Raw genomic sequence first — 67,193 nt, forward strand, 5'->3', positions numbered from 1 at the left:
CTAGCCACGAGGACAGCCCAGGAGGACTTGCCACAGGTATTTCCACTCTCTGCCATCCAGTCTAGCCCTGCTTGAGGAGATCTCCCAGATCCTTAATAGGATTCCAAGTAGGATCAAGAGATCTGAGAAGGGAGGCAGCAGACCTGTATTAGCTCCCCCGTCTTTTGTTACAGCTTCTTAAGCTGTGCAGTCAATAGGGGTAACACTAAGAGGCTTTTAAAGAAGCTATAGCATTTTAGTGTAGCCAGTTACTATCACGATCAAAGAAATAATAGACTCTCTCATCAAAAGAGAAACGTGACCTACTAATCTACAGTTCTTTTAATAGCACATTCGTAATGAAATGAGTCTTAATGGACATTTCTCTATTTTCCAGTTGATTGCTCCTGTTGAAGCATATTTGCGCAAATGGAGTTCACTTGCCCACAACAAGCCATGCATTGCAGGCATTTCTGATTTGGTAGCATTCTGCATCCATTTCAGAGTGGTAAATGACCATGAAAGTCTATGAGAAATAAGAAAGCCCTTGACAATCAAATATGAAGCCCTTGACAGTCAAATACAAAGCCAAAGTTTAGCTATTTCTATCCTCCCCAAGTCCAGCGTGTTCCACCTAGTGATTGCTTTCGCCTAACTTCAGAGAGGGAATATGTTGCTGTGAAGAAGTAAAGAAAACTATAGTGAGCATTGAGCCTCTAGCAGAGAAAGAAACAAACAGGAGCTGGTGAATGGAGGACGCTCAAGACGGACAACTCTACCACAGGACACGCTTGGAACGGGGGTAGTGAGGAGAGTCCCTGTCAGGGGGAACTGCAAAAGGCAGAAGAGATTAGGGTCACTAAAAAAACCCAATCAACCAAACAAAAAGAATACAGTAGCAATCCCATGTAGGATTGTGCCTATCCTAGAAATGGGAAGTTTCAGACAGTTGTAAATAAAAAACAGAAAAGAACAATCCCTTTTGTACATATGAAAAGCACGTAAGCTCTAATATGCCTAAATTAGAATCAGGTCAACTCTGCTTACCCGTTTGCCCTTAGTTATACCACTTTCTGTAACAATTCTGTTATCTCAGTCTGTGGGTTTCCTCTGTAGGAAATAAATCAGGTTTTTAGCAATTAATATAATGTTTGACAATGATATACACTGCCCAAAGCACAACAAAAACCTTCCTGTCAAAGAATTTTCTTTTACTTGTGTCTGTTGTTGAACTGCCTGATTACTACTGTCAAAAAAAGTCAGTCTTTGATAGGAAGGTATGCTGGTGCCTGTTGATAAAGAAGCCTTACCTCCTTCTTTCTTTTATTCCTGGCTATGCATGTGGCAGTATAGCCTCTACTTTCATTGTCACACTGAAATACTTGAGGGAGAACTGCAATGCCACTAAAACAGCTGCAAGCCCAGATTTTTTTCTTGTGTTTGGAGAGTATCGCTGACATCTTGGCTTTGAGTAATTGCTGATCAGCACAGAAAGGATCTGTTGTCTGTGGTTCTGTCTCATTTATGGGAGCTTGTGGATAATTTTCCTCTGATGGCACAGAGGTAGGTGCCTAATAAATAGTAGGCTGAGTGTGCGTGGAAAAAGCGAAACAGGGTATCTATCACACCTACGTTAAGAAAACCCATTTTCAGGGAGAAGCTGACCCAGTTTTTCCTCTAATGTGTCTAAAGATTTGGAATCATTCCCTTACTAGAGATTTTTGGGTGGTGGCATCTCACAGCTTTCTCAGAATGGAGTCTTGTTTAAAATATCTCTATTTTTGCTTTACAATGAAAAGGCTAAAATACCACTGATCACTCTTAAGAGCCTTTCTTGAAGACTTTCAAGTATCAGAGTCTAAAAAGAAACAGAAGAAGAGGTATTCAAACCATGTAGCTTTTTCTGGAGAGACAAAAGGCTTTAACTTAGGCGCTTCAATTCACCCAAGAGCCTTTCACTTTCTATTAACTGGGTAGGGAGGGTAGGCTCCTTTTCAGACATCAAATTTCAATGCATAAGGTAGACTGAATTTCTTTTTGATGACACTCCTGCTTTGAAGAACCTGCTAGTTCCCTATTCTAAAATAAATAAATGAAAAGCGTTATGGAAAACCCAAACTTTATAAAAGCAACTGCAAGTCTGATAGTAGCTTATTTCATGTCTGTTACAGTAGCTTTCACAATAGGATGACAACACCGCAGACTTCCATCAAGTACTGCAACAAGGAATGTTTTCCTACAGCATTTTCAGGGCTTCAAGGACACTTCTGATACTGCTGAAAACCCTTTGGCTGTGATTCCATGCACACCTGTTACTCTCTGCCCTTAAGGTATTGATCAGGAATAAAAGACCCATGTACCAGATATGCACAGCAGTAAGGGTGCTGCCGATTTGTTCTCCTACTGCAGGTAGTCGACTGCCTAACTGTTTTAGTCTTCTCTCCATCAAGGAACAACTTAATACAATTTACAACATTAGTTTGTATTAACTGCTAGTCACGTACCTGTCCCCTGTTTTAGATTACGACGCAGCGTTAGCGGAATGCTTCCTGCTGCAGGGGGGCAATGAAATACCACGGAGGCCCGTCCCCGCATCACCTGCAACAAGCAGAAGCCGCTGGAAGCCTTTTACAGGACCAGCTCCTGCTGCCCCTTAACGCCACGCAAGGGCGGCCCATGAAGAGGACAGGATCAGCTAGAGCTGGATCCGTCCTTCCTCCCCTGCCCGGCCGCTTGCGGAGGTGACCATCCCGTGCCATGCGAGGTTGCTGCTCGCGCAGCAGTCACTGCTCGTGCCTGCGCACCCGGGGAACAGTCAATCCCTTTCCAGGAGCTCCGGCTACAGCATCCACACACCCTCAGGCGTACGCCAACGTCCAGCTGGTATATGCAGCAAAGGTGCGTGTGGTGGTTAAAGCACAGATATTACACCTTGGACCGGCACACCATCAGAAAGGAGGACGAATAAGCTTGTGATTAAAAAGCTGCTGCATGCCTCAGAAAACCTAAGTCCAGGTTCCAGCCCCGCCACAGATATTCTTGGATGGCCACAGAATAGTCGCTTAATGCAACCATACAACAGAAACAAGATTTCTTTTTCTGTGCCATTCCTTTATCTTGTGTGTTGAGACTGTTTATGCACGTGGTGGATAAAAGATACGTTCCCAGTGTGGCTGAATACAGAGTCTTAGAGCGGGCATCTCTGAAACAAGATGATACTATGGCTGTTTTCAAATGCCAGGTGAAAAAAAAAAAGTATCTGAGAGCAGACAAACATCCTCATCAATTCACTCACCAGCCGCTGAATAAAGCCGTACAATCATCTTTTGCCACCGCCAGTCATGAACTAAGGGAGGAGATAGATACACTTCTCACTTTCCCTCTTTTGTCAGTGGGTGCTTTTGTGCGGGCTGGTGCTTGTGTGCGTCCAGGTCCGCTGGGGTTAAGGCAGTTGCATTGTCCAAAAGGGCCAGGCTAACAGATCCCAATGCAGGATGGAGGTGGTTGTCATCTTAACATTGCTGCTGCATTTAGTTATTTTTATAGTTCTGGACCTTTTTTCCTGTTGAGAGAACCGAATAAAAAAAAAAAAAAGACTTTGAAAGACACTATAATCAACCACTGCTAGCTGCAATTACATTGTGTACTTGATGTCTTCAGAAAGTACCTCTAGTTTAAAACCACAAATCTTTCAGTTTGAATTCTCTCTTGGCTCTGTTCTGTTTTGTTATTTCAGAGGTGTATTTACAGGAATGATCGCTAGAGTATATGGGTTTAGATAACAGAGATATAAAAAAAGTAAACATCAGAAGATTAAAATTTCATCAGCTATCTTTACCCTGAAAAATTGACTTTTTTTTTTCTGTTTATGACTGATATTTACAAAGGAATGCCTCATGGACAATGAAGGAGAACGGGCATTTGGATTTCAGAGCTGTAAAAGCTACTTCACACTTGAGAAAATTATTAGATGGAGACTTTCAGATTTGACTGGTCATAAGAGAGATGTAATTGTGAAGAAAGCTCAAACTCAACAACTGCTTTTTAAGTCCAAGTCAATTATGGACAAGTCTGCAGTGTTACAGCTTCTGAGTACATGAAACTTAGCTATTACTGAAAATATCTAGCAAGGAATTCTTTGCTATATATGAAAATGTATCAATATAATATATTAAAATATATGAATATGACACTAAAAAGAAGTGAATATGATAAATTTGGAAGCCTCTGTTTTTTTAAGTTAGCGGGAATAATTTCTTTTCTTTGTGCAGCTATTGTTACTTTAACCTTTTCCACCCCCTCCCCCCGGTTGTGATGAGAAAGTAATTTTTCTGCAGATTTTCCTTACAGCCTTAATCCTTTCCTCACTGTCTTGCCTGCAGGGTAGCAAAACCACATACTTCACGTTTGCAAGGACAACCCCAAGGACAGCCTAGGGTCCTGGCTCCTCTGGGTCATTGAAGTTCTCTTAGGGACTTGGACATTGCTTCTTTGGCATGGCTTTGTAACAAGGTAAAACGCAAGCAAATAATCACGAGTCCCTTACCTAGCATGCCTCATTCCATCCCCCGACTGCCACACTTGCATGTCCAGCAAACACAGGCCCCACCATCTGGCTGGCATCATCCTCCTCCCACATTAATGATTTCCCCACCTTTCATTCCTCAGGCTTTGACAATGAAGTGTTGATGTCTTCCTCCGTCTCAGGCTTGACGGGTTAAACACTTGCACCTGATGTCTGAGCCAGGGGATGGTCCTTCCAGCAGGACCATGGGAGTATGGAGAGTATCTCTCAGTGCATGGCCTCGCCAGGGGACTAGCAACTGGTCCTCCTGCCCAGGGAAGCTGTGAAGCTGAAGCCTGTGGTCCAGTGACTCTGGCTGGCAGCTTGCTCTGTAGAATTGTTTGAGGTTTAAGCAGGGTCGGTTTGCCTGGAAAACTCAGTTGGTGGTGACTGGGTAAGCATCTAGAAGATACGATAACAGAATATTTTTAGTGCCTCCTCACATCTTCCATGAAATGAAATATAAAATACAGCTTCTAGGGCAGAACCCTTCTTTTCTTCTAAAGGCAGTGGTGGACACTTCATATAATATAGTGATGATGAAGCCAGGGACTAATCTGCATGATTCCACCACCAACCATAAATTAGACATGATTTTGGGACAGTAAAGGAACATATACTGGTGCATTCATAGTGTAATATACTAGAATGAAAGAGCAGGGTCTACTATCTGCCTTTGTGAATTTTTCCCAAAGAACCTAAGCAATCTCTATGAGGACGGGTGCAGTTTACTGTGTCATATAAATTAAAAATAAAACCAAACCCAAAACAAAACGTAAAACTAACTATTCATGTTAGCTGAATTTTCAGATCCGTATTACACTCACCCAGGGTATATCAGTATCATTTCCCATGCTCATTTCCTAAATTACTCCGCCACATCACCTATTAACTTTCACCTCCTCATTCAGTCTCTGTGTGAGAATAACAGTACGTTATAAATTCTTGAAAATACAATTAACGTTAATTCCAGTGCACTAATTGACCTTAATCTTAATGCGTGAAGCTTTGTACCCAACCTTCGAATGAAACTGTACCTAGATGACTACAGAATAAAAGATCTATTATATTGGCACTTCTGGTTGAATAAAGGTTATGTCAGAAACTTTAGAGACACTGTTTGTTGGCACATTTAGAAGCTATTTAAAATCTAATGATCAGCAGCCCGTAATGGCCAAGATGTATAAATATATACAGAAATGTAATTGAATGCATGGGATCTGAAAAAAAATTATACTCAAGTCCAGACTTTAGGACCCTTTATAAAGCATATTCCATATGAGAGTCTGTTGAGGGGGGAGTATTATGCGTTTGAACAGAAAGGAATGAATAAAAAATGTTTTCCCTCTCCTTGGGAAGGCTTTTTGTTGGTTTGGTTTGTTTAACCACCAGCAAGGAAGAATGGCAGAATCCACAGTGCTGAGTGGGAGCATAGGTGGAACGTTTTTGGGGTTCTTCATGTGAAGAACCTGCATGTGATGCCTGTCACTGGGCCAGAAAGATATCTGCAGGACAGAGCTCCCTGATTCATAGGAGTGACTCCAATAGACACATTTCCTCTTTGATTTACAGTTGAAATAATTAATTATTTCTCTGGAAGGGTGTAAATTTGCACTGAATTCTCACATTGGTGGCATTAAAACTTCACTTATATTAACAAGATACTGGGGGAGAGAGTGAATAGAAAGGATGACTATGTATATCATCACCTAGGGGAAATAATTTTGAAGTAAGTTGATATTTACAGTGATTAAGCAATTGTCTTAGGTTTTGATCCTTCAAAGAGGCATGAAGATAAACTTTAAATCTGTGACTTGTCACACCAAAAACAGTTCTGTGACTGCAAGTGACACTGGTTTTATGTTAACAATCATCATACCTAAAGTTAGACTGGGATTTTTTTTAAGCTTGGGCATGCAGATTCCTTCTTCTCCTGTAAAAAGCCCAGATTTGCTATATATTTGAACTGACAGAGCTAAATCAGTTGTCTGAGGCTGTTGTAGAGTAAAATTGGTTTTCACTCTTGACAGTTGATTAACACAGCAAGTTCCCCAAACAGCTGACCAGCTGATGGTTGAGAGAAATGCCGTGTTTAAAGCACCCCTTTTGTCTTATTGCTTGTCTTTGTGTGATGTGAAGAAAATGGAGGAATTTAACCCCTTTCCCAAGGTCCCATCACTTATATATGCACATCCACATTTAAAGGGAATAAAATATCCCTGGTGAATGACTTATTTTCAAAATAAAGGAGATTACATGAGGAAAAACTATGACATCGCAGGGACCTCTCTGGAGCATGACACATTAGGACTGGAGCACAAAATGGCATCTAAGAGCCACAGGACCCCTCTTTTTCTTAAAGGCTCAGCTCAGAGTACAGTGCACCTGTCCTTTTTATTCACGCAATTGAATTTATCACTATGACCTGTAAAACAGTTATCATCACCTACAGGGCAAAGCCACCCTGGACTTCAGTTAGTACCTACCCCAGTTACACGCCGAAGCCGAGGTCTGTAAAGGTGAGTCTCCTCTCTTGCCACTCACGGGGAAGCTGCAAGGGCTTCGCTGCTCTGCTGCTTCGTGGAGACTACCCAGCGAAGAAAGACATTATGGGATCATGCCCTTATTTCAACATTTTGGACACATCTCTGCAGAGAAGAGTAAAAGGCTGTATTTCACAGCTATGATATCATTCTTGTGAGCTATATTTCAGCATGAGCCACTATAAAACCTCTCCCATGACATCAGAGCTGTGAAATATAGCTGACTTCAAGTACAGAAAATTCCCTCACAGGAGTAATCGTTTCCTGGCAATTGGCATTTGAAGAACTGATCCTTTAAAAAGCTGGCACAAATCCCGTCTAGGTACCGCCGCTCCAGGCAGCGCTGCTGAGGAAACGGTACGTGCAGAGGTGCCGAGCCCCACGGTGGGGTTCGGCCATAGGGGCAATGAGATGAGTGCTGGGGGAGCCTGTCAAGTGATGATTCTCACTCCCTCATGCATCAGCAATCCGTGCAGGCCTCACTAATAGCAAAACAAAAGGTCTGCTCCTATGCCGCGCTCCCTACCTCAGACCCTGCCTCCCCGATAAGGGGAGCCACGTGGGCACAGCCAGAGCTACCGCCTCCTCCGTCTTTTCACGCCCGCACGCCACGCGCAGGTGGTGACGGGCACGCTGTCCCGCGGCAGCTCGCCAAGGCTGCCGCTGCCCGGGGCGCTGATTAGCTCACCTGGGCAGGCCCCAGCCTCCCCGCAAAGCAACCCGGCAAGAAAACGGCGGCAGTAAGTACTGCGTGCGGCATAATCCCCTCCTTCATCTCACGTCAGGGAAGACGCCCGCCCGAACAGGCTCCGCTCGGAGCCAGGGGTTAGAGGAGCGGATGTTGGCAGAGCCGTAAAGGACGAGACCCTACGCAGGTCGGAAGGGTACAGGAGGAGGAGAAGAGAAACTGTAAAAACTGGGAGAGAGTTAAAGCCACTTCAGCTCTCCCAAGCCCAGTGGCTGGATCTGCCGGCGTCCCCCTCTAGCGACCTGCAAATTTGCTGGTGCTCCATGAATTGCATGGAAGGTAATTGTTGAACGTTTTGTAAAGCTTAGTCACGCTGGCTTTTTCTGTTCCTCCTCTGTGAAGGTCTTCTTGCGGTGGGCAGCGGGTCTGTTCTTGCCGTTGTATCTCTGCGTGTGTCTGCGCGTGTTTACACGCACGTGTGCGTACGCCTGTGTGTCTGTGGCCATCTCACATGGACACAGCTCCCATGACCTGCAGGACAGCGTTGTGTTTGCCAACGGCAAGTTCACTGGGGCGCTTACGAGAGCTAACTAGAAACCTTCCCTCTCCTCTGGGGGAAACGACATTCCTTCAGAATTAATTGTACCTTTTCCATTCCTCCTTTTAATGACTCCTCCTCACCCAGAAGTTACCTCTTTATAGTATTTTACCTTGTGGAGCAGTAAAACAATATTATTTTAACAGCCCTGTTCCATTACCTACTATCCATCTAAAAGCTAAGTGGTATTTCTTTATGGAAAATGATTTGTTAAGAGGAACTGTAAGAGACTTGACGTTGTTTTATACAATTTATTACTAAGAACAATGACAACCAGAAGAGTGGTTTAACCCAAGGCATTGTAAATGCTTTAACTCCATCAGTGCAGCTCAAAGGCTAAATTCTGCCTGATTTACACCTTTCAGAAAAAAAAACCCATAATATAGGGAACAATTGATCTTTGATATAGAATATGATCCAAGTAGTGTTGTGTGAAAGGTCTACAAAATAAAACAAAAAAAAAATCTCTTTTCAATTTGATATACTTAGACTGTCATTCCACAATCTTTATTTACAAATGCTGAGAGCTGCTGTGTTGAATTTTGAGGTGGTTCAGAATGATTTATGGGTTTTGATCAGAATATTAAAAAAATAACTTTTCAAAAGAGCATCTGTGTAAAACCAAGTGCAAATTAATCAAATGATCCTTCTCTAAGAGTATGGATCTGTTTGGACTTAAAATTTAACAAAGTGTTTATGAAAAATATAAGTTGTGGAATGTTTCTGTCAACTAATTCTGATTTCTTCACATTATAAAATGTTCCAAAGGCATTTTCCATGACTGGTTACCCGAGACACGTAGTATCATTTCTTCTTCCTGAACAGAAGCTTTCAACTTTTTTAAAAACAGAAGTACACTGTGGTATAGCATGTATAGCTTTTTTCATGATGAAAATCATGCAATCTTCAGAGATGGGGAACGTTTTCATAATTATTTTGTAGGTGCACGGCTATTTAGTGTTAGTAATACTACTAAGGAAGCAGTAACTAGTAAGAACCCACAGGTAAAGATGAACTAGCTGATTTTTTTTTCCTTTTTAGAAGTTATCAATAAAAGCATTTACATATATAACCATGTATTTAAAGATCCCAAACTCCGTACAAAAGTCTGGCAGTAAGTAACTGAGAAAACCAAAATGTCCACTTAACTTCCTACACAGTTTCAAACAGGTCTAGTATGTGGGAGATATTGACAAATACATACATTTATTTCACTAACCTGTTTACCTGACCCTTCCTAAATGAAGTCAAAGGCAAAACTCCTTAAATGTGAGGGAAAATCCTGGAGTTATCTAAGTCCAGGCTCTTTGGCCCATAACCACAGCAACAGAATGCCTCCTGGGAAGACAGTTTGCACTCTTGCTAGCCTTTCTTTGATGTAAAGAGGTAACCTCATTAAGATACCCAGTCAGAAACTAATCAGTTACATCCCAAAGTCGAGGCAGGAAAAAGAAAAATACCTGGTTTGCTTTAGTCAATGAATGGAAGTAAATGGAGTTAAAGAGGGGGAAAAAACCCCCAAACCACAAACCCAAACATCTGGACTCCTTCCTCCCACTCAATATAGATTCACTCAGATTATTTGAAGGAGCACTTGCAACATTTTGAACCAGATACAGCCCAGCTTTTCAAAAATCACCATTACTCTTCTACTTTTTGGATTTGTTTGCTGTAGTGATGAATGTTAAGTATCTTTGAAAATGCTTAAAAAGTTTTTATTTTTCTTTTCAGAGCTCCTTTGAGACTGCAAAGACTATTTAAAGAAGGAAGACAGCATGAGATTGGATTCAGGGCAGTGAAGTAGGTTAGTTTGAGGACAAGAAAAAAAGTCATTATTTAGACCTTTTTGTGTTGCCGTGATGAGAACTTACCATTGCTTCTGGCTGCTGTTTTGGGCTGGTCAGCCCCACCAAAGTTCCTCAACTCCGTTATCCAAAAGGACTAGTAGCTTTCCGGAAAAGGAAAAGGTTTTGGTATTGTCTGGAAACAGCAGGCGAGACCTCCATCGTTCCAAAAGGAGCTGGATGTGGAATCAGTTCTTTTTACTGGAGGAGTACACAGGAACTGACTACCAATATGTTGGCAAGGTAAGAGTCTTTCATACCCACCTATGGTTTGATTTTAGAAGCACTGGGAAGCCAGCGATAGCAGGTATGTAAGAACAATGCCTACTACAACTTTTAGTTCAGCTTCCTCTCTGCCCAGCTTCCACCGAGGAGAAGTTCAGCAGAAAGGTTAGTACTCTTCAGCTTCAAATTGTAACCAACAACAGGAAGTTGCTCATTTAACCGGCAAGTCCTGTGCCCAATCATGCACAATTATGTTAAAAATTTTCCTTTTTACTTTTGTCTGGAAATAATGCAGCTTAATTATAGGGTTGTCTAGGCCAGATTTTTAGCTTTAAAATGTAATATGCATTCTCCCTCATGCTCATTAATTTTGCTAGAGCCAAACTATATAAACCAGAAGAGGTTTTGTTCCAAGATATTTAGGATTCACAGTACCCATATTTTGGTGAGGATTTTTTCTACCCAGCAAAAGGCAACCATTTCGCTGTTTATTCCCCACTGCACACAACAGTGCTGCAGCCATGAGGTTTTGTGGTGCCACTGAGGACTCCATGACATGACCAGAATACCGCAAGCCATGCTATTACAAAAAGTTGAAGTACGCTGTGCTTATACTCTAAGAACCAACAGGCAGCTGACAATTTCTAAGCTCAAAACATGCTGACAGTTAGAAAAGGGTCTGTAAAAATAATGATTAAAAAAAAAAAAAAAATCACAACTTAACTCTGACATTACCTACCTCCCTGAGCAGCAGACCCCCATGTAGGTAACAACTTTCATGTGAATTGCAGAGCTAATACACCTGTGGTAAGTCTAGAGAGAGTCTACACTGCCCAAGCTGCCATATTCTATAGGAGTTTCTCTTGCAGAATGCAGAGATTATGCTTTTGATGATGACATTCAAAACAGAAACAATACAGCTTAGTTCTCCAAACTAAAATGGGATTGTGTCTGATCTAGTTCGATCTCTCAAGCCTCTCAGCAAAGGCTGCAGATCACAGTGATTTGACACTTCATCTCTTTCTGCAAGCTTCTAAGCATTTCCATGAGAGATGGTGGCTGCTTTTCTTGCCTGCCAATCAGCCGTCAGTCAAAGTTGCGTGCGACACTCCTTTCCTGCTAAATGGCTGCAAGGCATGATTGAAATGAAGAGCTACTCAGCTGGTGTAATACTTGTAGAGCTCTGACCAGGATAATTTGCATTCATGAAGGGTACCATTGAGCCCAATCTACAAGAAAAAGCCAAAGGCAGAGAGTCCTTGGTGAGGGGAGGTAGAGAAGGAAGATAAGACGGTCAGAAAAAAAAGCCAGAAGAGAGTAAGAGGGAAGAACTAGAAGACAGAGGTGGAAGGAGAGGAAACTTTGCAAAGAGGAATCAAGATTACTAGAGGAGGGGAAAGGGACATCAAATGGGGTTAGAAGATAGAAGTTGGGAGAAAAATGTTACCTAAAGAGAGCACAAATAGAAGATGAGACAGGGAAGGGAAAAAAACCCAACACGTAAGAAATATAAGTCAAGGGGAAAAAAAAAAGAGACAGACAACAGTTCTTCACACACTCCCCTATTTCACAGTCTATTCGGCGGGGGTCAGGGTAATGGGGATCTCTTTCTTTAAAGATAAAACATGTGGTGCTGAGGCAAGTCCTACAGCTTGTAATTTTCACTGTGAATTTTGACATTAAACATGCTCAGCCCCATGTCCCCCATTCCCCCACTGTGGAATTAGAGTAGAAACTGTTGGCTTCAGAGGGACTGATGGGGGAGCGAATATTCCTGCAAGATGAGTTTGCTGAGAGACAGTTTAAAAATGGTCTAGTTGGACCAGAAGACTAAGAAAGTTTGAACTGGAGTCATTAAGAGAGAAAAAAATTTGGATGTTATTTTTAAAAGTTTTCTTCTGCCTATTGGTACTTTAATACACTTACTATTTCAAAGCATAGAAATGACACATAGTGTATAAATGTCATTGATTCTGTGTCCCTGGGCTGTTCACAAGTGGCCTTTCACATGTCTTTCAGATGCCAGAACTGCTCACACCCTTGTAATTGAACAATTAGCCAAGAGGCATGGAAGAGCAGCCATTTATTATTAGGGAAAGTTGAGTATTGGTGTAAGGATAAATGATAGAAACAGCTGAACGTCTCCAAATTGAGGCAACCAGGCAATTTAACTGAGCAATTAAACTTGATTGGTGTGGGCAAACGAGGATAATGAACATGTTTATGAAGCACATTTTTTCTCAGAGGACTAAATGTTAACCTTAAATATGAACCAAAAATGGTAAGAATATCTGGTTATAGTCTTCTTATTTTCTTATATCATAAAGAAATGTGCACAGGAAAATCTTTTAAAATAATCGCAGTGTATGTATGTAAAGGGGAATTGTGCTTAAGTCTGATTGTATAAGCAGTCAGACCTGGATCTTCTGTGTTTTTTGTGTTTAGTGGTTAAAGCTGGTGGGCATTAACATTGTAATTATAAAAAAATATTTCCATATAAACTACAAGAAAAAAAAATCTTTTACTTGGTCTGATTTTATTTTCATCTTTTCATTTGTTAACATCTGTTTAATTCAAACATCTATATCAAAATCTGAGATATAAGTTGTCTGTTGTGAAAGCTTCTAACACCATTATTTCTATAAACTGCCCAAATTACAGTTGTAAAATCCTGTAACTGTTTATACGACAAAAAACACATTTATATCATAACAGTTTTAGAGAGAAGGGGAAGAAAGTGAAGGGGAATGCATTCAGGCTTGAGACAATAAAAAAGAAAGGTAATCTCTGTGAAGATAGAGCTCAGGGCAATACTGAAAACAACGCTGAAGCATCATCTGTGTCATGGACTAGAGCACTACTGTGGTCCATACTGTGTGTGCTCTATATCCAGTGGACCCAAATGCTTTCTATCCTTTAGGAGATAATTGCCCAAAACAAAGCAGCTGGGTTTTGGTACCCATGGGTATTGTCAGTTATTAAAAAGTGCTCCCCAGTTTTGTATGCTACACACTTTACTGTCAGCCCAAATATGCTGCTGTATCACACTAGATGAGAATATGCGGCTGCCAACAAGAAGCTCTCAGTGTTATCAATAAAAGTTGATGGTATGCTGTGGCTCTGACACTAGATCCACCATTTTATTACCCAGTTCTTGTATTCCTGAATTTCATTTGTGTATATTCATGAAGTAAAATCCTTTTGAAAAGAGTAGAAGTTCACACCTCCAGTCTTGGTTAGTCTCAGGCATAATAATATAAGCAACTTGCAGAAAAGTTCTAGACTGGAACTATTCATTGCACTGCTGAATAACTTGTGAACTACAGCTATTCACTGAAGTGTGATTGATGGGCACAGTGACATTTTAACCTGAAGATATCTTTTCTTCTGGTTCAGAAATGATGGCACTTGGCAGGAACTCACTCCCCGAAAAAATAAAAGGGTTACATGAGCATCAAAGTAGAGAAGTGCCCAGCACTACTACCTAGCCAAAATCCCCAATATTTCAGTTGAGTTTTAAAAGAGATCTACCTGTACCTGTGGCTGTGTAGTACAGTTCTGAAGGGCTGGAGTGAATACGTCTCTAAATCACAGGTAAACAATGAAGTGGTAGTGCAGCTCTATATAGAAATATATGCTACGTTCCCTAGAGGTCTTCAGATATTCCTGGGCAAAAGAGTGAAAAAGTATCTGCCCTGTTCCAAAATTATACTCAAAGGTACACTTACCATTTGTGTGCACTTGATGTCTTTGCATGGCTGTCCCACTGACTATATAAAATCCATGTACTGGCATCTACCTCTGAGTGGTCTTAGAGCACAAAGCTACAAATCATTGTTAAGTAAAGGGATAGGATGCCTCTTTTTTTCTAGACTAAATAAAGATCTGAACAAGTCTTAAATCTTACTCATTAACCCAGAAACAGCTTCTGGCAGGCTGCAGTGGAAAGGAGCAACTTGCTTTCCTGATAACAACAGGCACAACTGTGGAACTGTTTTGTCACACTCTGTCTGTCTGACACTAAAAGGAAACTTCCAGACATCCTTTTAATTTTTGCTGTGTCTTATTGATGTCCATATAGTTCAAGGATATGCTCGTCTGGAAGCTATCTGATGTTACTACCTGTACAACCCTTCATAAACAATCATCCTCTGCTGACAATTCCATTTTTCAAGGAAGATAAAATTAAAGTCCTGCTGCCAGATGGCTTGGAAAAGCAGAAAGGATGCTGCATTACTTTAGGCAAAACCAGGATCCTTTTGTTTGGTGTTGAAAGAACCACTGGGAAAGATAAGTTCCCCTCTGCCAGAAATGGTTTAAGGTACCATTGATCTTGCTTTGTAGGAGGAGGAGATGAAATAAATGGTATCATAATATAGTTTCAGTACTGTTTTTAATTCTTTTCCCTAATTTTACTTCTGGCCACAACTATTCTGAAGGCAAGCAGAACTGTTCCTTGCAGTGTATTTCACCAGAAGCAAATCAAACAAAAGGTAGAATCCCTCCAAACCATTGCAAGTAGTGGGACTAAGTCACATAGCGAGGCAAAAATATCTGTCTGTAAGCACACACAAAGGGCTATTTAAACACAGAAAATTATTGTCATGTAATTTTTGTCCATGCATTTTCAGCATTTGAGGCAGTAATGGGTCACATTACTCCAATGGTTAAAAGTTATCATATCTTAATTGGATATGATGTGATAACTTGCAAGAGAAACCTTCACTTTCTCTCAGATCTTTAGTATGCTAACATTCTGTACGTATCATCACAACTTGTGTTCCTCAAAAAAAGCAAAATGTGAGAAGTGAAACTAAAATCACTTTTCCCCATCTGCATTTTTGACGTCCTTTATGCAGTTCTATTTGCAAATATTTGCTCAGTATTTGTTTTCTTTGCCTTGTAATTTGCACTATGATATACACCTGATGCCTTCAGTTTCCTGTTCCAAACACAGTGATTATTTGTTATTTTTATGAGGCCTAAAATTAGAAGTTCCACTTGTGACTTCTATTTGTTCAAGCAGTCTACTCAAAACAGTTTTCAATTTATTTTGATGCTCAGAATATAATTTCTCCAGGTCTAGATTCTGCACTCTGCTTCTAGGACACGTGGCAGCCCAAGAGCCAGGCTTTAAGTCTCTGAATGACCTCTCAGTCCTGAACAATTCCTGGACTTGAAGTGGCTCACAGCAAAACTGAAGACAGCTATCAGTCATCCCTAGGTTGAATCAGTCAATCGGAGGTGCTCTGTGGGTTGCAGCACAGAGCACAGAGCCCACGGGCTAGACCACCGACCCTGGCAAGTCCTCAGCGCTCTTCTTTCACAGTTAAATCTGCACATGAAATGTGACTTTACACTGTGCCTCTCAGAGGAGCTCCACAGCCTTCACCGTGAAGAAGGAGGAGGACTACAGCTTTGCACTTTTCCAGATTTAGGCTTCTTCCAGCACACCACCTGTGTGAGGGTGCTGTGGTCCACGGGGAGCACTAACGGCTGTCTGCACCACTCTCTGCCGAGGAGCTTTGCTCTTGGCAGGGCATAGAGCTTTGGTGAGCCATCTGTGGCACTCCAGCCCTTGCTCCTGACCGGAAAGTTACAGGGCCCCTTATGCGTACCAGTATTAGTTAATTGCAACAGTGTGTTTAACTCTGTGGTGAAAGAAGCATTAAGACCAGCCTTTTATGCATGAGGAAACCGATGTACAGGGAGGTTAAATGACCTTATTCATAGCTAAAAGTCAGGAATTTCTAAACTGAGATTAAAAAAAAAAATTTCGGAGTTTTTAGCCCCTTTCCCCCTTGTTTAAATTATTAGGTCACCTGCCTCCCGCTTCAATAGGCTGAATATTTGTCATTCTCTTAAAAGGTAGAACAAATGCCGTGGCGCATCTGCACTTCCTTTATTCCTCATCCATCATCCATATTTTATGTTCCACCACTTGACTTTCCCAACTGCCCTTCATTCCTATATTGAATTGCACACACACACACTTGTCTTATATTCCTCTTCGAAAGATTTACCGGCGCTGATAGAAGTTCTCTGTACTGTCGGTCTCTGTGGAATAGAGATAACTCTGAAATGAGGGACAGCTGAGAGGTTGGAGGCCCAGGACGACAATCCAGAAACAGCTTGCGGATTTTAAACTGGTATATGAGCGCTAAGAAAGGAGATAATGAGAAATGGGTGGGGTGGGCAAGAATGTTACTCAGAAAACAAAAAGGCAGGAAATATAGCATGGTTAATGTTTACGATCATCATAATTGTGAATCTACTTGGCATCATCCTTATATCCAAATATATTATGCTATATGAGCCTTACAACCATCTGTTTCAAACACACCACATTTCTTACATTATGGCACATGGTGGTACTTACAGTGTAACGGTACATAACCTCCTCCCTTTATTCCCATTACACCTAGAAAAGCAACAAAATTCTGTGACCCAGAAGCCAATATTCCTGTTGATTCTTATTTTTCATGTTTTGTGCTCAGAACGAAACAACTTTGTTTTCCATACGCTAATGACCCAGCTCATACCACGTCTTTTAACAAATCATCCTGTCCTACTCTTGTTAGCAATCTGCATGTCTCCCTGAATTGTGTGCCCCTAGACTTCTAGCTATAGAAAAACAGCTGAACACATTAATCTTCCTGCCCAAGGAGAGACTGCAGGTGAAGTTCATGCTTTATTTTGGGTTACTTAGATCACTGGTCTTTGGAGCTGTGATTACCATTTTCTTATTTGTTTGCATAGCACAGTAAAATCCTCACTATAAAGCTGCAATGTCATGAATATAGAACTGGCAGGGTAGTGACAGCTAAAAAAAAAATCCCTCTTTCAGGCTCAAGACAAAGAACCACTGTTATTCCACCATTTGCTGTTTACAGTTGGCTCACCAAAAATATTAAACCATAAAGCTTAGAGAAATCTCTTTATTAAATTAAATTCATATTGTTTGTGACTCCCTTTTCTTTTGCTGCCATTTCCCTCACTGGTGAACATAGGTTCACAGTGGGGCAGCAGCAGATTGAGAGCTGTGGCCAGTCAGTGTAACATTTCAAAACACAAACTGAAAATGTGTTGTGATGTGAATACCTACTGTTGATCCGTATGTGCTAATGCAGACTGTGGCTTGCTTTCACCATTAATGGGGTGAAACAAACCTCAGCATGCACTTGCAAGTACTTGAGGATTCAGTGAAGCTTGCAGTTATCGTGCAAGTCTGAGGTGGGAGATGAAGGAACGGGAAGAAACACCCTCTGGAAGGAAAGGGGAAAGGAAAAATATCACAAAAAAAACCCCAGAACAACAAAGGTTATAAAGAAACAAAGCACTGAGTGAGCTGGGAGTTAAAAATGTACATTAAAGGAGAAGGGGAAAAACAGATCAGCAAATGTTTATGCTAGAACTATCATTCCCACTGTTTTCTTTTCGGAGTTGTTTATTTTGAAATCATAGCATCCAAAGAAGACTGCAGTCCTTCTATCCCCAGCTTGCATATGCCATGTTGTATAGAGCAGGGCTCCAGAAGAGCTCAGCTTGAATGGCCTCTCTGTATAGGAATATCATCTATCTGGCACTATTTCTTACTTTGTCTCTTTGTGAAACATCAAACGATATTTCACCATTAGATGTCTATTGGAACAAAAAAAGGTTTTACTGTCCAGCACAGGCTCACATAATGATCATTCAGTCATATTTAACATGTTTGTCAGCTTTGCCTATACTATATCTTCATGTTGGAAGGCAACATCAAATTAAGTGAAGTCATTTGTATAACTTCTGTGTTTAGCATCACGTTATCATTAATGGAAAGTTAAGCTCTCCCTGAAAGACAGAACCAAGCAGTATAACTCTACCTTTGGTTCTATGACATGCCTCCTCCCACCTAGCAGCCCTTGCAATCAAGCTGATAGGGGCACTGGCAGAGGATTTAAAGGGAATGCAAACAGAGGTGTCAGGACATTCATAGTTTCTTTCCACTCCATGCTCTTTGTGTGGTTTTACACATTTCAGGTCAGTTGCTTAAAGCAGAGTTAATGCTGCTTACAACTGCTAAAATTCCTCACAGAATGTCCTGTGCACATAGGGAATAACTGCCAAGGGGGTTGCAGGCAAAGAGTTAATGCTCTGTGGATGAAAACTCTTGCATGTATATTCACAGTAATTGTAACTGGTGTGAGCTTGAGCCTCATGCTACTTCAAGTAACAAAGCCTGTCAGGATCTACACCATTCACCTGATAAACCCACCTCATGAAAATATCTATTATTTTACCTGCAGAAATTATTTTATGAAAAATTCCTTTTACATTATTTAGACTGATAGGATCACGCCAATTATATGTGCTTCAGAAAGAATTCTTTTCTTTCATGAATACTAGATACAGAGAGCATAGACACAAGTATACTCACCAAAAGAATTCCAGGCTCTCCAGTCAAAATGAACCTGTATTCCTAGACAAGCAATGTTGGATCTTGAACTACTACCTGAAGTCTGAGCCTGAATATCACTCCTGCCAGATAGAATCACAGAATAATTAAGGCTGGAAGAAATGCCTAGAGGCTATCTGGTCTAACCCCCTCCTCAAAGCAGGTCCAATTAGAGCAGGTTTCTCAGGGCAGTGTCTAGTCATATTTTCTGTATTTCCAAGGATGGAGATTCCACAGCTTCTCTGGGCACATCTCTCAGTGCTTAACCATCTCTCCTTTCTTTTTTTTTTTTTTCCCCTCCTAATATCTAATCAGAAGTTTCTTCATTGCAACTTGTGTCTATTGTCTCTCATCTTATCCCTGCCTTCTGTAGCTCTGCCTTCTCTACACCCTCCCATTAGGTAACTGTAAACAATAATAAGCTTTCTCTTCTTAATTCTGTATAAAACCGTTTCTCTCTCCTCTCCTCATACTTCATGTGCTCCAGCCCCTATAATCCTCTTGGTGACCCTTCTGTAAACTCACTGCAATATATTAGTCTTTCTTGTACAGAGGAGGGGCACCACTACATGCAGTACTCCAGTTGTATTCTCACAAACTCTGAACTGAGAAGAATGATCAATGCTCTCAATCAACAGGATATACTCTTGCTAAAACAAACCAGTTGGCTTTCTTCTCAGGAAAGACACACTGCTCACCTGTGTTCAATTTCTTGGCTACTGTTTCTATCCAGCTTGTACTGCTGCAAGGGATTATTCCAGCATAGATGCAGGACTTTTAATTTTTCTGTGCTGAACTTCACAAGGTTTCCATCAGTCCGTTCCTCCAGACTGTTGAGGTACCTCCAGATAGCAGCTCTACCTTCTCAATATTGAGAGCACTTCACCCAAACAACCTCCATTTTTTATGATTTGCAAAACTACTGAGAATGCATTCCATAACTTGAGTCATTAATAAAGACTTTACACAGCATTGACCCCCTGGTATCAACTCCTGAGGAACATCGCTAGTAATCAACCAGCAGTCAAACTTCATACCACAGATCACAACCCTTTGAGCTTGGCTATCCAAACTTACTGATTTTTCCAGCCCATATCTCACTGATTTTTCTGTCAGTGTGCTATGGGAGACTATGTCAAAGGTCTTGCTAAAGTCATGCAATATCCACTGCTCCCTACTTGTCCACAGTGCCATCCATGTCACCATGGAAGGCAATCAGGTTAGTTAAGCATGATTTTCCACTACTAAATCCATGTTAGTTGTTCCAAATTACCTTCTTTTTCTTCATGTACCCAGATTTAGCTTCCAAGTGGATTTGCTTTATAACCATCCCTGGAACTAAAGTATAGCTGGCCAGTCTCTAGTTCCCAGATCTTTCTTGCCCTTCTTTAGAATGTGTGTGACTTCCCCTGTTTTCAGAATTTAAGAACCTTCCCCTAATCACTAGTGACTTTTCAGACACTATAAAAAGAAAATATTTCATCACTATTCTCTGATGCATCCAGTGCATCAAATCCTATGGAACTGAGTTTGTCCAATTTACTTAAAAGGCTCCTAATTAATTTTAGTGCTGCTGTGGATAATGCTTCACTCCACTAGAATTTTCCGCTACGGTCAGGGATCTTTGGGGCCTGAGGGGAAATTGTACTTTCACATCCCTGAGCAGTTCTTTTTTATTCATGAGTAATGGGTCCAAAACAATACATCCTCTGGTCACCTTATCAATCACCTGGGTCAAGAAATTGTCTTATGACATTCTGCAGAAACCTGGGTTGCTTGGACACAGCCATATTGCCCTTCCAGAAAATATCAGAATGATTAAAATCCCCCATGAGTACTACGGCCTGCAATCACAGGGGTTTCTCCATCTGTCTAAAGAAGGCTTCATCTACTTCATCTCTTCGAGCAAGCAGCCTGTAGCAGATGCCTACCGTGATGTCTTGTGTTGATCTGTCCTCTTATCCACAAGCTCTTGCCTGATTTGTCACTTGTTCCAAAGCTCCATATACTTGAGCTGAACTCTTGCTAATCCACCTCCTTGCCTTCCTGGCCTGGCCTTTCTAATGGTCCTACATCCTTCTGTTGCGGCATTCAAGTCATGTGAGCTATCCCTTCACATCCTGACTAATGCACTTTGAGGAATACTCATTTGAAAGAAAAATCTACTCAGTGGCAGCTGTGGCTAAAGTTTCCCATAAACATACTCCTAACTGAGCAGCCTTCCTCAAGAGGGTCCTGCTGAGATTTAAATGTGCAGCCTTTTAGATTGTACCTGCTGTCTCACACAAATCCTTGATTATCTGTTTACACGACACAAATTTTGTTTAGAAACAAAGTTGGAGAACTTGACAGCATGGGGATATTTTTCCTTTCCTCAGCCTCTGAAGTGTAGAACTAAATGATCCAGGCATGCAAATAGATTAAAGACTCAACTAAACCTGTGGATATGAATTAATTTCCTTCTTGTTAAGTCTTCATTTAAATCTGAATGTGGGTTCTCATTTGGTTTAGTGTTTGTCTATATCTTCCCTTCTCCATCCCCCTACTTTCCTCCCTGCCATACACACTTTCATATAGCATATAAAATTCATACACATATTTCAGGATTTGATTGTCAGAATCAAGTGCTCAGAATATCAAAGGGTCACCTCTGTCAGTAAGCAAAGGATGAGCATTTGCTTTCAAGCGCATCCATCAGGGAGCAGTCAGAAGCTGTTACTTGCTGAAGAAGCCTGATGTTTTATTCAACTATATCCCAGTAAAAACATTTCTGGATACTAGGCCAAGGGGTTTTTTGTTTTGTGTTTTTTGGGGTTTTTTTCCTAGTTCATCTTTAAGATATATTGTCCCCTACCCCCACAGGAGAATAGAGGTTTTCACTGAATTAGAAATGTGCTTGTTTATATACATTAATTAAGGTGCTGTATTTGCCTACCATATAATTTTGAGGCATTTTTGAAAGTTCATGAGTCCAAAGAAAACATTTGCTCAGTGATGAAATGGACAATTCTGACCAATAAAGAGTAAGCAACTGTTCCTGGGTAAATATCCTGAGAAATCAAAGGCAAACAAAGCTAAGCATATAATACAGACTGATTTCACTAACTATACACATCACATGATTTAGAGGTTAAGAGATATATAGTAAAAAAAATTATTAATTATAGAAGTGCATGTTTGTTCAATGTACTCTTCTCCAAAAAAAAAAAAAAAAATTTCTCCTCAGTAGAATACCTGCTGTATTCTAATAAGTAATCTCCAACTATGTGAGTTTACTGTGCTTGAGTAATACACTACAGGACAGAAGTCCCATTATAGTCAGTTGAAGACCTTCAAATTAACTGAAAAGCCACAAAAGTATTCTGCCATAAAATGGCTGGATACACAAAAAACCTCATATGATTTTTTTTTTTTCCTGTGTAATTTTTAGAAGATGAGATATATATTTGGGCTTTTTGGCTCAGTGAGTATATTTTCTTGCAAGAAAGGAAAATGGGACATAGTTTATGTACTAATTAGTAAGCTTAAACAGTAGAAGTACATTAACTATGCTGTAGGTACCTTTTCTTGTGCATATACCTGTCCTTTAGATATACAAGGATATCAGGATGTCGGAACTATTTTGCTCTGACTTGGAAAAAACCTGTAATGAAAGTTGGTGCTCTTGAATTGTATGCACAATTCTCATTGAAAAATGGGGGTTTAGGGGAGAGATTTCCCAGGGAGGCACGCAACCCTTTAGGGACTCATTGTATTCCTATTGCAAGTCATTACAAGTTAGGCACTAAATTTTCCTTAACCCCAGGTCTCACCCAGTAGAAATGAAAGCACGTATGTTCCTTTTCACTTTACCACAAAGTCCTAAGACACCTCAAAATGTTATTTGAGCTAATATAACCATCCCCAGAGTGCAGAAACTCCCCTATCTACCCCATCCCTTAGCTAACCTGTGGTGACAGTAACCTTCAGCTGGTGGATGTTAACAAACACCCGGGAGGAGTTAAGTTTTTTGTCACTGCAGTTGGATTAGGAATAGGATATCCCCCCATCGCCTAAATGCAGCAAGCTGTGGCAAAGCCACAGTATCTCTAATCTTTACTCCAGTTAAATAATCCTCAGTCTTTCCACAAGCTAACACAGAACAAATTGCACCCAAGGCTCTCAAATCATGTTATAATCATTACATACAGAACTGGACATTGTTAACAACCCACGTTTTACTGCAGGGAGAATGTAGAAGCATCAAATAGTGATCTGTCTAAGATCAGACAGGAAGACTCTGACAGAAACAATATTAAAACCTGCCAGTCTTGTATTTGCAGCTACAAACCTACCTTTCCCTTGCATATCTTGTGTTTTGCCAGAGACACACTTAAATGTGCTTCACTCCTTGTTTGCATTTTTTTCATACCAAGGAAATCATCAGTGATGCCTCAAACTAATTTTCCCATTTAGTCTTTAAGACTCACACTTGAATCCAATGACTGACTCTTCAGTTACGGTGGTCAACTTGCAGTGATGAGAAAGTCTGTCTCTTAAAACAAAATTACTTGTACAGCTCATTATGGATTTCAAGAATTCAAAAGTTTGAATTTTTATTCCTGATGACTGAAATGTATACACTAGGTAAGAAAATAATTTTTAATCGTTCCTAATCTTCTGCTCAGCTATTCATGTAAGAGAGTTTTCTTAGTGCCTGAGCTAGGGTATGACAAGTCTGGGGATGGCTAAGTCCTTTATGCTTTTTAGTAAGTGAATGCTGATGCCTCAGCTAAAAGCAACCCTCATGTCTACCAGGTGCTGTTCCTACCACACAGTTTAAAAACACTGGCAATAAGAAATGATGGTCAGTATGACAAAGAAATGCCAGATGCTAAAATAGATGGACCAAAAAGCACAAACTATGTTTTTTATACTGCCTTGACCTTCCTTAAGAGAACAAACAGGTATCCCTACTTTTGTGAGGGTAATTGCAGGTCTCTACAATGCTCTTTTGTTATCATCACCACTGTTTAGCTGGAGAGGGCTCTTTAATCTTCCAGACAAAGGCATAATGAAACCCAACTGCTGTAAGTAAAACTGGGAAAATTCAGTTTACAACAAAGGATTTTTATTTTTTTTAAGTGAGAGGTCAGTTATTACTCAGAGGCAGAATTGTTTTCAGTTCCTTAGACTCTAAAAGGAAGATTAGTTATCTTTCTTTCTTTTGTACAGTAGTCCAAAGAAAAGCAAGAAGTTTGATAAAAGAAGATGAAATTCAAGGGCCCATATGTGTAAAGATCAGACTTGACACCGCAGTCTCTTGGGTCTTATAAATTAAAGACCTGTTTGTCTTTGTAAAGGCAAACTTTGTAAATTCCTGCTATAATTGTGCTTAGACTTAACAGAAACAGGAACCAATAAAACAGCATTACCACAGAAGAGCTGAGCAGCACTCAGCTCAGGAGAACATGAAGACACCTTTACCTAGTTTGCAGCTTTCTAAATATTCATTAAGATCTGATAATGAGTTCCCCCTAGAGAGAAGGGCCAACAGAATAAGGGACCTTTCTAGTTTGATGTACTGCAGTGCAGGAGAAAAGCTCTTGTGCCATTGTCCCTGTTTAATCACGGTGAAGAGCAGCAGCAGCAGCTGGGGAACCCAAGAGGGAAAAGAGTTGATAGGCCCTAGGCAATGTTGAAAGGATTGACACTTTCCAATTGATTTTTTGCAAAGCTGATTAGCTGTGGCGGCATGTTTGCACTTCAAGTTAGAAAACCCATTTGTGATTTTGAAGGGTGTGTAATAAAGGTGCGAGTCACCAGAGTATGGATGTTTATTCTTAGCTTCATACATTTAAAATAGAACAACAGGATCCCTCCTGCTGTTTGGGCAGCCTGTTCCTTAAACCAAGGATCACAACATCAGCCAAACTGTTGTCCCTGTCTATCTCAGGCCATGAGACCTCACATATAGACCTCACAAAAAGAGAATGAAAGGAGATTTCCAGCCTGCCTGGAGGCTGTGAGCTTGGAGGTTCCAAAGTGAGAGCACTTTGCGTCTTGTCTCTGCTCTAATGACAAATTCTTATTCCACTGCCCTTTATACTCTATTTCTTACTCCCTTTTTTTTTTCCACTCCAGTGCCCTGTATTCTTACTATAGTGCCTTTTCTATGTTCTATTTGTTTGTTTTGAAATCAGATGCCACCATCTTTTATTCTCAGTTCGCCTTTTGAGTATCCAGTTACTTCTGAATCTTGAAATGTCCTTAGTGCTTTTTGTTCCATTCATTTTCTGAAGTTGTTCAGCATAAAACTGTTTTTAGCTCCTCTTAATATCATTCATTTACAGGGAATAGATTGGCACTGCTACTTTTGAGAGTGAATGAGAAAGTTCACTGATATTTTGATACTCTGAAGAAGCAGAAAGATAGCATCACCATGTCTTTTTTTGTAGTTTTGGGGTTTTTTTTATTCCTCCCATAGTTCTTGATATCAGGACAATCTTTTTGCAGCTGATACTGCTGTTACTGTACATTTCTATCTGACATCCAGCTTTTTCTCCCCATTTGCAATGGATGCAATTTTAGCATTTTTTTTTTAATCTTTGAATCTCATGGTGCTTTTTTTGGTGTAAAAACCTCAGGGTCAGAGCTAAGAACCAGTATTTAGGTTAAAGGGGTCCCTTAGGCAGTATTGTTTTAACCACTGAGGTGGTTATCTTAATAAACCATTTGGTTTACATTTTAATAGTCCAAGTATTGGATCCCTATATTCTTTTAATTTTTTTTATTATTATTTCAATGTTTATTGAGATTTTCTTCTAGTCTGCCTTATTCCATGCAATCAGGCTGATATGGTTTCCTTAAACAAAGTAGCTTGGAGATACGAACTTTCTATAAAAACACAGCCTGTTATGTATTATATTAATAGAATTCCACAGCTGAATGAGACAGGGTTTAAAGTATTTCTGGTTCTGCTGTATAAACTCTTACAGACCAAAAAAGTAAGCACAATACAAATAGGATATAGTATATTTTCCATAACTACAAAGAAACCAACACCCCAAAATGCAGAAATCTCATATAACCTCAGTAATTCTTCGGTGCTCTATTTCATTAATTTATTACAATGCTTACATTTTTGATTTCAGTACTGAATCTTAATCTTTACTGCTGACCAGAATATCCTACAGAAAGAAAAGGGTGATCTTAAAAATGGAAGGAATAGAAACAGGAAGAAAAACGTAATGTTCATGAAATAGGAGTTATTTTCAAAAATATCTAATGCACAATGAATAGACATAAATTAGAAATAGCAGGAGAAGGAGACAAAAAAGGAGTATTTTAGTCAGGAAGTGTTCTAGACAAGAAGAAGCTAGTTTGATACGGCAATCAAAATGGCAAATGTTTGTACTCATTTCTAATAGAGATAGGAAAATATTAACGTTGTTGTTCAAAGACCTGTGTCCATTCATACAGAAAGAAGGACAATTAAAATGCAGCAATTACAGAAAAATGACTAGGATCATCAGCCCTTCATATCTGGCCTTTTCTTCACTGGCTCTTTTTGGAATCTACTTGACTTGAAAATGAGAGAGTGGGGTTGTAAACAGGATTCCAGCTGAGGACTCAGAAGTGCCTATTTTGCAAGTGAAAACTGTATATAGGCTGGTAGCCTAGCAAAGAAAAATAATGAGAGCATATGGAATTATTATCTGTAAATGCTGGCTGAGGAAGCATGTATGTATGTGGGAGGATGTTCTTAAAACAGAAAAATAATGCTGGCACAATAACAGCATATCTAATCTGGGAAACAAGATTTTTTTCTAATCACCAGAGCAGTGATTTCTTCAACTAGGAACTGTGTACCTGCTGCACCTTTTTCTTCACTAGGCTTGGTGGAAGCCAAGCAAGTTAAAAGTACATTAACAAACAAACATTCAGGAATCAGTCACAATGAGCCATATTCAGGTTTACTCTATTAACTATAGTATAGGAACTATACTTACTATAGTAAACTAATCACTTACTATAGTTAACTAATTTAAGTGTTCTATAAACCATGACATCTGTAAGGTCAAGAAAGTGATGAACAACAAAGACTGCTGATTGCTTAGGACAGCAGATCTTGGGTTAGTGAGAAGATACAAAAACGTGGGAATCTACTTCAAGTGCCCGTTGTAACAGTTTAAATACAGCTTCTGCGTGCAAGTGCTGTTTCTGACATCTGTACGTCTGGAATCATGGTGCTGTGATCTGGTAAGACTGGGTCTGTTTGCATTTCTTGTTTAATCTTGTCAAGTGTTTTTTTGTTGCTTTATTTTCTTTGAATCTTACTTCAAACTCCATCTCTCCAGCTCTTTTGAGGCTGTAGAGTATAAATCTTCATACAATCTTCAACTTGCTTATTATAAGAATGGGAAGGAATCATCTCTTCTAGTTTCTCTAAGCACTAAGATGACTTGGAAGCACTGTAGCACCTTTCTCCTGTTGTCTTACAAATTCGGTTTTAGCATCTAACCTTCCATTTTTACCAGAAATTTAAGCTACATTTTTGAAATATTGGTCTGTAAATGTAGGTACCTAAGTCTTGACATAACCTTCCATATATCTGACCTGAGCAGATAACTAGCTTCAGTGATCTAGCCTCTATTTCTGTCCATTGCCCTCCTCTAAATAATTCTTAAGTCCATTAACTGCTTTCAATTAAATTTTATAGAGGAATAAAGGTGTCAAAACCATAAATTTCATATACAATTTGGAAAAACAGTAGCTGCATAAGGCAAATAAACCTACGTTGTGCCTTGACTGTCAGCTGGCTGTTCCATAAATACACATATAACAACAACCAACCACAGTCCAGGCTGTATCTTCTCCAGCCAGTATTTAGGGAACACAAGAAGTAGCAGCATTTTGCAGTCAAGAGGATTTCAGGACAAGGGCTGGAGCAGGAAGTGTCCGGTACCATGCAGCGGGCTACGTGATGTGAGGGATAGCAGGATGCTTTGCCTTAGGGGTGAGTCAGATAGAGAGGTTATGTGGAGCGTGGAAGGAACCAGAGCTTAGCATAATAAAGGCCATAAGAACATGGCACACACATCCATAGGAAATCTGTCATTTCTGGTGATGTTGGATCTCCCTGTGGACCTTGTGGAGTATCTTTTTAGAAAAAAGGATCTGTTATGGCTTGAAATAAATTGTGTAGGTATCTGCCTTGATGATACGTGATATAGTGTGTGTATATGGAGGTATACAGAACGCGTAAATAGTGTTTTGGGGGTATTTTTTGTGCATTAGAAAGAAGTTTATACTTAAAATTCAGCAAAATATACATAAATACTTATTACCTAATGTGCAAAACCAACGCCGTTTCCGTTTTAACACAGAGTCACCAAGTGGAGCAAAAACTCTGGTGTTGATTATTAGATGCTATTAATGGTGTTGATTATGATATTAATTGAGGAAGTTGGTTGATGCTATAGGGGTACAGCGCACCAGGAGAGACAGGTTAGAGTGCAAGGCTGTTATTATTCTTAATATTATAGTATTAGCAGTCTCATTTTGAGTGCTGTAGTTTTCCTGAATTCTCTAACATTGCACTGTGTAACCTCAAGCAATACGTGTGGTTGGATTTGTTCATTACTAGGCAAGATTCTGGTGTTTGGATCTCTTCAATCTGGAGCAAAATCATGTGCTATGAACACTGCTAAGGGTAAACCCACGATTCTCTTTGTTAGTTGCCTACCAACTGCTTGCTTACTATTTTAATAATTGGTCTCTATTTCATTACTGTGTTAGGAGACAAAAATGTGACCACAGCAACCCCAGAACAGCAAGTCCACTTATAAATACAAAAAAATAATAACACACAACAGGCAGCTTATTTCTGGATAATTGTAGGTTGATCATTCAGTGTGTACACCCCAAGGTCAATTGACTTTGATCTTTGCAGAGGTTCAGTAAACTGCTCTGAAAATCAGTGAGTAGTGTGTTATATTTACAACAGGAAAGAGAACTTGGTCTGCAGGATGGATTGAAAACCATTTTACCCACTGAATTGCCAGGTATCATAACCAGCAATATGACATTAGTGGGAACTAAACTGCAATTTACAGCTGTCTTGCATAACCTAAAGCCACTTCATAAATGAGATTAACTCTGCTGTTTAAATCAGTGTTATCAAGTGAGGTAGAGGAGGGATGTTATTTCATTCTGGAGAATATCCACAGCCTGTAATTTCAATTTTTTTTCAACTTAATTACCACAGCTATAAAAGTACATTTTCAGTACAACCTTGTTACAAATATGTGTGCTAGAAAGCTGCTTCTCTCTAATGTATTCCATTTAGACACACGAAAAAGTTAGTGGTTAGCCTTAACCTATTAAAATATAAGGGATCTCACTTTCATTATTTTGGTACTGCTGTTCCACACGGTCTCGTATCAAGGTGAATTTAGCATGGTTAGAAAAGGGCCCTGAGGCACTGCCAGCCCTGACTCTCCCTGCCCAGGCCCAACGTTCCCCCATCTGCCCACAGCCCAGGACCCATGTCAGCCCCCAGGGCCGTCAGCCCCTGCCCCAGCTCCCCGCAGCCCGGCCCGGCCCGGCCCGGCCATGGGCCCTGCCAAGCCAGGCCCACCCACGGGCCCATGATCTGGCCTGGCCTTGGCCCACCCCTGTCCCCAGGGAGGTGCCCGATACCCAGGGCTGGAGCTGTGGGACTGGCCCTGGCTGCCAGGCCCTGCCGTCACCCACCCGAGGAGCCGACATCCCTCCCCTCTCTTCAAACACATTAACGCTGCTTCTTTTGTACGTGCTGCCGACATTATCAAGTATAGCTCATGGGTTGTAATACCAGAGACAAGCAATAATGAATTGGACAACTTCATGCCAACTGGATCTTCTGTTTTCATGCTGTATCCGTTTATAGTCTTATTGCAAAAGCACATTAAAGATGTCCTTAAATTCTTCCCACATGCTTTGCTAAAATAATTCCTGTGTGTGTAGCATGGGTCCAACTCAATTTTAAAACCCTGGTAAAATTTTCCTGGAGTGTTGTTTTTAAAGTGAAGCAATACTACCTGTTGGAGATGAACACAAATGCTGTAAATACATTCACTCCGGAAATAAAAAAAAAATAAGTGCTCACTGCACAAATACTTTAAGCACAGCTTTCACTTGCTTTTTCCTTTTTGTCGTGCTGGAGACACCCCATTGCCACCGCCCTTGGCACTTTTGGAGGGCTCTGCCAGAGACACTGCCGAGAAGCATGCTACCCCAGAATATGGCTAATTTGAAAACAAACCCAACAACTCTCGTTTTAAAGTAATTATGTGTGTGACTACAAGCAGAACGTCAAATACACGTAGTTAGTGCTGCAGACCTACATGGGCTTTAAATGCTTCTTCCTGGAGGCACGAAGCCTTCACTGTTTTCAGGCAGCTGTATTTGAAGGTTTTGGGCCAGGATATTTGCGGTGTACGGGGCACAAGAAAGACAGAGGCTGGACAGTTTTTATCTGACTGTAAGTCATTAAAAGCAAACCAGATGGTTCACTTAACAGTGGTATTAAAGTAAAATGAGCAAAAGTATGCCTAGGGCATAGTAAAATCTTTAATTTGTCATTCAGCCTCAGCCTTAGCCAGAGATTGATGGACGATTTCACAAAAGGGTCCAGATTAGATTCTGAATGAATCAATTTACTATAATATTAACATAGTGCAATTGCTGATGCATTTACTTTTTATTGCATAGACTTACTTCTTCACAATTTTGCTTACCTTTGGGGTATTACTCAGTTCAGTCACCAATTGAAATGAATGCCATTGAATAGCGCTGAGTTCCTATGGAAATAAAAAATCTACCTTTACGTGGAGTTCTAAAATCCTTCGGCTGAAGTAACTTTGTCTTGAGGAATGGTAATACGATACAGCCCAGCTGACATGAGCACTGTGTCCCAAGACATTTTATTCTATCTCATGACTATCTGCCATGGCCCATTTATCTGACCAGCTTTATGCAGGGGATAATGGACACTCTTTTGCAACACAGGATAGCACACAGAGTGAAGCTATAATATTTTGTATCGGCTAGGATCAGTCCTGCTGAAAGCATCTGCAGTATAATTTATATGCATATCTCACCACAGCAAACTTCCTTTGCAATGAGGTGTCTGGGTAGTGAAAAATAACTCCAACTTAAAAGGAAAAGGGAGGTTGTTATTGCTACTCATTTCATCCTCATAACAATAGTGTTAACTTTTATATACAAAACCATCAACTGTATTCTTAAGTGCATCTCGCCTCCAGGCCCTTCTTTTGGCCTCAACTTGCACCGTTTAGTTCTCCTTTAATTTTATTCCCAGTTCTTTTTTTTTTTTAACCTCATTACAGTAGCAATTTCCCCCTTCAAATAGGTCACACACACAATATATTGCTTCCAAGATAAACTAACACTGAAGAAAAAATAAAACTGATGATTGATTGTCTTTGCCTGGATAAAACTTTTCTACCAAGCAAACGGTCAAGGACAGATAACAAAATCTAAAATAATGTTTGGTTTTTTTTTTTATGTTTTCCTCACGAGTGAATGTTAAAAATTGATCATCTATGAGAAACTTTTCTAGAGATCTGCTTCTTTTTTCTAATATAGAAAACCAAACTTTTTTTTTTCCTGAAAAGAAAGGAACAAAATCCACACTATTTCGACCCAGCTACTAAGCAATTGATGCTGGTGTTTTGATCCCACAAAAATCCTGATGAAGAGCAGTTGGAGAACTATCCTAGTTTACTGAAATCAAACAGATTCTAATCATACCTTTTGACACCCTTTGTGAACCAATTTCTTGAGGCCATGCTGCTAGTGTGTCACCACACTTGTCTTGAGGTGAGACACTGCAAGTTTGCTGTTGGTTTGTTGTTTAGTTTGTAAAACTAAAGGTATTGAATTTGGAAAGGATCTTGTCAGAGGGAATGTTTATTTTCAAAAGGTAGTGCTTTTGCTGAAGGGCTAGAGATTGAACCTTTGATGAAGATCACCTCATTCTCAATATTGATGAATCATCACCTCATCATCATCAATATTGATGAGTCATTACATTGAGATATGCTTTGTCTTGATATAAACATTCACAGTGGATCTTACACAGGTGGATTAATTGTGGAGGAGGAGTGGAAATTTCATAAATTATGGACTTGAAAAAATTCACACGTTTCCATTTTTAGCTCTTTAGGTGGTCTCAGCTAGGTAAAGTGTATTATGGAAGACAATTCCCAGTAGTTCCAACATCTTTTCTAGCTTGACCTTTTTTTGTTACCTTGTTCATTGAAACCAGGTTTAATTAAAATGGTGATTAAAAACAAGTTTGGGAGTTCAGCCTGTAACAAGTCTCACAACAGCATTATTCCATGAATTAATGATTATCTGTTACTGAGAGCTGGTTTTGCCCCAGTATGATACAGACAAAGTTAAAGAGGCTTTCAAGGCAAACAAATGTTGAATTTTTGATGTGAAGCAATCATAAAAAATACAGTTTTAAAGACAAAATTCTTTTCATGCATTTTCTGTTGCAGGTTGCCTTTGAGGAAAATTATACTCAAATATTCTATTGAAATTACTTCCTGCAGTAGACTTCTAGTGTGACTTCTTAACAAGCAAGTCTAACAGATATTCATCAGAGGCTGAGGTTATATCTGGTAAATCATATAATTTCTCTAGGCCCTATGGCTGAATGTATTGGCCAACTGAATGGGACTTAGGAGACCTGAACTCTATTCCAGGTTGCAAGAATAGCCTTCTGAGAAACTTCAAGTTTCTATGCTTTGTTATCCAAAAAACAGAGCAAATTGTATTGACCACTTTTGTGAAGGGTTTTGAAATCTACTTGTGAAAAATGCTGCACACAAGCTACTTATTGGTATTCTTATTATCAAGAGAAAGGGCTCTGTGCAAAATTACATGGAATGCCCATTTTCTCCCTGAAGGAGAAAATTAAGAAGAGTGCCTCAGCACATCTGCTAACAATTAAACATCGTACAGTTCTGATATTTTGTATTATTGGACAATTTTGGAATCTGTGGTGACAAACAGTTTTGCCCTTAACGACAGACTTGTTGCATGGAGCATGTTTTCTGTAGGGACCATAGGCATATGCACACATGGTGGAGCATTGTGCCACCAAGTGGGTTGTCAGTAGGCTGCCAGCATATCATTGGTCTGGACAGAAAGTTGGAGGAAGCCCAAAATATTGACCATATGGCATGCTGGAGGTTGCCTTTTGAGCATGGTAGGGGCATAGCCAGGCACTGGTAAAGTCTATGTGAAGATTTTCCATATTCTTTCAACCTACAAAGCCTTCTCTTCTACAAAGCATGCCATCCAGCAATGCTAAGTACTTTGCCATGTAGTCAGCTAGTTGGTTTTTTTTCTAACTTGTATGCAAGAAAAGGGGAGTAAAGAGCTGGTTGAGAAAGTCCAGCTCTCCTGACTCATAAACATAAACATGTCTTTTCTATGAAATCAACAGTTTCCAGGAATCTGCTACGTAATAGATTCATTTTTTCCCATGAATGTCATCACCTATGCCCTGACTTTAGAAGATATTTTAACTTTTCATTTTTTTAACTTTTATTTTCTCTAATGTAGCAACGAAATGAATTGTAGTTGATAAGCTTTGACTTTAAGGTTAGGAGAGATAAATAAACCTTTTATCAGAGGAACATGATGATTTAATCAGTCATACCTTGTGTGTGTGCTAAGCAGCATTTCAAGAGATGTGGAAATCTCCTGGGAAAAAAAGATTATCTTTTGGGCAGCTCATGCTTTATATGCTAATTACCATCATTCTCATCTTTCTCCTGCCCCCACCATGTTTCATCTTGGTCCATGTCCCTTTAGATAGGCAACTGATCTTTTCATTGCCAGTGCTGTAATGGTCTAGTATGCCCGCCTGCTTCTGCTCTTAGTTTGCCACATCTGTGAATGCACGTCTTTATCTGCTATTTGTGTATGTACTTAGTACGTTATTGTGTTGTGCACTGTGTGGTATATTACACAAAGTCCACAGGGCATAAAAGCAGAGCACCCAGAATTTATATTCAAGCAGTGGCTGGCCTGGTCACTTTTTAATTCTTTGCTTACTGCAAGCAATTCCTGAATCCAATGTTTTTCCGCTGTAGGGTCTCACTGTCCTACATACTCCTGGGATTCCACTTAAGTAACCGGCATTTAGACCTGACTGATGTATGCTTAGCTTGGGAAAGGGATCTTCAACTTCAGTTCATGGTTTTCCTCAGGTCATTTCTTATAATATTGCACACCATTTCAACTCCAACATCAAGACACAACTTTATCAATTCACTGATTCTACTGTGGTATCTCGTTTCTGAAAAGCAATGTACAGTCTTTTGGCTGGGTATTAATAATAGTAAAGCATGTATTATGATATCAGTTAAAGTAGCTACAATTGTGTCTCAATTATTTATTGTCCTTTTTTTTTATTCCCATTTCACCACCAGCTGCATTCAGACCAGGATAAAGGAGATGGATCGTTAAAGTACATCCTTTCTGGAGATGGAGCAGGAGACCTCTTCATTATCAATGAAAACACTGGTGACATCCAGGCCACAAAGAGACTAGACAGGGAAGAAAAGCCTGTGTACATACTCCGTGCCCAGGCTATAAACAGAAGGACTGGAAGACCAGTGGAACCAGAATCAGAGTTCATCATTAAGATCCATGATATCAATGACAATGAGCCAATGTTTACGAAGGACGTTTACAATGCCAGCATTCCTGAAATGTCAGATGTTGGTAGGTGCTAACTAATAACTGATTTTAGTGTCTGGTCTGGGTTCTTTCTGCGGAGTTAATGAAGGCCCCAAAGTTTACAGGCACTGAATACAGACATCCGCTGTTGGAGTCTGGATTAAAAGCACCTCAACCGTTTAAAAGAAAATAACTCCAGGAAAATAGTGATAACAGTTTGCTGGAATCAGAGGTGTCAGCTGAAGGAAACCCACTCCCTCTGTTGTACCACAAAAAATACAAGTTAATACAATCTAGTTTAGCTCACAGTGAAGGTGAGTTGAGCTAAGCTGTGTTGCGTGACACCTGTCAGCTTTAATATGCTTTGTTAACATGATTTTGCAGCAGTGTAATACTATAGTAATCCATGGTCACCTAAGTGTTTCTGTACCACCCCTAGATCTCTTCACCAACCCTTGCTTAGTTCAGGAAGGTTAAAAAAAATTGAAAAGGGCAGGTGCAGAAGTGATTGTATGCAATTCAGGAGCGAAAACTGCCACCTGAGTCAACTCATCACTGATTCTGAGACATGCCATTAACTTTCTATGACCTTTATTGCTCTTCTCATGCAAAAGAAAAAAGTCTAAAAGTCCATTGAAGTCCATTGAAACCTTTCTATTGATTTAAAATGTATCAGGCTGTAAGAATCAATCAAGAAAAGAAAAAAAAAAAACTTCCTTGAAATGTGATTTTAAGACTGGATCTTTTCCAGAGAAGCTGACAGGTTTTGATTCTTTGTCTCTGAATCTTAGGGAGGTCATTTTGATTTCTTTGTCAGAGAGTGATAGATGGTTGAACTACAAGAAGCACATTTCTAATCTGGAATAATATCCAGGGAGAGAAGCATTAATTAATCATAATCAAGAATGAGATTAAAATAAAGCTCAAGCAATATGAAAATAAAGACTTTGGGGCATAGTCTCTCCTCTCATTCATGGGATTTGTCACATGGATGAAACCTCATCTGGTGAAGAAATAACCTAATATTCACATTTTAATATGTGAAGTGAATACTTTATTCACAAACCTGTTTTAAATTACAAAACCTAAGCTCATTTTTTATGTTCGTTAACACTTTGCCTAGGATTCAACACTATTTCTTTCTCTAGAAGACACATGAAAAAACAGATTTACATTCCTATGTCAAACACCTCACAAGCACAAGTAAATTTGCAAAAGTATATTCTTGACCTAGATTCAAATTCTGAATGCCTTCAATATCTGGGCAAAGGTGGGTTTCTGGTTTCTTCATAAGAAATATGATGAAGGATCTATACATCCAATCAATAACTGTGCATTTTAATGAACTGAGAATAAGCCAACTATAATTTTGGTTTTGTATCTATGTCTTTTAGGAGCAGAGAAACTTCTACAAAACAAGACTATCGTTAACTTTTTGCCAGAAGTTTGACCTGAACTGGAACTATGCTTTTTCTACATCATAAACTGTCTTGGCCAGGCAAAAAAAAACTGTGGATTTTTATTTTCTTTAATTTATCATTGCAGGTACCTTTGTTGTGCAAGTCACTGCAACTGATGCCGATGATCCTACATATGGGAACAGTGCTAAAGTTGTCTACAGCATTCTCCAGGGACAACCGTATTTCTCCGTCGAATCTGAGACAGGTCAGGGGACCTTATCTGTCATTCTATGACAATGTCTGTAATTCAAAATGACATGCTAAACCAAGCTAGGACATATTAGACAAAAGCTTCAAAGAGATTGCATCTTAGTGCAAAATCTGACAAACTTAATAGAGCGATACATCCGTAAACATGACACCTACATTATTTTAATCTTACCAGCAAAGTCTAATAAATACAATTAGTACTGGATGTGAACCAGTTTTCAATCATTTTTAACAAGCAGTGGGGATGGACACTGCCACGGATGCTTAAATTAAACCAAACAGGTTGGCTTTCAGAAGAAAACAAGAAACAGGTGGGTGTGGAACAAAGTGCTTAAATCTCATAGATCTTCATAATGCCTAAATTAAGACTGAGGGTTTGTTCAGGTGGGGTTTTTTCCTCCTTCTGCTTCTCCAAAACTTGTTTAAAGTAATTATAATTTTTTTACATCTGCAAGACATCACTTTAATGCTAATTTTATGAAAGAAATCTTAATTAAGAATAATGATAGAAGAGGTAAAATTGGCTGTTGCACTACACTAGAAGATCACAAATATAATCCCAAACTTCTGAGTTTTGTTTTTGGAAGATGTTTAAATTATACACAGTGACTGGGATTTTTTATGGGATGAATAACACACAGCTTTGGAACCTGTACATGTAAAACATATGAATTCTAGCTGACTGAATCTGCTGTACCATTGACTATCTGACTACATAGATAGTCTCTTCCCAAGATTTATAACAAAATTCTTCAACAAGAAACAAAGGATCTCAAGAAACTCCGTAAATGGGAACATCTACTGTGATAGGTTTCTGGAAGCTGGAAGTCAGTTCTCAGCATCTTTACATGAAAGAAATGGATTATCCCAGCCAATTAATAAGGTTTTAGCATTGTTTCTTAAGTAAATCTTAAAGACTCAGGCAGGGAAAAGGAGGGAGAGATTAGATGTCTCAAAGAAAATCCTGAAGTGAAAAAATGTACATAATTCTGAAAAGAGCCAAGATCAAAGGGAGCTTCCCTTCAAGCATAAGGTATTAGATAGTACAAGTAAGGATTTTTGTACTGATGCACTCATTCTGACTTGGACAGTACACTATGTGCTCTCTATCTAGAGTTATAATAAGGATAATGTAGCTGGGAGTTCACCAGTAATAATCTTCAAGCAAGAGGGTTGTATGGGGCACAGAGGGGAAGCAAGGTAAACCACAGGCTCCTTCTTCCTGCCACGGAAATCAATTGTATAACTCCTAGAGTGAAATAAGTCTCTGTCAAAGCTGCTGTGAATTTTGCAATTGATTTCAGTACTTGAATTTCACCCCTTTTGCCTACAAAGGAGTTGGTTCTTAGCCTTAAGAGACCCAGTGAGAATGCAAACATTTTTCTTCATGGTAAGGCTGAATGACTGAATTTCAATAGGAGTTGGGCTCATAACTGATATTTGTGCCTTTGAAGAAGGAAGTGACTGGCAAAGTCACGTCAATCAATGTATAAACAGAAATAGATATATTGGGCATGCTTGGATGCTCACAATTTTCTTAATTAATTTATCTTCTCCCATTTAATGCTGTTGTACTGTCTCTTTAATGATGTCTTGCTGAAGTTAACTTTTCTCTTTTTTTTACCACTTCTGTCAAAACAAAAATATTGACAGAATATGAGAGAAAAGATGGAGCATGTTATAATGAACAAAGAGCCTTTTTCCAGTTCAGTGAGAGATTTTAGCATAGAACTGAAAGGGGGTAAATAGTTACATAAAATAACACTGCTCACAAATATATAGAACATCTTTCTGAGGATGTCACTAATATTATGTCTGTCACATAGGCAGCATCCCGAGATAAGATATGACAAGTCTGTAATTTAATGTGCCATCTCATAACAGTAAGTATTTGTACTGGGCAAAGTTTACTTATTACACAGAGATTGTTTTGTTCTTTAGGCTGTGGGATTTTTTTTAATAAGAATTTCCATCAAAGTCAGTACCTTACTTGTGAATTCCCCTTCTTTAATTTTAATGTTTTCAGGCATTATTAAAACGGCTTTGCTAAACATGGACCGTGAAAACAGGGAGCAATACCAAGTGGTCATCCAGGCTAAGGACATGGGAGGCCAGATGGGTGGATTATCAGGAACCACCACCGTGAACATCACATTGACGGATGTAAACGACAATCCACCTCGCTTCCCCCAGAGTATGGAATATTTACGTTCTGTGTCTTTACAGTAAAATGGACAAAAATTGATTAATTTTTTTTGTCTCAGATATTTTTTCTACTGTCATGAACTTACTGAGTATCAGACTTCCTTTAAGAAAGGAAAAGAGGACACACAGGCAAGCAACGGGATCATGCTAAGATTAATTTCAATAACTTGGAAACATATGTTTAATATTTTTACCCCAGTTGCAGTAGATAGTCTAAAAGGTGGATTAATGTATAGAAATATTATTTTTCCTGACCATTAAATAGTATTGACTTATATAATCTATATTTCTTGATCAATATTATTTCTATTAGATCCTGTGGTTGACTACGTTTTAAGATAGCTGTTCTAATCTAACATATTTAAGTTTTGAAACATATTTATTTAAGTATGTAAAATAATCCCAAGAGCAATTCTATCAAAATGAATACATACACCCAGGAAGCATTTGCCTCAGTGGATTTTCCCATATTCTTTACATACAGAAACAAAGGCGCATACATAAATGTACGAGATATTTCTGCCTGTTTTCCTTCCCCTGTCTCTGATCATTTGGTAGATATCTGTGTGATATTAAAGGGAATGAGTTGGACCAGATTTCTTAGAAAGTAATTTCTATTAATGACCATTCACGGCCATAAGTGATTCAAAGTGGTTTATCTTTCATTGACTTCTCTTTCCCTCTCCTCTCTTCCTCCCTTCCTCCCTGCCTTTCTGCCTTCCTTTCCTCTTGCCTTCCTTCCTTCCTTTTCTGCCTTCTTTCTCTCTCTCTCTTTCTTCTTTTTTGTTTTGTCTAACCACTGGTCTGTGTGTGATGTGTGTGTATCACAGTGTCAGTGTGTGTCAAAGTCAAAAGCAGCTGTTAGAGAAAATAATTGCAACTATCAGACAAATCAGCAAGCTTTGGCAGTTAAGCCACTGGGAAAGTTATTGGAAGCAACTTGTCATTTAAGTTCAAAGTCTGTTCTTAGCTGTGGGCAAAGTGTTTCCATTTAAATAGAGCAACTTAAGAGAAAGTATAGCACTCTGCCTCCAATGAGTTAATTATACATCTCTGGATATAAGTGTCTTCAATATAAAAGCCAAAGATACAGCTTCATAATGCCAACATTCCCCAAGTAGAATTTTTTCAGAGAAGAATTCAATATAGCACATTATTAATAGGCATTTGGACTGGATTTGGTTTTAGTGTTACTAAGCTGCATTGGCCTCTGGCTGTTCTTAATATTTGTCTTTTGGCTTGAAGATATTTCTCATATACAATTTTGATATGGCCAACAGAGACCCTGCTAATGTTTAGAAAGGGGCATATGTTGCTAAAGATACATGTATGTAGGAAAACAAAATGCCCATCCTTCATGCTAGAAAATACACAGAAAAATAAGTTACCTTTCATCCACATGAAAGTAAGGAAGAAGCTGAAGGCTGTTGCCACAGGAAGGCCTGAAGATACAGTGACTTGCTAACTCATCTGTACATGTCCAGCATGGACAGTGCGCTCGGAGATGGTGTCCAAAGCACCATGAGACTGGTTAACAAAATTTCCTTCTCTGTCTGCTGTAGGCACATACCAATTCAGAGCTCCTGAGTCTACGCCACCTGACTCACCAGTTGGGAGGATAAAAGCTAATGATGCTGATGTGGATGAAAACGCAGAGATTGAATACAGCATCACTGAGGGGGATGGATATGACATGTTTGGAATTACGACAGACAAGGACACACAGGAAGGAATTATAACTGTCAAAAAGGTACACATCTTAACACACTTAATTCCAGCCACTGAAATACCAGTCAAAACTTTATCTATCACATATTTGTTTTTCCATTTTCAGTGCAACACATGGTGTTTGTTAATTTGAATGTTACCTATTAGGAATCTCTACATTAACTATGTAAAGTTTCTTTTATTCAAGTAATTAAGATCCTTCCTCTTATACCCTCCTTTACTAAACCAATGCACATACTCTGAGGGACCTGAGAGAGTAAATAATCTATGGAGCTAGATAGGACTGAGAAAAATTCTGCAGTCTGAATGTATTCACAGAATAATTCAAGGAAGCACCATTCAACTGTGATTTTGTCCCTATGATGCCTACAGGGTTTGTTCACTTACTAGAGAGGTGCTGTGTTAAGACCACATAATCAATATCACATTGCCTATTTTGTACTATCAATCAGAACATGTTGAGTTGTATAGCTCTACTGTATTAAAGTACATAGACTTTTTTTTATTCACATTTTATAAAAATGTAATTAATAAGTCCATCAGCATGTTTTTTCTTTAGAAAAAAAATCACAGCGCCTTGCTAGATCACAGTAGGCATCATCTACTAGGTTGCACATTGGCTGTCAGAAAAGGTTTGAGAAATATTGTTTACAGTGGGTTATCAGGCAAGCTTGATAAGGTTACAGATATCATCCTCCATCAGTTCAAGTTCAGTCATCACTAGATAGACATTCTGTAGATTTTCCAAACATGCACTTGCTTGTTGATATCAGTACGACACCTGTCATTACTTGTTTTTTAAGAGATGCCTTCCAGGGGCTGATTATGATATCAGTCTAACTCTGTTTGCATTTCTGTCTGCTGCTGATAGAAGCTGTGAATCTTCTACAACATAATGGAAAAAGGGGGTGACTACTCTCTCCCCACGTTTCTCTAAGTACTGAAACAAAGAGTCGCTAAACACTGCTTCCGCATACTTTTAACAGAGTATGATATAGTCATAGCCTATCATAAAATCATGTTTTCATTGATGGGTGGTCCTGGATATCCAGATACCAGATGTCACAGTGTTTCATTTTGGTAATGGAATGCCAATATTTTAACAAGCAGCTCCTAGAAAATCTTCTCCTCTTTAGTGTCTGGTGCTTAGGGGCAAGGAATAGACAAGAAAATATCAAAATGCCAAAAATGACAGAATAAAAAGGATGAAGAGTTAAGGCTATATGAGAAGGAAAGATTAATTGGTGTTTAAGAGTTCCAGGCATAGAATTCCCTGAAAAAATGTTGGGTTTTTTTTCTATAACATATCATCAGTGGCATAAAGCTCTGTCTTTCTCCTTTCTGCTGGCATTTTAATTCTAGATCAGGCTCCTGTTATGTAGCACAGGCATCCTCCCATTCATTTGGCTGCAATCCACAGCAGTCCCCACAGACCTCTCAAACTTTTTCTTTCTCTTCCTAGGCATTGGATTTTGAAAATAAAAACCTGTATATTCTGAAAGTGGAAGCTACCAATACTCATGTGGACCCTCGATTCCTCTACCTGGGGCCATTCAAGGACTCAGCTACAGTCAGAATTCAGGTGGAGGATGTAGATGAACCCCCTGTGTTCAGCAGACCAGCATATATAATGGAAGTGAAAGAAGATGTTCCAATAAACAGTGTAATAGGAACAGTAACCGCTCAGGATCCAGATGCTGCCAAGAACCCTGTCAAGTAAGCATAAACTATTTCAGCTTGTGTGTAAATTTTTTACTGCTTTAATTTTGCTTTTTTCATGTCAGCACACAAAAAAATAACTTCTAGCAATGAAATTGTTCAGGTATGCTTAAATATGGAGTATTGTAGATGGTAAATGATCTCTCACACTTGAGAATATCTATGCACATGTGATTGTGTTTTCATGGCTTTTGTATCTCGAATTACATCCTGAATCTTCTTCAGTAACTAATGTTTGTGGTTGTTCCTACCATGGAAGAATTTACTGCGAAAAGAACACTAAGAAGATATTAGTATTGTCCTTCCACCTTTAACATTTTCCAGCATAGTGCAGTGCATCCTCTTGCCTATATGACAGGAGAGGATTCAGCAGCCCTTTCTGTTCCCATCTGTCCAAACCTGCTTAACAAAGGTCACACTTACCTTCTCTAAACTGCAAGTAGCCTTAAAAGCAGCTCATGTGCACACACAGACTCTGATCTCACTTATAGCAGTGTAAGGTTAGTAAAGTAAGAATCAGTCTCATGGACTTCATAAATTACACTTGCCATGAATCAATGAACTAGTCTTAGAGGAAGTGGAAGCAATATTAAAGTTGGAGCAGCCAAATCTAAGCCTCCATTTTTTGTAAATTAACAGGTACACTGTTTCAGTACATTTGAAAACATACTGGAGTACTTCAGTCATATTGGATAGACAATAAAAGAACTTTTAAATAGTTATGTGCTTTAATTAAAGTGCATTGCTACTGACAAGGCAGTAAGAGAAGGAAATGAAAAAACAGCAATATTAAATCCAGGTCAATTTTCAGCATGTCTCTGGGTTGGGCTCCTTGGAAATGCAATAGTAGTCTTAAGATCAAAATAGAACAAAGCAGGTTTAATAAAAATCTAATCCATCAATACTTTGCACTTCTGCAAACAACTGTCTTGTCTTTCATCAAGGTATCTTACAAAGTTTGTGAAGCATGAGTGTATTTTAAGCTCTCATCCTGTCTTGTGAGAAGGGTAAATATTATAATCTTAATTTCCTAGATGTAGAACTAAATTTAAAGCATTTCTGGCAGAAACCCTCTCTGTCTTCAGTTTATACGCAATGTCCTGCACATGAATTCTTGTTCAAGACTAAGCCTTCTAATTTTAATTAATGTTTGCTTTCATTGTATCACAACATGCAACAATTACCTGGAGCTCTGGACTAGCAGAACATAGTAGCGTAAAGAGCAACATCATCTTTTTCTGACTTTGGTGAAGCCCAGGGGCAGAATGAGCAGTTTCTATAGCATGTCTTTGTGGAATGTGCTAGCATGGAGTTGAAAAATTGGTTGCAGTGACACCCAGGCCCTTTGCAGTCTTCATATGAATGGGCTTTTTTATACCTAATGGCACTGGAGAGTGAGGGGAGTGCTTCCCTGCTTCCCTGTGGTGATAACTACAACCATTTGCATTTCACAACCAGCACCAGCTCCTAATTATAAGTGATTTACAGTAGATAGGGATTATGCTGTTCATTGCTGAGTACTGCCTACTGGCTCTTTTCTATTAATTGAATGTGTGTGCTAAAACTTACCTATCTTTCAAAGGGCATTTTTTTAATACAATGTAGGTACTTTGCATATTGACGTATCAGATAATTATTGAGCAAAATTTAGCAGAGGTGTCAAAATTGATGCAGTGCAGCAGAAAACTTCTCTCCTTTATACTCTAATAACATGCAACAATCAAGGTGAAAGAAGAAGAAAAAGAAAAATGAGGCAGAAGTTACAGTGATAGAAATATACACAGCAAGAAGAAACATGAAAATCAGTAAGAGGGGAAGGAAATCAGCAGAAAGCAGTAGCCTGAGAGATGTTAGCTTGCAATAAATGTAATTTTATGGTGCTAATATCTTGGGTATCTCCTAGAATTTAGGGGCATGGGTTGAGTCTGCATCTTTTTGACAGGGTGATTTTTTTTTTTCCCATCATGCAATAGAGATGCTAAATCTGATTTTCACTCTGAGCTTCAGGGAAGATGCAATTAGACTGCATATATATGACTTGTCACTTGCTTGTCAATTTTTCTTGACGGTTAAAAATAAAATCTTTAGACACTTGATATTACAATGAAAACCTTCCATTTTCTCCTCTACGCGAGTGAAGATTTCTCTTTATAAACAAACTGAGCCCTAACTCTGTTAGATGAAAGGCCCTTTGATCTTCCATTAAAGGAAACCTTCACAATATCATTATGAAAATGCATTATGAAAAATTCACACACACGTCCCTTTCTGACCCACAAATCTTCCTGACTTGTGGTTACATTAGACAGCAAGCTGCTGAACATCAGAAGACAATAAAGCAAAATATGAAGCAGGTATCTGCCCTAGTTGTAAGACTGCCTATTTGTTCATGACCTGTGTACTGGTAGAGATACATTTCATCAGTCCAACCTTTATAAAAAAGCTTTGCTGTGACATGACACTAAGAAAATACAAAAATACACCAATATATGTTTGGCTATATTTGAATATGCATCCATGCAAAGTTAATACATTCCTGAGTAACACTCCACTGTCCAGATGTTGTAAAAAAAAGTTTTGCATTCTGCTTGTGTTTGATCTGAACAGAAATATTATGAACTGCCGCATACTGAAAAAAAAAATGCTGCAACTGGCACTGCTGTATTGTACATCAGATCGTTTTAAATTGCTAGTTGAGTTTTTTTGCTATAGTAAACCCTCAGAGGCATAATGAAGTTCATCAGTCACTGGAACTGTCTCCCTGCTGTGATTTGATTTACTAAAGTATCCCAGATGAAAATGATCTGCAAACAAATGTAAGGCTTAATTTTGTTTGTATATTTTACTGACAACATATTTGCATGTGTTAGATTCTCTCTTTCACCCTCCCCTTCTTCATGTTATGTACAAGGAGAGTCTGGAATCTACATAGCTACATTTTAACTTCCCACTTTGTCAATTTCTCAAGGTTTGAAAGGGATTAAGTCCTGAAATCTGACACATACGTACCAGTAATTTCATTAAATAAATGTAAAAATAAGTTTGATGTTGTCTGCTTAATTCTTACTAGGTTATGATCCATAAGTCAGAATCACCACCAATTCAACATAATTAACAGTCCGTGATCAAAAAAGACTGGATTATACAAACTGAGAAACAGAAGTGACAGTCTGGCTTATTAAAATCATCCTTCTAGACCAGGGTTAATGGTATAATTAGGATATACTTTAACTGCATTGACCTTGTGTGTATTTTCTTTTGGATATGAAGAAATAAAATTAACATTTCATTAAGAAGCTGTTCTCTGGTTGTTGGGTTTTTTTTGTGAGTTTAATTTTCCTCTGTACAAATGACTGAATACACATAGTTTTACAAGGACTTGTATTTTCTTATATTCTTATATTCTTTCTATTTTGAAGAAGTCCTCAATATTACAGCTCTTGTAACCTTAGAAAAAGTCCAGAATAATTCTTTTTGTTATTTCTTCCAGATACTGTACCACAGCTTGAATTTGGGAACTCTTACAAAATAAAGATAGTGATTACAATATGCCAAGGCATTAAAATGTGCTCAGACAGTGAGATATTTTAAGTCCATTCATAATATGAAGCATGAGTGAAAGCATAATTGAAGGGAAAAAAAAGGACGAACGGACAATTCATGCCTAAAGCTAGTTGCTTACTTATATATCTTGCTGAATAAAAGCCTGAAACATACTATTAGATCTGGCTGGAACAGCTAATCTATGGAAAATCCTGATACTTTATTTCAAATAGGAATGCAAAATCTAGGTTTACTGCAAAATGGAAATACCAAAGTATTGCAGCTGAGAGATACAGAAATGAGCTACAAAATATCTGAAAAATAATGGAATTCACAAAATAGCAACATAATATCATATAAAAACCTGAATGAATGAAAGTTAAAATGAAATGTTTACCATATCAAATACTTACTTTGTCAAAATATAAGAGAGTCAGACAGGTTTGTATAAACTTGTTTCCATCATACATTTCAGCTAAGTCAACAAATTCACATGTACTAGTTAGATTTGGACAAAACAACACAGTTTGCTGGAGCTGTCCCATCAAGTCAGCACTGCCTATTGTGTTCCTTCTCACACGTTCTACTCAAGCTGATGGTAACATTACAATGCTGCATAAAGAAACTAGGTTAAGTGACACTACAGCTGACTTCATGCAGCTGAAATTGTGGTACTGTTAGTCAAGCAACAGTAAAGAATAAAAACTAAATCAACACCTGAAAAACTAGTGAGGTGTGTCTACGCAAGTCCTACCAAAAAAAGTTAGCGTCTTGTGTGAGTATCTTTGAATCTCATTTAGTTGTTTTCATAGGAATTTAATGTGGAAAAAGAAAAACTTTTAGTGCAAATAATGTGTATTTGCCATAGTTTTGTTTAGGAAGGTAGGCTACATTAAAATTCTCATTTTAGAATAAGACCAGTCTACTTTGTTGTGGATATTATATCCCCTCCCCCTTTTTTTTTACTTGCAAAGAAGAAAAAAAAATACAGTTACAAGATAGCGAGCAGGTTAGTTTAATTTAAACCTTTGTCATAATCACATGTTTCAACCAGAGTCTGCTATTCCCTCCTTCTTCCGTGCAAGATCTTTCTCAGAAGTTGAGACGCTGCACAGGCACTGGGAATTCTGCGCAGCTGAAGGGACACGACACGCAGCTGCTCCTAAGGCAGAGCAGGGAACAGAAGTTTTTCTTCAGCCTCTGCATTCCCCTCAGTTCTGTAGTGGCAGTAAACTCTGCCAGTCATTCTCCTGGCCCCGTATCTATCTGCTTGCACACCTACTCAGCTGTATCGTTATTCTTGCCTGGACACAAGGGACAGCAGTAACTGCCTTGTCTCCATCAACGTGGCCTGCAAGACAACCAAGGGAGCACACTGGGCTTCCTAAGGCTCTGTCCTGGGTTGTACATCAGCGCACATTCGGGCTTGAAACAAGAGCGAAATAATGCAATTGCGTTCTTGCTTTAGCAACATCAGAGACATATTTCCTTCGAAACCTCTGTAATTTATGCAAGAATTTTCTCTTCATGAGAGATGAAACCAAGTCACAGCATTTGGACCGGAGGGGTAGCACCCTCTCCCCCAAACCGGAGAGTTCTGCTTTTAAAATTGGATTCAGTTTAGCAGAAAAAGCAAAAGATTAGATTGAAAATCTGAATCCATATTTAGACTCTGAGCTCCTCCAGAGCTTGTTAGCATTCATTCTCACATCTAGATACCATCAAGCAGGGATGAGCATGTTAGCTTTAATGAATTACAGCAAATCGTTATGTGATATGTACCGTTGAATAATGAATCACTCTTCCATGCCAACTTGGTTTTGGGGGGCAGTCTTTTTAAATGTGAAGTGAAAGGCAGAAATGCACCTGAGCTGTCAAATTTTATATCAGAAATTATTTGGAGCAGTTGAGATATCAAACCATAAAAAGAGGTTTTTATAACGGGAAAGCCAATTCAGCCTTAAAATAAACTTCCTATCTTTCAGGACACAGACTTCACATTTCTCACTAAAAACAAAGCTTTGATGATTCTCAGAGGTATGTAAATTCTGCAGGAATTCATTTATTCAGTGACAATGCTCCACCTTCTAAATCAAACCTCCAAAGTGTCATTATCCAGTAGCTCAGAACTAGCTCTTTGTGTGAATATATAAAGACTCTGAAGCCTGGGCTGAAAACAAAAGGCAACCCCATTTACTAACTGTTTGATGTCTAATCTTAGGAAATGGTTTAAGAACATAGAAATTAAAAGGAAAGCATTCTCCTAACCCCTGTCTCTGTATTTGCAGGTACTCTGTAGATCGACACACTGATATGGACAGAGTATTCAACATCAATTCAGGAAACGGTTCGATATTTACTTCAAAACCCCTTGACCGGGAAACACTGCTATGGCACAACATTACAGTAATAGCAGCAGAGATCAGTAAGTCAAACCTAAATACCACTGCTGTCCCTGATGTAATGAATTTAGCCTTCTAGCTGAGCGTGTGGAAAGCATGGCTGGACAGATGTCAGGTTATATGGATAGTCTACTCAATACTAATGAAGAAGCGGAAACTCTGCAAGTGGTGGTCTGCAGTTTGTGTTTAATAGAGACGCAGTTCATGAAGAGGTAACTTAGCTGAGCAGGGAGGAAAAGTAACAATTCTGTGTTTTCTAAGCAGTAATAGCCATTTTTAATTCTGAATGTGATTGTTGAATTCTGAAATTGGCATGCAGCAAGCAAGATGGTTTAAAGCCAAGCTGCATTCCACGGCTGAATTCAGTCTGATCCAGACTGAATATAGCACAGGCTGGATGTTTTCAAGCAAGCCTAAGGTGGCTGTGCTGAGCTAGGTGCCCAGATCTTAATCAGTTTTAAAGATTCCCATTTTTAAGTTCTTTCACATCTTTTGAAATTACGAACTATAGTTACAAATCAGTCTGCTGCTTAGTTTAGGATTGTTCAGAAGTAATCTTGTGATAATACTAGTCATGTTGATTTTAGGAGCTGAAATGCCAGGGATCTAGATACGGGTATGTATGTGAGGTGGCCTTAATAAACAATACTTTTTATTTTATTACATTAACTATAAGCATGTGACAAGCTCAAATATGAGGGAATGCAATTATTAACTTTTGCAGAGTCACACTGTCTGTGGTTGTGAAGCATGGTGGAATGGTAGATAGATCTGACATAAGCACCAGTTCTATGACCGTCACGAAGTCTTCGTGCAACTGGGAGGCTGGGAGGCTAAAGGGCTTTTTTTTTTTTTTTTAAAGCATAATCTGAGACAATACAAGCTCTACTTTCTTATGTTGTGTGTACGTATATATGGCTCAAGCAGCTGCTGAACAGTGAGAAGAGTGTAAATAAAGAATACTTGACTCTAGCTTTCTTTATTCTGTGTCTTTTTAAAACTGAAAAGTGATGTGAAACAATACTGTTGAGGCAAGCACAGGGCGTTATGTAAGAGAGTAGCGGGCTAGAGCCTACAAGAATGACATTTCTTAATAGTTTTCTCCCTCTCTTGAAAGTTTGCACCTTTTAATGTGAGGTATGTTGCTTTGGCATATCAAATACTGACTTCTGTCTGACTGCTAGTCAGGTGTTTGTGTTTCTATTAAGTCTTTGAAGGACTGCTCTAGGGTCAAGAGCTGTACACTACAGCCTGAGCTCCTGGGTAGAGGAGGATGGGAAAAATAAACACCTAAAAAAGGAAAGAAGAGCAAGAACATTTAGGAAGCACACTTGCATTGATCCCAGCGCAGATGAAATAATATATAGTATAGAAAATTGTATACTGTCTGAAAATCAACTTAGCATCTATATGAAATACTCATTTAATTCCTTGCCTCCTCCCCTAAGGACAGACCTTCTACTGGGCCAAACCCTCTCAACTAAACCTTTTGTGTCTGACACAGGCTTCTGTCTTAATTACCATTCCTTTTCAGTCTGAATCCTTCCAGGCTGCAACAACCTACTTCCCAGGCTGTGCTTTACTGACCCTAGTCCAAATTTGGCTTAACTGGGGTAGGTAACTTCCAAAGGAAATTTTCTTGGTTGAAATGCAGCTACTGTTTAAACAAGCCTTGGTCTGACCCAGGCTACCTCGCTAGTTTTAATCTCAGGAAACTAGACTGGAAAACACCACTGTTTAATGCTCCTAGCTAAACCTAATTTCTGGCAAGGCTAGGTAAAGTCCCATTCCACTAAATTCCAGCTAATCGCTGAATGCACTCAGTGACATACCATCACATCAAACTCCAGGTATATTTCACTGAAGTAATCTAAATTAAATATCCAGTCAAGTTACAGGCAGGATGCACATTCAGATGGATGGGTGTTCCCTTTGATATAAAACAAGAGGAAAAAAAAAGATCATAAAAAAAAGTCATGAAGAGAAACACCTTTCAGTGATGACTGTTCTTGATTTTATTTTGCAGTAGAAAAAAAAATGAAAATACGGAAGTTGTTTTGCCTTTACTTGTCTAGAATTGTCCGTAAGTATAGGTAGCTCCATTTTTTAATGTTGTTCTTTTCCACCAGTATGAGCTGCAGTTGCTCAGCAGCCCAGAGAATCATGTTGTGAATGTTGCAAACAAATAGTTGGTGAAACACTGGGTCAGTACATCTGCCATATTCAGAAAGCAAACTGGCAATAAAACTCAGTACACAGGGCTACTGATTCGCAGCTGCAGAATTACAGCTGATTTACTGGAGGTAATTCCCAGAGTAACTTTAAATATTCTTTACTTAACACTTAAGGGTAAGTCAAATATAGGCAGGACTTTGAGGCTGTATTCAGAAAAAAAAACCCCAAAACTTTAACAGCTGGCTGTTGCTGGCTCAACAGAAAACTTATGACCATAGAGATGAATAGATTTATGCAGCATGTTGAGTCTATAGAGATTTTTTTGGAAATGGAGTCCGGCAGTAGTTAAAATAATGCAACCAAATTAAGCTACACCAATTAATTTGCAAAAATAATTTGAAAGATGAGCAAAAAAGAGACTTAAATATATCTCTCTCTCTCTCTCAACTTACATTTCCAGTAAATTAGAAAAAAGGCTCATGTCCATGGAGGATAGAGTTTTTATGAAGATTCTATTTTTTGCAGTATCATTTTAAATTGCGAGAATCTTAAGCACTTAGAAGTAAAATGAAAATATGTAGTTCATGGTTTAAAAAGCAGGAAGGAAAACAACTGTAATTCTTGAGAGGAGGAGAAACACATTTGCCAATATATTTGAATGTATTTGTTAGAAAGGTATGCCCTTATAAAATAGTCTTGCCAATAGTCCTGTGACTTCAAATGAGTACCTTTGATTTCTGCCTATTATAAAAATTCAACATTTGTATTGATGTATTTTAGCATAGAATTCAGTCTGGTTTATATTATACATAAACTGTTATTTTATACATTGAATTAATTTAGCCCAATGGTTCATATTAGAAAGTTTCTACGTAATGGAATCATATTAACTTCAATGGGACTATGGAGCTTTAAAGCACAATATTTTGTCCAAATGACTGAGCTCTGTAATACAAATATACAGTGCCAATTTTGGAGAAGGCATTTTCAAATTTATAAAAGCATGATAAACACAGTAATAGGACTTTTATTAAAGCTTAACTCAACAAGCTACTGTAATGAAAAACCATATAGAGTCTTAGGTCTGCTATATTTTATTGCACTAGTTTTTTTTCCACTTGAATCATAGCTTAAAATGCATTAATAGCCTATATTAACATGGGTAGAAAATTAACGTAGCAAAACTCGGTGTGAACCCTCATGAAAGGGAGGGGGAAGGTATTTATTTTGAATGAAACTAATTCAGTCAATCATCACACTCATTCCCTCACAGATCTCACTCTCTCCCATTCCCACACCCACGTACTCCCGGGCCCTGAGATAGGTATGTCTGGGTGACCTGGCCTGGAACAGGTTTTTGTGCGATATGGAGCGCAAAGGACACAGATCAAGTCCTGGCAATGTCTCTGGGCTTCCTTTCGATTGGTGATGACAAATTCGTTTGGGGGTAGGTCTTGTACCTTTTAGGAGTCAATGGTTGTTATGATGTGATCTTTTTGCCTAGAATCTTGCTTATTTCACCCCTCATGGCTGCTAGGCAAGGTTGCTGGCTGTTGCCTTTCTCCTTTATTTTGTGTATCTTCATGAATAAAGCCTGTCTCCCCCCAACAGGAAAAGGAAGGGTCCAACAGGACCAATAGTCCAACAGGAAGAGGAATGGTCTATACAACGTGGTGCATTTCCAGATATTTTCATTTTTATCTAGAAAGATGACAATATTTTCATAAGTATTTTATGCTCAGGAATATCCTTGTCAAATTCAATCTCTTGGCACTGTACTGTCTTTACAGGGAAAAAAAAAATATTTACATATGGGAATCTGCAGATGCTATATAGTACTTATGTTCTTCAGCTGATACATTCTAGTGTTAACTCTAGAATATCAGCCAAATCAATTCACAACAGATTAGAAAATATCTGTGATCACAGCTGCAGTTACTATTTATATAACATAATGATAATCATGGTAGCTTAAGGAACTGTGTCACGAGATTTGTAGGGGACAGAATATTATGCATAACAGGTGAAGAGCCAAAAAAAAAAAAACAATCCCATCTTCGCAACTCTCTAGTCTTCCTGTTTCAGACTTAAGGAAGGGAATATGTTCCAGAAACTTTGTTGCCACCAAACTGTATCAGTTAGGCTGATAAATAGATTTCATGTAATACTAGTATTATATATTTTTATATATATATGTATATGTATATGTGTGTGTGTGTGTATATATATATATATATAAAAACCCCACATACATTCATAATCATACTTGGCGTGCTCCAAAGGAATTTGTAAATCCAGGGCTCTTACTCAATCTTAACTGTGTAGCTTGCACAGAATCAGAGTCACGATAACAAAGCATGATTTTGTGGAAATCACCCCATAACGCATTCCCCAGAAATAAGCAGAATATAAGTGGAGGGTTGTAAGTCAGAAGAATTAAGGCAATGAGACCCTAAATCTGTCCTTTTCTTCTCCTGCACTGAGTCAGTAGCTGGGCTAAATACAATCTCTATTCTTTCTGCTTTTGTCATTTCAGACAACCCAAAACAAAGCAGCCGTGTACCAGTGTTCATTAAGGTTTTGGATGTAAATGACAACGCTCCGGAGTTTGCCATGTTTTATGAGACCTTCGTCTGTGAAAATGCAAAGGCAGAACAGGTGTGTTGCCTTGCTTGTACACAGAAAATATTCCAAATTAATTGAGTTTTGCTACTACTCTTGCTTCACCTCACCAAGAGGTATACTTTGCATTGCATCAAACTGTCGGTTTTGCAAAATTAAACTGAACAGTGGCTGCACAGTGTCTGATTACACTTAGTATTCTTGTAGATAATGTGACAGTATGTTTTACACTGTTGTTTTCTGTACTGCACCTTGTTATCCCTGATTCATTTTCATTCTGTGATTCTCTGCTTTATTCAGGCACTTTCACTGCCTCCTTCAAAAACACTTTCAGGTCTGTAACTGTTACAAGTCCTGGTTGTGATATAACTTTTTCCCGACAGATAACTCTCACTCTACCAGTCCTATTACTAAATGGTTCAGAGCAGCAGATAATTTGGAAGATTCAGACAAACAATTCCTGTGGCATGAGATTTGGGTAGATAAATATACAGTCAACTTGGACCTTTTGTATCTATTACTTGCCACATGCAGAGGTTTCCTACTTATCTGGAGTGTCATCAACCTAAGCCTGCGCTTGAATTCAGCATGGTTTTCCTGCCAACTTTCAAATTCACTATGTTACTGGCTGATGATAGAGAATACAATAGCGTAGTGATCCTAAACAGGACCAACAGCACATGGATCACTTTTCTTAAGCTTGCCATAGCAGCATCAGCTGCCTTAGAGCAGCAGAAGAAAATGAATACAATAAGAATGCTTTACAATCCTAGAGTACATAAATAAGTGTAAGGTCTACTGACTTGGAAGATGATTTTGTTCTTATTGTTTCAGCTGATACAAACATTAAGTGCTGTTGATAAAGATGACTCTTACAGTGGACATCAGTTTTCATTCTCCTTAGCTCCTGAGGCAGCCAGCAGCTCAAACTTTACACTACAGGACAACAGAGGTGAATTTCTAGGAAGACTTTTCTCTATTATCTCATCCTTGCTTTCAGTCTTCAGATGAAGATTTAACACATGCTTTGTGTTTCCAGACAACACAGCAGGGATTTTCACACGAAAAAACAGATATAACCGGCATGAAATGAGTACATACTTCTTGCCAGTAGTAATATCAGACAATGACTACCCTATCCAGAGCAGCACTGAAACGGTGACTATTCGAGTATGTGCTTGTGACCATCGAGGAAAGATGCTGTCCTGTAATGCAGAAGCCTTGATTCATCCTACTGGTCTTAGCACTGGGGCTCTTATTGCCATTCTTCTGTGTATCATTATATTACTCGGTAAGTAGCTCAGACGCTTGTTGTTCCTTTCATGCTTATTTTGCATTGCTACAGGTGATTATACCAAGGCTAGGACAAGAGCAAAGCAAAGACAACCTTTTCTTATCCTGCATTTATATTATTGTATTTCTTCCTCTGAGGGCTGCTACAGATGTGGTGTATAGCACAGATCTTATCTAATTTTACTTTTCTAAAAGTTAGCAATGCCCAAGCAAGAGGAGACAGCTGGGCTACACCCCTGGTCAAGGGAAAGAGACAGGTACCTCTAGAGAGATATTCATCCCATCCCCTTATTGGTATCTGAGGTGGACCACACTAATCACCCTCTGCAGGTGTCCATCTCTCTTCACCATAGAAGGAGGACAGATAACTTAGTTTTAAACAATTAACTTCCTGTGTCTAAACTGAGGAGAAACAGGTCTCAGTGCTTCTGTTCTGCTGGAAAAGGATGCAGAAATGAGGTGGCTAGTAAAGCACTCTCTCAAAAGCTGCAGGATCCTCCCTTTCAGGAACCTGTGAATATGAAGAGGTTGGATACTGAGTGTGGAGGAAGTACAGAGCTCTGGCTAGAACACTTACAGGTGGTCAATGTTTATTTTTTTAATTAAAATAAAGACAGTTTGCAACATCTCTCACATTCACTCAGGTTCCACCCATCTTTTACAGCAGGGATGATCAGTCCCTCGGCCATTAGACATAGTCTATTCATCTGGGCAGAACTGTACAACACAGACAGTTCTCAGGGAGATGTTATTAGTCACCTTTAGAATCTGGCCAGGAAAGAAGGGAGTCAGACCAATTTTATAGCAGTAGGGTCAAGCAGGGGATAAAAATGTTTCCTCAGTGTTTTCACTTCTTTCTACCATAATCATATCTTCCTTGGACATGTTCATCACCACTGCAGAATCATCCTGATCTTTATTTTTAAGAAAATTTCCCTCTCCAGTGATGAGTCAAAGACCATGTTGTGATTCTCGGACTTTAACAATATAATCACATCTTGCCCAAATAAACGCTATCCCATTTTCAGAAAAGACTCCCACAATAAGCATCTTACCCTTAATTTGCCATTAAATTCGTTTTTCAAAACATGGTATCATGGCCTCTAAGGGCTGAGCTGACTTTGTATCAAGTTCCTTACCAGAAAAAGAAATCTAATGCTGCAGATAGTCTTGCACTTGTTAGTACAATTGTGCTCATTAATATCAATCTGACATTAAACGATTTCCTGTTTTATGTCAATCGAAAATAATTGATTCTGTGTGCTAAGCAGCACTTTGTGTCAATTACTGCTCACGCCACCATGCACCATAAGCAGATTTTCAATTAACTCAGCTATATAATTTTCTATTTTCAGGCTGGTTGCAGGGTTTGCATGTGCAACCACTACTGAGTGAAAAACAATACTCTGGGCAGACCTGAACCACAACTTAAAGTTTAGCAGCAACAAAAAGTGTCTGTAAATTACTAAGCTTATCTGCAGTTTCAGTAAGTCTAGTGGCTTATCAGGAGGCCTCAGGTACTGCTAAACACTGACATGCAAATAAAGGTGATATACTTCAATATATAACTTCTAAGGGGTTTTTTTGCCTGCAGGTTCAGCATGAAATAAGAAAAAACAAGTATCAGAGATGTGACACAATTATCAAAGTCTTATCCTTGCATATTCTGTGTAACATCTTTATTGTTAATGAGATAGCTCAGCAACCCTTCCATGTGAAAACTATCACTCCTATGCTTTCTCAGATCATTCTACTGGTCGCTATTCCAGAAGCCTATTAAAGAATCGACACTGTGTTTTTCCAAGTTCTCCAAAACTTTCTCCAGCTATCTCTGTTCTCTCACCTAGACCTTTCCCCAGTCCTCCCACATAGTGTCACAGGTTTATGCTCTTAAGGAAGATAATTCTCTCTTATTGCATTTGGGCACAGCAGCACAAAGCATCATCACACAGATTAGGACCCTTACATGACATCATAAGTAAATCCTCGTCATTAGGGTGAGAGCCTGAAGCTTTCACCATCTGAACTAGCCCTCCTAATTCCTTCAGTTTCACCACCTCATTTAGTTCCTTTCAACTCATATTAACAGGTGTTCTCCCTTCCTCACCCTATTCCTATGGTAAAGACACAACAGGAATTAGAGCATTTTCCTTCTTTATCCTGTCTTCTTGGCTTCCTTCTGCAGCCAGTGGAGAGAAACAGTACAAGACTCTTCTGTAACATGCTTAAGCACACCTACAGAGAGCGTCTTGCTCTAAGCAATCCTGCAGGGCAGCCCATCATTTAAAAAAAAAAAACAAAAACAAAAACACAACCCCCCCCCCCCAACAAAACCAAACAGCAGCATTTTTTGTGTCAAAGGAAGCTAAGAAAAAGGAGTTTCAATGGGCTAAAATTTTGTTTTGGAGGTGTCTTTAGTCCTTGGCATTGCCCTTAACCAGGTTACAAATGAGGAAGGAACTGCCAAAAAAAAAAAAAAAGTTACTGTACTTTGACTCACACACCACTTTAGAAACATAGCTGACATAAAAGATAATTTTGATCCACCTTATCATCTCATATCAATTAGTTTAGGCATTTTCTGATTTGCTTTGCTATGAAAGAACTATAAAGACAGTAAGGTGTGTCTTTTCTTGGAGTTTGCACAGCAGGCCTGAAACACGTGGCACTGTGGACCTCAGACTACCAAAGCAACAGTGATAGCAGTAATACATCCCTGCTCCTTGCTGCTGCTCATTTGCAGATATTCAACCATTTACTGTCTTAAGGGGGTATCCAGCTAAGAAGTCTGAAATTAGCTTCTAAAGGAAATAAAGTATTGAACATACCCCCTTCCACCCTCTATGCCTATTTCTCCAAAAGTACCAGCAATCATTATTGAACAAAAATATTTAGATTTGGATCAGGGCCTTGGAAAGAGTTCCTGCCCTCCAAATAAATACATACATACACACAGAGACACACTTTAGAAAGAAAGGCACAAAATATCTGTTTGAGAAATCTCATGTCTTTGGCAGATTAAAAAATACCATTACCATATCTCATCAGTCTAAGACTTAAGCCATATACTTTTTTAAGGTGATTGTACATTGTAAAAACATGCCAGGGAAGTTAATAAAACTTGGACTTTGTGCTGGCTGAAAATCTGCTCCATATTCTAAGTTTTTTTCCAGAGAAGGATAGATTTACTTATCTTGAAATGCAGCTTTGCTAACCTTTTATCATAGCCCAGTAGATACTAGCCTTGTCCATAGCACAAGTTGCATCTCATCCCAGGGGTTCAAGGTAAATAACATCTGATGTTACTTATTTTGGAGAAAGTGTTTCTTCCTTCCCAACTCTCATGAAACTAGTTTTGTTCTCAAGGCAACACAATTGCTATATGACTCAGGGTAAAAACATACCGACTGACAAAAAGACACTCCACTTGGCTTCTTACAAGCTTGATGTCCCCTTTCTTCTGGTGCACATCCATGCCGTTTCCCCTCCCAAGGTACTCACAGGCAGGGCAAGCACAGTCTGTCTGAAAACTTGATGTGCGCGTTTTCGGTTTTGCAAAACATCTTTTAAAACTTCAAATCCGAGCAGAGACACAGCATGCCTTCTGGGTTTTAATGGAGTTTGGGATTAACCTTTCCCTTCTCTTCCCTGTGATTTTTGTTTCCAGTTACAGTGGTGCTGTTTGCAGCACTGAGACGGCAGCGGAAAAAAGAGCCTTTGATTATTTCCAAAGAAGACATCAGAGACAACATTGTCAGTTATAATGATGAAGGTGGAGGAGAGGAAGATACCCAGGCGTTTGATATCGGCACGCTGAGGAATCCCGAAGCCATAGACGATAATAAATTACGCAGAGACATTGTGCCGGAAACGCTTTTTATGCCACGGCGGACTGCAACAGCACGAGACAACACAGATGTCAGAGATTTCATTAACCAAAGGTTAAAGGAAAATGATACAGATCCAACGGCACCCCCATATGACTCGTTAGCAACCTACGCGTACGAAGGTAATGGTTCTGTGGCTGAGTCCCTCAGCTCCTTGGAGTCGGTGACTACAGATGGAGATCAGGACTACGATTACCTCAGTGACTGGGGGCCTCGGTTTAAAAAGCTGGCAGATATGTATGGCGCAATGGACAGTGACAAAGACTCTTAATATGTTGCCTTTTTTTTTTTTTGTTTCTCTTCTTCGTTTTCAGAAACAGCATTGAGATATGTGAAGTGGCTATTTCTTTCTATTTCTCCACAGCTGTGTGAAAGAGTTCTCTGTTCCACCTGTTCAAATTGCTTAATGACTGCAGTCTGTGTGGATCAGCCATCAGAAAACTTTTTCTAGTATGAGCTTCCAAGAGGCAAAATTCTTATTTTTTAGTGCATCCAGTTTACCAAGCCAGTCTTACTGGCACGGCAGTAGTGGACGGGTAAAAAAAGATCAGAGGGGGAGCAATATTTTTACTTGTTCTGCTTATATTGTAAATTGGAGTATATTACTGTTTAAGCTCACTTGCTCTTTTTACTTGTATTCAGACTATTCAGCTCAGAAGACTGCTCTGTCGATTGTGTATTGCACATCCCAACGTAATGAGGTATCCTAGTTTACCCTATGTATTATAGTCAAAATTAGTGGTGATGGAATGAAGGTTTATCACACAAGTAAGCTGAGAAAAAACACCAAACATGCGTTTCACTCATGAGGAGGGTAGAAAGGCCTAATGGCCGTTTAAACCTAAGTGTTTTTCTAGAACTCGCCATTGCCCCCAATGCACTGAATCATACTAACACACACATATATATAGTCCATTGACTGCTATGTATATATTCTTCTGACCTAGCATTGCTGGAGAGATGTGTGTGCGTGCATGTGTGTGCAGTCAGTAGCCCCAGTATCTAATTCTTAGACGGTTTCCCAATTCTAACCCAGACTTGCCTTGTGATACGGGGAACGCCATCTTATCCAGCTCCAGTTTAGCTCACAACGTGGAGGAAGGAGCAGATCATAACTGTACTTTTCTTTGTACTTCTTTGGTTGGCCTCCACCTGCACATCAGTTCAGTGATAGCTACTGCACTGGGGAGGCGGGAGTCAGGCTTTCCACATCCATCTACTTCTGCCTGTTCTCACGCGCAGGAGGGGAGCAGTAGCCTCAAGGTGACTGCCAGCCACTGGGGCAAAAGGAGCAACTGCAAAGGCAGAAAGAGTGGGTTTTTTCTGTCCTGCCCTTCCCGTCCGGGATGCCCAGGGTAGCCTCCTGACTGACTCCCTGCCCAGTTTTGCTATCTGTAAAGTGGGGAAATAATGCCTACCTCATCAGGATGTTGCAAGAATTATATAAGTCATTTGGAAAATGCTTTCAAGATGGAAAATGCTGGCATTCTGCCAAAGGAAGTAATTTCTCATGTTTTTGGGTGGTTGTTTTCCTCTTCACCCCCCCCCCAATTTCAAGCCCTGAATGCACAAGTAAGCAAGAATCAATTGTCATTCCAGTGGCCTGAAATGTAGGGTTTATAAATATAATTCATTTCTTAAAATAAACTACTTAGGGTTGTTAAAGACTTCACCAAAAGATAAAATTTTAATCACAAGTCTCTGTGTATATGTTTATCTGCTTTGCCAAGCTAAGTAATTTTTGTCCGGGGTAGGGTGGGGGAAGATGTCATAGTCTCAAGCCAAAACAATTGTCTTTAAAGTTTGTGCACCACTCCGTATTTCTGTTGGTTTGTCAAACACACGTAGTTGCTGGTCTTCAAATCCATCCATCCAGGAGAGGCTATCTAGAGAAAACCCTAAGGGGCTGCCATGGGACGTATCTGATTTCAGGAGCTGAAAGCCACCCTGTGTCCCAAAGTAGGGACACAAGCCCAGGGCACTGTGTGAAGGAAAGGAGGAATTTTTGGTGTTTGTTTGTTTGTTTTTTTTTAAATATACCTCATACATAACTAATCTCATTTATTCCATTTTGAAACAGTATTTAATATCAGAATTACAGGCATGAATCTATTTTCCCCCTCCCCCAAGTCTTAAGTGAATCAGTTTGAAAAATAAACAACAGCTCCAATTTACTCTAAAAATAAGGCGAGAACCTAAAAAAGTTAACAAACAGAAAATTAAAAGGGATTAAAAATTAATCCTTGGAATTCATTACTCCTAGAGAGTTAAATAAAGAGAGCGGTAAAATTCTGGAGTATTAGACTTTTACAAGCACGATGACATAATTTCAGGTTTTGCGAAGCAGCTCACAGTGCAGAGGATGAGCCCGCCACGCTGCGGTGCCCGGCTGGGGCTGGGAAGGACTCCTTCGCAGTGGGGAGCGCCCCACATTTATAGGTTTAGGGCAAGGCAGCTAATGGCTCGCAGATGCCCAGCGTGACAGATTAGATGGGTTTTCAGAGTGGAGGAGCCAGGAATTTCAAAGGGTCCTGAGCCCCCAGTGTCTCTGATGGAGGCTTCTCACAGGGCTTCAGTCCAGCAGAGTGAGGTAGCCAACTCCATTGCTTAGGGGGGCTGAGCCCATCACAATGGCGATAGCACAATTAGGCCCTTATTATGTCCTCCTGAGGGTCCCTCAGTAATTTAAGATGATAAAAGCAAAAGCCTTTGAAAGTCTAGCCCTTCATGGCTTCCTTGAAATGAGGGCATCCACGAGGCAACCTGTCCAAAACCTGTCTCTGGCACACAGGAGGGACCATCTGGATTTCAGATACGTGGAGGAGCTCAGCACCACCGCCAGAGGTCCCTCACTTCAGGCTGCTCTCCTCACACAGTCCGTGGAGACAGCATACCCCTCAGGGGGCTCTTCCGAATGGCTCCCCAACACATGCCAGCGCCTCACCCTTCTCTGCATGGGGTTGCCTCAAGCTCAGAATCTGGCTGGACACCCAAAGCCAGCCAGTGGACTGCCTCTTCCCCTCCTCAGGCCCCGAGGAAACAGATTTGTGTGTGGAGGGGACGGCGGAGGTGGCTGTGAAACCCCACGTGAATTTGGCCCGGCAAGCCACCCCCAGCTCACAGGGAAGAGGGAGTCACCATCGCTTGACTGAAGATGGACCTGGCACCCTGAAGGGGCTGGGCCACCCTGCAGGTCGACTTGCATCAGTCACTCTTTGGGGTGGAACAAGACGACAGGAGGATCACTTATCTCCTTGTAACTACTTTCCTATGTTTGTACAGTGATTTTGTCTGATTTAGCGATTGTTAATAGCGGTCCAAGCGCAAGTTTTCTTCTCTTTTTTTTCTTTTAATTGAAAGCTGGTTTTATCTTGTCCATTGAGTGACACAGTAAATAATAGAGAGTGGCTACTTGTGCCTGTTGTGTAAATATATTATATAAAAAAAATTATGTCACCACAAATATGGTGCCTGAATAGCAAATGGATTCTTCTAAGAAAATTCAAGGCAAACTTGCCTCCAAATTATTATTTATGGATCTAGGTTTTAAGGTCTATTTTTCCCGCAAATTAGACAGATTTAGCATCTCTCACACAGCAAGAAAAGTTCAATTCTGTCTTTTCTTCTTGCTTGGAAGTACCACAAAGTGCAATTTATAAAGTCAGTACTGCATATTAAATATTGAAAGTGCCATATTGCAGTGAACACAAAACTTTGCAGTAGTATTTATTTGCACTTTGTTGCATGCCGGCGTGCTAGATGATAGAAATGGGTATTTAACAATGCTTTCAGACAATGCTAGAATTGGCACATAGATAAACAACTGTTCGACTATGGGCTATGAAGTGGGTTTCAAAGCTGTTTTAAGCCTGCTCTTCTTACAACCATGCCTATTTGAGAAGAAGAAATATTATTTGGAAGTTTAGCTAAGCCAGCTAGAGATGAGCAATGCAGTTGGCTTTTAGTTTAGAAAAGCATTGGACCTAACAACAGGTGACCTAGTAAAAGACACCAGGAAATTCAGTGGATTTAACATGAAACAGAGGTGTGTTTATTTACACGGGAGACTCTTCCAGCCTTGCTACTGCAGAACAATAACATCTCTACACTTGAAATGGAGTAAGGTTTCTAGCATAGCTGTTTCATCCCAGCTCCCAAAATAGCCACTTTATTCCAGAAAAATGATTTTTTTTTTTTTTCCACTCCATAAGCATAATTATTTCAGGTTAAAACTGGTTCTATCCCACAGCAGCACCAGTATGGGGAGACACAGCAGCACGTGCCTCCAGTGCAGTTGTGCCAGGACATCTCTCTGCGTAGACAAGTGCTTGGAAGACAGCTGGGACAGAAACTTGCAGCAAGCTCTGGACAAGGGAATTTGGGTGTTTCTACAAGGCTCTACCGACAGTACCACAGGGCTACAATGCTCTCCCAAACCTGGCGTAGATGGAGACGTGTCTAACCATGAGAAAAACAAGCTGGCTGTGTTTTTCAGTTATTGCTGGTAAAAAAATTGCTGAGAAAGGTTCTGAGTAGAAGAACACTCCATCTGTACACCAATATTTTTTAAATTTGTCTTAAGAGGTAAATTTTTCTGACATTTTTTATATTGTTAATTGTCAGGTCTTACTTCATTCTATGGACAGGTATTTCCTAGCTGTTAAACGTGAATAGGAGAGGCAAGTTTCAAATGGTCCAGTTTTGGAAGTAGCAGGCTACGCATTACAAGGTACAATGTTTCCATTGTTTTGTCACAAAACAAACAAAAAAAATCCCACAGAAACCAACTATCTGAATATCTGTACCACCATAAAAAGCAGAACAGTCATAGAGTAGAGGAGGGAGAAATGGCTTTGGGAATGTGTGTCTGCACACGTACAGTATGAATAAAAAGGAGGGAAATGATGAACATTGGAAGCTGATCATGTTTCAAAACCAGACTTATCCGTGTTGAGCAGGGCCAAGAGTGCACAGTCACTTCTAACACTTCCAGGTTTCCTACAGCAGCCAGAGGGAGATTCGCGTGGATAGGAAGCAAGACATCATCTTTTTGAGACCAAGCAAGTTAAATCCAGGCCATTCTCATGCAGATGTCTAGGAAATGAACTCCCTTTGTCATGATTATTATTAAAACGTGTTAAGTTTCTGCAGCAGGTCTATCTTGATGACCTTCTGCAGGCTGAATTACGGACAGTGATTCTGAGCAGGTAACTCTCTGAACACCATGGTGTTAGCTCTTCCTGCCACCATCTCTTTTAAATCTCTCCATGTTTCTTTTGGCTATAAGTAGAAATGAAGTGTTTCAGAAGACCACTGTCCCAACTGGGTGCTGCCACCTCCTGCCCATTTGTGTTTCAGTTAACACTGCAGCCTGAGCTCCCTTGTCAAATGAGAGCTGACAAATCAACAGTCATTACGCTACATCCAATGAGTATGAACTCTGTTGTAAGTTGTGAAAGGGTTTTTTTCCAACCCCTCTAGACCTGAGAAACAGTAGCCTCCTCCAATAAATGTCAAAGCCACAAAGTTTTTTATTTTCAGTTTAGTCTTCAGAATGACTTGCTTTCTTAGAGATTCTTTCTGTACTTAAAGAGGAACAAAAGCATATTTAATATCTACAGCCTCATGCATCGCTCCAGAAGGAGGGGAAAAAACACAGCAGCCAACACACTTTTTTAATGCCAGTCTCTCCCCTCAGTAGTTTTATTTAGGCACAGCTGAAACAATCTTGATCCTGCCCATCATTTTGCAATATTACACTTTTCAGACCAGGCCTGCCTTTGTCATAGGCTAAACACTTTCCCAAACTGTTCGTAACATTCAGCAGTAGGTTTCCAAAAGCCATGGCTGGGGCTACAGGGAGTACCAGAGTCAGAGAACTGGGAGTTTCAGAAAGAAGAACAGAAAGTGAGTTGCACGGTGGGGTAAGGGGAAGGTAATCAGTCATATGCAAGGCAGGCCCATAGCACTTAAAAACCACTAAACTGTCATATTACGCATAGAGTTACTGGATTTCAAAGGAGTTTTTAAAAAATCTGCTCTTATATTTTTCTTGCATATGTATTTTGCTTTCTTTAAAAGAAAATAAAAAAAACAAAGGAGCTACTAACTTCCAATTTCTCCTTCCACAATGTCAATTTGACAAATAAGGAACAAGTCCAGCATATAGAGAAATTCTTTCCACTCCCATGGGCTTTTGACCTTTCCTATGAGACTGCACTATTTATGTAAATATACCTGGAGACACTTTCTATAAGCTTTTAGTTTTCTATGAGCTACTACTTTAGTGTTTATTAAAGAAACAAATGTATAGAATTATTAAGCATTCAGGTGAACACAACAAAGAAACAACACTGCAGACACAAAATTGTGCTGGATTTTGACACATTAAAAAAACTTCAGAATCACTGTACTGTTTTATTCTGTGATTACTTTCATTGCTTTGAAAAATTAAACTTAAAAGAAAGGCCTTATAATAAATGCTATGTGCATCTTAACTGTGTTACTGAGCGAAATCAATCTGGCAAACTCCTATTGCGACTTGTGATTTTTTAAACTCTTAAAATAAATGCTTTTTGGTATTGATTTTTTTTTAATTAAAAATACTTCCAAGCATAAATTGAAGCTGATGCCACCACCTGGGAAGATTTAGTTGCTGGCATGGTCCAGCCACACAGTCTCTCGCGATGTCAACCCCTGGTTGCGCCAAGGGAGCCTCAGCATCGGATGGATCCAGTCACTGCTCAGCACAGAGGAACATTTGCGGGTGATAAGATTTTTTTTTTTTTGTCACCCAAGAGATTTACACCTAGAAGCTTCCCTGTGTTGCAAAGGGACCCATGCTGGAATGGTTATCTCTTCTGCAGCGTGGATGGGCAATTTGTTATGGTCAGGCGGGAAGTGTGCGCTCTCTCCCTTATATTTCCTGTTCACTGTACTGGCTTCTTTTTTGGGGGTGGGGGGCAGGGGGAAATGAAATTTAAGGATTTAATGAGAAACCAATTTGAACAACAATTTCTCACAGACAGAGTGAATTTGCCTTTTTGCAAATTGATTTTTGTAACAAGTTATTTATATGATACTACTTAATAAATTGTTTTTTCTAACTTGGGTATTTTTTTTCCTAATTCTCTCAATCCACGGTTTGTATTTACAACACTATCATAAAGATAAACCTTCAAAAATATTCTGCAATCACTTTAAGACACAGGGGTAAATTGACTCAGTCTTTCAAATGCCATTTGTTAAGTGTCTGGCTTGCAACAAGCTGTAACAGCAGTAGGATCACTATTCTGTGATCAGCGAGGCCTCCCAAAAGAGTGATATAATTTCAGAAGGTATCATTTAGTGATGCTTACTAAGAGGAGGGTATTAGTCACAAGCCAAATTTTGACTAGCCACGGTTTACCAGGAAGGCAGCAGGAGCTTTGTCAAAGTAAAACATGTGGAATACCTTTCTTTAAGCATATAAAGAGCATATAATTTATAATAGCACTGTTCAGTTATTTGCCTTTCATTGTATGAGGTCCAAAAAAGACTTAAAATCTCAGTTCACTTATGGAGATCCCAAATGTCATTTGCAATTTCTTTTTACATAAGGAGAACAACCTCCAGAGAAAGTTATTAATTTTAACACTTCTTTAATAAAAGATCTGTCTACAGCTCCAGAAATTTAATCACGTTTAAATTTCTTCCTAAACAGAAGGACAAAGAAAAAAGTAGGAAAGGTCACAGAAAAGCAGTAGTTCATCAAAAGCATTAGAAGAAACCACAAAAAGCAACCAGTTTAACTCTGAAACCCACATGTGGTTTATGAAAGAACTGAGTAATTTTCATAACCGATGAGAAGAATTAGCCTAAACATCCACCTGCAATCTCTCGTGGACCTCCAGAAGAAAAATTCTATATGAATGGCCCAAGAAACCAGCTTTTTTAGACGCTCAGCAGTGGATCATAAGGCTATAAATACATAGTGTTACATAGTTAAAAAGGAACACATTTAATTACTATCACGTTATCTGAACACAAAGTCACAGAAACTAAGCACTACACTGTACATGGAGGATGCGTCTACTTCACCTCCCCACCTTCCAGTAAGGACACACGCTCGCGGGCGCAAGCACAGAGAGGCTGCAGTTACTCCACCTCTTGGCTCTGTGACTTTTCGCATTAGAACAGCCCTACAAGATTTCACAAAACATCAACTTGAGCTTTTCATCCTCTTAAACAAAGACAGTAGCAACAGCAGGAGTCCTGGTTGTCTACCTGCTGAGAGGTGGTCCAGGCTCTGCAACCCTTCACATGTACTGATGCTCTGAGTGCCAGAAGCAGGACAGGAGGACCCTATCACTTTTATTTACAAGAAAGAGGAATCTGCATATTTCTTCTCTTCTTATTTGATTTACTATAGCAAAAAGCACCTCAATCACAAAGAAAAGTCAACTAAAGGCTAGCATTTCAGCCAGAAAACACATTTGACGCTCAGACATTAATTTGCCAGGTTTATCTATGTAAAACAACTCCCCCCAACAAGTAACACACAAACTCCCCAATATTTATAATTCATTAATACTACCAAAGTCATCACAGAGACTATTTAATTAGACCAGCCATTAAAGCCTACAGTCTCTTTAAAAAAGTTTAAGCAGTCCTTGTTGAATTTCAAGGGCAACTCAAACAAGGAAACCAAAGAAAAGAGCAATACATTTAACTGATGCTTTAATACTGGCATAAAAATTGCGGGAGCGATCACTTATATGAGCAGCCAAGTTAATTCAGTGTTGGTCTTTCCAATTTTAATCTCAGCTAATATTACTTTTGATGCTGTAAATGAAATCCAAGTTTTTTGGATAAGGTACAGACATTTGTTAAAAAAAAAAAAAAGAAAAAGAAAAAGAAAAAAGTACATATTCTTATCCAAAGCCTTTGAAGCCTTTCCTCTTTCTTACTAGTACATCTTTCCATGTTTTTAGCACAGCCAGCTCTCTAGCAAATACCCACCTTCTACCTTTTCTGTTCTCCAAAGTGACCGCACCAAGTTCTCAGCAGCTGTCTGTCCCCACATCAGATCCCCAAGCATGCCTGCCCCTCCAGTCAGAAAAGCCGATTCCACTTTCTTGATTCCCCACAAATTAGAAAGCAAACATGAGTATTATCAGAAGTCCTCAGTCACTTGCTATTTCAGAATCGCTCTAGTACTCATTATGCATTTTTTAACCTCAGCAAACCACAGAGTGCAGAAAACCATGTATATTTTTACTAGCTGTGGAAATACTCATGGCCTGATAGGACCTTATCACGTATCTTACTTTATTTAAGCAAAAG

At 39.4% G+C, this 67,193-nt stretch overlaps 1 protein-coding gene across 1 annotated transcript; it reads left to right on the plus strand.

The window, feature by feature from the left end:
• Positions 1 to 10,231: 10,231 nt before the first annotated feature.
• Positions 10,232 to 58,683, plus strand: LOC309417779 (cadherin-6; the record flags this gene model as incomplete). The annotated part of the gene is made up of 11 exons (XM_082015326.1): positions 10,232 to 10,459; positions 34,376 to 34,670; positions 36,171 to 36,290; positions 38,322 to 38,489; positions 40,063 to 40,250; positions 41,691 to 41,944; positions 47,779 to 47,915; positions 52,604 to 52,725; positions 53,524 to 53,641; positions 53,729 to 53,980; positions 57,650 to 58,683. The coding sequence occupies 11 exons, from the start codon at positions 10,232 to 10,234 to the stop codon at positions 58,138 to 58,140; spliced, it is 2,373 nt and encodes a 790-aa protein (XP_081871452.1). The 3' UTR covers positions 58,141 to 58,683.
• Between the last annotated feature and the right edge of the window lie 8,510 nt (positions 58,684 to 67,193).

This window comes from Phaethon aethereus, assembly GCF_964289735.1.
Source record: "Phaethon aethereus genome assembly, chromosome: 2".
In the NCBI taxonomy this organism is placed as follows: Eukaryota; Metazoa; Chordata; class Aves; order Phaethontiformes; family Phaethontidae; genus Phaethon; species Phaethon aethereus.